This window comes from Panicum virgatum, chromosome 6N (genome assembly GCF_016808335.1).
Source record: "Panicum virgatum strain AP13 chromosome 6N, P.virgatum_v5, whole genome shotgun sequence".
In the NCBI taxonomy this organism is placed as follows: domain Eukaryota; kingdom Viridiplantae; phylum Streptophyta; class Magnoliopsida; order Poales; family Poaceae; genus Panicum; species Panicum virgatum.
This window is the reverse complement of record NC_053150.1, coordinates 41,839,127-41,904,514: the sequence shown is the minus strand read 5'-3', so window position 1 is coordinate 41,904,514 and position 65,388 is coordinate 41,839,127. Positions and strand designations below refer to the sequence as shown.

The 65,388-nt window shown below is 46.8% G+C and overlaps 3 protein-coding genes, 2 long non-coding RNA genes and 1 pseudogene across 5 annotated transcripts in view; 4 read left to right on the top strand and 2 right to left on the bottom strand.

The window, feature by feature from the left end:
* Positions 1 to 1,715: 1,715 nt before the first annotated feature.
* Positions 1,716 to 2,888, top strand: LOC120677377. Its single transcript, XR_005676297.1, has 2 exons — positions 1,716 to 2,637; positions 2,733 to 2,888. It is a non-coding gene; the product is annotated as an uncharacterized LOC120677377 (long non-coding RNA).
* Positions 2,889 to 4,846: 1,958 nt separating this feature from the next.
* Positions 4,847 to 6,532, bottom strand: LOC120678174 (F-box protein At5g07610-like). Its single transcript, XM_039959327.1, has 2 exons — positions 5,524 to 6,532; positions 4,847 to 4,869 (listed from the first exon to the last, which is right to left on the bottom strand). The coding sequence occupies exons 1-2, from the start codon at positions 6,530 to 6,532 to the stop codon at positions 4,847 to 4,849; spliced, it is 1,032 nt and encodes a 343-aa protein (XP_039815261.1).
* Positions 6,533 to 17,415: 10,883 nt separating this feature from the next.
* Positions 17,416 to 19,577, top strand: LOC120678173 (annotated as a pseudogene).
* A 7,056-nt stretch (positions 19,578 to 26,633) lies between these two features.
* On the top strand, positions 26,634 to 28,788 carry LOC120677280 (chaperone protein DnaJ-like). The gene is made up of 6 exons (XM_039958426.1): positions 26,634 to 27,212; positions 27,365 to 27,464; positions 27,630 to 27,697; positions 27,805 to 27,861; positions 27,945 to 28,034; positions 28,375 to 28,788. Exons 1-6 carry the CDS (start codon positions 27,102 to 27,104, stop codon positions 28,423 to 28,425), a joined length of 477 nt encoding a protein of 158 aa, XP_039814360.1. The 5' UTR covers positions 26,634 to 27,101; the 3' UTR covers positions 28,426 to 28,788.
* Positions 28,789 to 43,680: 14,892 nt separating this feature from the next.
* Positions 43,681 to 44,636, bottom strand: LOC120679062 (auxin-responsive protein SAUR76-like). Its single transcript, XM_039960557.1, has one exon. It carries the CDS (start codon positions 44,431 to 44,433, stop codon positions 44,044 to 44,046), a length of 390 nt encoding a protein of 129 aa, XP_039816491.1. The 5' UTR covers positions 44,434 to 44,636; the 3' UTR covers positions 43,681 to 44,043.
* A 19,369-nt stretch (positions 44,637 to 64,005) lies between these two features.
* LOC120680063 overlaps positions 64,006 to 65,388 on the top strand; it is a 2,102-nt gene continuing 719 nt past the window's right edge. The window contains exon 1 of the long non-coding RNA XR_005677456.1: positions 64,006 to 65,093. This is a non-coding gene — a long non-coding RNA (uncharacterized LOC120680063). The remainder of the gene's footprint in view (positions 65,094 to 65,388) is intronic.

The window sequence follows — 65,388 nt, the reverse complement described above, 5'->3', positions numbered from 1 at the left end:
GCGCGAGAGTACAGCATGGAAGCGACGGTTTTCTCCTTTGTCATGTAGGCGCCATGCGATTGATTGGCCACGGCTGGCAGTTTGGAATCCTCTGAATCCGTCCCACTCAAGGCCGTCTTTAGTTCCGTTCCTTGGGCATGTAGCACGAACTTTGATCAATAATTAGGGTTACTAAATAAGTTTACAAAACTAACTCCACAATTCCTACGCTACTTCGGTCTTTTACCGCACAATTAAAGGTTATAGCTAATTATCAATTAATTACTGTCATTAGATTCGTCATGAAAAATTATACACATTCGTAAAAAAATTTGCAAATAAATTTTATTTAATACTTCATACATACGAGATTTTTTAGCACAAAACGTGCTACGGAACTAAACACGCCCCAAGAAGGAAGGAAGCCTGAGCCTCTGATGATCTGAATTCTGAGAGTGAAAAAAAAAATCTGAAATCTGAACCCTGACTGCCTGCGGCCTGCGGCCTGCCGCACGGCCCATCCCCATCCGCCCCATCTCGCGGAAACGGGCGCTGGTCTATGTTCTCTTTCTGTCTTTCATCATCAGTCACGACGACCCTGCCTGTGTCACCAAGCTGCCCCTCTCGCATCGCATGATGTCTGAAGCACCTGGGCTTCCTCCATATGGAGTTTGAGCTGATACGCAACCTTTGTCTTTCAGTTGTGGCCAGTAGAGGAAAGAGGGCAGCAACCGAATCTACATCGGCCGTAAAAAAGAGTTAGCACTTGTTTCCTTGATCCCAGTATTTTTCTTCTATCTAATTCTTTATGGAAAAAGTCTGTTTTTCAACCTTGAACTATCACACTAGTCCGATTTTGGCCCTTAAACTACGAAACCGGACATCATACACCTCCAACTAACAAAACTGTTTGAAAAACAACCCTGGCACAACCAAAGGCGGTTTTGCTACAGTAAAATTTCCGAATTTCTGGAATTCACACCTCTCTCAATTAAATAATAAAAAAAGTATAGTTAATATTATCTAAAAATCATGATATTTTTTTGGGAGGTAGATCAAAAGACAAGGAATCTATTTTGGCTAGATGTGCTACAATATACATAAAGGAATTTGAATTATAAAATTTTAAATATAGGTAGAATTCAAAATTCCTTGAATTTTTAGGTCAGCTAAACCTATTATAAAAATGCATTAAAAATATGATAATTCATAATTTTTTATTTAGTTTAGTTAGGTACTTTTTATTGGCCCAAGTTCTATAGAAAATTCATAAATTAAAATTTGAGGAATCAAATTTGATTCAAATTTGAGCATTGCGAAGGAATTCAAAAACTTTCAGAAAAACTTGGGCCAATAAAAAATATCTTATTAAACTAAATAAAAAATTATAAATTATCATATTTTTATTTCATTTTTATCAAAGGTTTAGCTAACCCAAAAATTCAAGAAATTTTGAATTCTACCAATTTTTAAAATTTTATAATTCAAATTTCATTATGTTTAATGTATCACATCTAGACAAAATAAATTTCTTGTCTTTTTATCTACCTCCCAAAAAAATATCATGATTTTTAGACAATATTAACTATGCTTTCTTTTTTATTTAATTGAGAGAGGTGTGAAATTCCAGAAATTCGAAAATGTTACTGTAGCAAAATCGCCCTCAAAACAGCTTGCTACAGTGATCGAGGGGGTGATTCGGACGGTTTTGCCAGTTCGAGGGCCTAGGTTACCCGGTTTCGTAGTAGGAGGTTGAAAAACAGACTTCTTAACTAGTTCGAGGTTGTAAAATAGACTTATCCCTTCCTTTATCTCTCGTGCATTTTTATTTACCGAACACTCCAAGGTGGTCTTTTCATGTATTGCTTCATTAAAATGAGTGTCAAGAAGCATATTACAGGCTACTGTACGGAAGTAAAGTAAACAACTGAATCAGGTAGCTTATGCTCTTTTTTTGTTCTTAAAAGAGTCAGATTAAAATGGTTCAGTGAACTAATCTTGACACGATTTAGCTTTGCCACGCATCGTAACGGTGCGAATTTCTTGAACAAGCAAATGTGCTAATGCTGTAAAAAGTCTCAGGTGGAAGGAAAGATGGACAAAAAATCGACTGACACTTGCAGTTTTAACCAAAGATAATCGTCGCAGAGATGATAGCTACCATGATCGAAAAGTTGCCCTTATCTTGCTATTGCAGTATAGCGAAACCAACTGACTGATGTTCCCTCAGGTTCCATTTCTTCAAATCTGACAGATTTTTACGCATTCACACGGTCTCTCTGAAGATATAAATCCACACTCCCAGTGGGGCGGCGGGGGCTGGGGGTCGACCTGTCCTTGACCGGCGGCGGCGTGAGCGCACTCCCAGTGCGCGGTGACTGCCTGTCGTTACTCATGGTCGATCGACGAGGACCCTCTCGTGGGTGCTCAGCGGGAAGTACTTTTGCGGTTGCAGCTAACGAACAAGGATGATGCGTGTCTCGTGCCAGAGTTGATTCCTCTGTTCCGTCACCTCTGTTTCCATCAGGGGGCAAAACGAGCAGAGGACGGCATGCGTGTGCCTGCTGGTCGTCAGTTGCCGCGAGCAGGTCACTGGATTGCAGCTAGATTCGCCCAATCCAATCAATATTCAGCGACCCGTGAATTCAATAGAACATGGTCAGTGCTTCAATGAGCTATAATCTTGACATGATTGAGCTTTGCTACGCATGCTAAGTTCTTGAACGACTAAACAATGTACTATTGTTGTCAAGATTCCCAGGTGGAAAGATAGACGAAAAACTAGATCAGACTTCAGACTGAGACAATCGTCCCAGAGATGATAGTGATCATGATTGATTGCAGTTACCTTGTCTTGCTCTTGAGAAACCAAACGTTTGATATTCTCTCAAGCTTTGTTTTTCTTATAATCTGACTGATATTTGGCGTCTCTTTGAAAATGCAAACATGGACTCGCATTGTAACCACACAAACATGGACTCGTTTACATGGCACTGTAAGGTGTAGGTAAACAAGGGAAATCAGTGGCGAAGCCAGCTCAGAAAATGACCTAGGGCGGACTTTTACGATAAAATTTTTGCACGACCAGAGCGAGACGCCGAGACTTGCTGCCCCGGCTGCAGCGCCCGCGCCGGCGGCGCACGGGATCTGCTGTCGCCACCGACGGGCGCCGAGATGGGGTTGCTGAACGGACGGGCGTGGAGTGGTGTCGCACAACGGCATCGACACGCCAGCGTGAGCGCTAGCGCCTGAGCGGGACTGCAGGGGGGTAGATGGTGAACTGCCGAAATTGGCAGTGGCATCTGGTGGCAAGATGCAGTGCTGGGCTGGGGCGCTAGGTTGAACCACTTAAGAGGCCGCAGCCCACTCGACCTCGCGTTCGGGGGGCGCCGCCACACCGCCATGAGCCCCTGCCAGAGTTGAGAACGGGGATATTGTCAGCACCCACGAACCAGAGAAAGCATCTCCTACTATGGGCCGCCGCATCAGGAAGCCTAGTGTCTGTCTTGGCGCGAATGAGTTCGCTAGATGTGCCTGCGCGCACGTATCAGGCCAAGTCCATGTAAACGCAAGAGAGTCGCTAGTTAAATACTGAGTGCGTGCGAGGAGGAATGGTATCGAACAACTTGTTTGAACTCTTACTCCTTTCCTTTCTCAAGTAATCTATTCTGCGGAAGCCAATTTCCTGTTCTCTTATATTCTTCCTATGTTTTTCAGATCCATCATTCTTCTCTTTTTCTACTACATCTACTGTTAACAAATATACTCTGGACTTCACTTAGAGGGTCGTAAGGCGGCCGCCCTGGCTCGCCCTAGTGGTGGCTCCGCCACTGAGGGAAATGATCGGCAGCACTGAAGACATCTCGAGTGCGGCAGATTTCTGATAAGCTGCCGAGCTCGAGAAGACAACAGAGTACAGCTCCCATAATGAGGAGACGGTATTTGCTCCTGTACAGAAATGTTTTACTGTCCACCACCTTAAAGCTACCTACTTATCTTAAATCAAGCACCTTTAAGTTGGTTGCCTCAAAGTCCAAGCTGCCTTGGGAGAGCTTTCAGCTTTAGGCAGCCCTCAATTTACAACCACTCCAAACCAATACAACAGCTGCAACATAGATATATTCTTTTTGAGGTATTTCTTCTCTGGTAGCAATGAATTTGTATACTAGGAGCTGCTCTTTCCAATTTGCTGGAAATTGGAGAAGATGACCTCGACGCCAGAGACAACTAGACCCGCCAGAGTTTCAAATTTTTAGCGAGCTGCCCATGATGATCAGAAAGAATAACATCCCTATATTTAGATCAATCGTCCAGCGGTAGTAGCAAACATGACACCATATTTTTAATCCACCTAACCAATTTCAGAACCTAATACTTCATGACTTGCTGGAGAAATGATCATTATATTTTGTGTAGATGGATATGGCCTTCTAGAACAGCAATCCAGAGAAGCCTAGTGCTATCAGGAGTTAGGACATTAAACGGTCCATAGAACCTAATTCTGCTTTTACTATTCTTTTAGTAGTGAATAATGTTACTCCATGTTTCCAACATTATGAATACTCCAGGTTCTCTGATTCTATCAGTGAAGGTTTGTGATTAAACCATTGCAACCTCGAAAAAAAAGTTAAAAACTTTAGTGAACTGAATGATATAGCTTACCATATCAAGCTTTATGTAATTCTTCTCAAATAAAACTTACATTTAAACAGAGTCAAGCACATGACTACATGAGTGCACAAAAGCACCAACAGAAAACTTTCACAACTTCATAAGGTTCTACCCAAACCACTGCTGCTCATATACTAACTCCAATATCATCGGAACTGTCCAACAACCGTGGAGCTATACTAGGCAAGTAAGACCTTTAGTTCTCATCTGCCAATGACCCTGATAGCAAGGGAACATATGGAATACAACGTGTTGAGCAATGGCATCCAAGTCTACTTATAAAATGGCGCCTCATGTGACACATGTCAAAAGACATTAGTGTTTTCTCTGCCCCACAAACCATGACAATCATAATCATATCATGTTCTGGATGGATTGATATAATCATATCCAAAGCTATCTCTTTAGAGATATTCCAATCCTTAAGGTCTCTCTTAACCGACTCATCCCACGTCAGTTTAGGTCTACCTCTACCCCTCTTTACATTATCGACCCGCTCAAAAACCCCATTACGCACCGGCGCCTCAGGAGGCCTTCGTTGGACATGTCCAAACCATCTCAGCCCATGCTGGGTAAGTTTCTTCTCAATTGGTGCCACCCCGACCCTATCCCGAATAACTTCGTTCCGGACTCTATCCCTCCTTGTGTGCCCGCAAAACCACCGCAACATCCGCATCTCTGCTACACTCAGTTGCTGGACATGTCGATTTTTTGTAGGCCAACATTCAGCACCGTATAACATCGCCGGACGAATTGCTGTCCTATAGAATTTGTGGCACCCTCTTGTCACAAAGGATGACAGAAGTTTGCCGCCATATTTATCGGATACATCAATAGATGAAAAATATAAGTGCCCCTGAGATACGTACACACCACCAGGATTATATTCATCATAGTCTGGCATAGGAATAGGGATGCCTCTCAAAATATTTCCCTCCAGGTCAATGGCTACTACCATGCCATAAGTAGTCAGATGCAGAACCCCATTGAAAAATACACTTTTTGAATCCATGGGCATCGCAAATTGATCACCCAATACAACATTGTCCTCGTTGAAACTCCAAACTCCAGCTTTGGAGGAGTAGATGGCCACTACCTCTATGCTTCCATCAAACCTGTTGTTCTCCTTCATCTCTTCGTCGTCCATATACCAAACATCATCTGGTATGAACTCAAACACGTGGAAGTGGGAGGAGACGGCTGGGTCGAACCCCAATCGAGCAAGCCTTCCCTTGTAAAGTGTGCCCTTGCTGGACCAGCCGGAATCAGGAACGACCACCCATTTCTCAGTGGCCGGATTGCACACGACGTAGTCCATTGCCACAGGATCCGTGGGTTTCCAGCAGCGGCAAAGCAGGAGTCCATTGCAGCTATCCACGATGTCAGTGTTCTCATATTTGGGCAGGAACGACAGGGAGGAGGGGTCGATCAGAGGCTCGCCTGCTCCCGAGACGTTGGTGAAATGACGAGCCGATTTTGGGGAGCGGTTTCTGTCGTAGCTCATGCAGAAGAAGCCCTCAAGGGTCTGGAGCAGCCTCTTGCGGTGCTCCGGGTGGGAGATGAGGTCGCGCCAGCGCCTGCAGACCATTTTGCATCGGCCGAGCGATTTTACCGGCACGCGCGAGATAATGTCGACGAGGACGTCGTCGGTGAGCTCGGCCACCACGTCCCGCGCCCCGCCCTTCTTCTTGGAACCCATCGCCGCCATCTTCTCCCATTGGAGACGAGAAGCCGTCAATCTGCGGAAGAGAACGGAAGGGGACGGGGGACGGGCCCCAGATCCATCGGTGAGGGGAGCATCAATGGAGAGAGGATCCGCCGAGCGCGCAGCACCGGAGGAGACCTGTGGGACGGCGAGGTTGCGCAGATCGGGTGCCCCCATCGGATCCGTCGAGCGGGATTGCGGCGGGGGAAGGGTTTGAGGTGCGCGGCGGCGAGAGACGGAGCGGAGGAAGATGCGAAGCCGGGAAGCCAGAAGAGGAAATGGAAAGGAGTTTGGGCCTTTCTGATCGTGGGTGGGGCGTTTTTTTTACATTTTTCAAAAAAAAATTTACAGAAATATATTTTGGTTTTTAAAATTTACAGTTCTATACCCCTACCGCCCGGCAGGGGGTCGGCGCCCCCCTGCCGGGCGGTAGGGACCTATTTGTAAACAAAAATAAAATTTATTTGCGAATCAGGCCTTGGTAGGGGCCTGCCGCCCCCCTGGTAGGGCGGCAAGGGGCCTGCCGCCCGACAGGGGGGCGGCAGGCTCCCTCCTCAAATATAAAACTCTGCCACTTTTCTCTGCGCCCTCATTTTGTGCCCACGAGATCCAGAGAGGGGAGTGGGAGAGAGGAGGGGTGAGGGAGGTAAAAAAACCGGCGAAGCCCTGCAGGATTTTGGATCCAAACCGCAGGTAACCAATATTTCTCAACTTTATCATTTCAGTTTTTTTTGCATGTATAATTTTATGATTAGTATTTTTTATTATTGTAATCACTTAGGGTTCGGATTAGTGGTTATAATTGAAGGCATAGTATATTTGTAGATATTAGATTAACTAAAATGAAGTCTTTGCATGGCCAGATATGTCGAGTAAAGTGACATTTCAAGTTCATTATGGTGACTTCTATAGAATTACTCATGATTCCTATGGAGTAAATCTATCAGCATTGGAAAGAAGACAGTGCAGTCTAGACAAACCCCTAGAGAGGAGTTTTGAGTCCATACGGAAATGTCTTCACAAGATGTTCAATGTGAATTTAAAGACCCATTTGCTTACGGTTCATACCTTGACTTCCTGGGAAGCTAATGGGGATTTCTGGGAGTTGACGCATATAAGTAGTACGGAAGAATGACAACATTACATGCACGCAGCTCTTGAAAGTGGGTGGTCTCTCGCAATGGTAATTCAGATTCACCAGAAGACCGGTGATTTAGGTGAAGGGTCAACACACACAACATCTGACTGCAATGAAGAGATGGAAGAGGATAAAGAAGAAGAGAACATGCAAGCTCCAGAACAAGAACCACAACCACAACCACAAGGTTTAGCAGATGAAGGCGAGCGGATACCTGGAATTGTGGAGGACATGGAGAAAGAAGACCAGGATGCACAAATAATAGAGCAATGTGGGGACTCATCGGACGATGAGGACGATGAGCGCTTCCCAGTGTTAGGTGAATGGCGTAAAGAGGGTTTTGGTAATCCAGTGGTACAAGATATTAGATGTCCAGAGTTTGAATACAGAGTGAATGAGGTCATACAAGGGGCAAAGTATCGTACCATTGAGGATGTGAAGGATGCTGTGAAACTCTGGGCTGTATCTCTGAGGAAGGAATTCAGAGTACTGAAGTCTAGCAGCAAAGAATACGAGGTGAGGTGTGCAGATAGAGATTGTACATGGCGAGTGCATGCATATAAGGGAAAGTTCAAGACACACTGGGAATGTTCAATTGTTACACCACATACTTGTAGATTGACAGGTGTTGTGGGACATCATCGTAATATCACATCAACTTTCGTGGCTAAGAAGATGTATGGGGTGATTCTTGACAAAATGGATTATGAGCCTGCATTGATAATTAGGGACATTGAACAGAATTTTCAGTATGTGATCAGTTATGCAAAGGCTTGGCGGGCTAAACAAAAAGTATTTGAAATGAGGTTTGACACTTATGAAGCATCATATGACAACCTACCTCGTATGCTTGAAGCTATTGTGCACAGAAATCCTGAAAGTGATTTTGATACATACAGTATACCGAGCTTGTCAGGGGGGCCAAGCATTTTGCTGCGAGCTTTCTTCTGCATTGGAGCATGTGTGAGTGCATTCATTTACTGCCTTCCTGTTCTGTGTATTGACGGCACTTTCCTGACAGGGAAATATAAGGGAACAATATTGACGGCAATCGGAATTGATTGCAATAAGCAGATAGTTCCCATCGCCTTTGCCTTTGTTGAGAATGAGAACACAGAAAGCTGGTACTGGTTTCTTCAACGTCTGAAGATTCACGTTGTTGCTAGAAGGCCTAATGTTTGCCTTATCAGTGATAGACATGCAGGTCTACTTGCAGCTATAAGGCAGCTCCAAGAAGGTAGTCAATCTTCACGTTCTATATGGCCAGATGTTGTCAATAGGTGGTGTGTGAGGCATATGGCTGCTAACTTTTATGAGCGGTTCAAGAATAAAGATCTGATGAATTTGTTCAAGCGATTGTGCACTCAGAATCAGCAGAGGAAGTTTGATGCTTTGTGGGTATAATTGATGACATGAGCGCTGAATTGCTTAAGAGCCAGGCCTCATCATCCAACAGGAGACGTTCTACAGATTCATTAGTTGGACATGCTAAGCCATTTTCACAGTGGATTGATGGTGCTCCTAAAGAGAAGTGGTCACTTCTGTATGACACAGATGGGAGACGTTATGGGATCGAGACGACCAACCATGCTGAATGTTACAATATGGTAATGCGTCGTGTTCGTGGATTTCCTCTTGTTGGCATTGTTGAGTTCATCATGTATGGATGTATAAGGTATTTTCGGGAGCGATACGCATCAGCCGCTCCCTTACTTAATGATCCAGGAGTGCATTTTTGCAGAAGGGTCAATGAGTACATGGAGAAAAAAATTGAAAAGTCTCGATTTCACTCAGTCATATCGATGGGCACAAAGGAGCAAAGATTTGAGGTATCATGCAGGGACAGGACCGGACAGGGTGTCCGCAGACAAAGGGTAATTCAAGAAGTTTTGATAACCATTGACGGGAGGGTGTTCTGCCGATGTCAGAAGCCAAAGGTGCATCACTTACCATGCTCCCATGTCATCGCGGCTTGTTCTGTATCTGGGTTAGATGCTGCGTCCTATGTTTCTCAATATTTCACAAAAGAAGCCGCAGCACAGACTTGGTGCCATGAGATATACGGCATAGGTATTCTAGGCCCATTCACTCAAAAAAATCCCAATCCAATGCTCATCCCTGATGCAGCTACGAAGCGGGGCATAGGCCGACGGCAAACACGTCGGATCCGGAACGGAATGGACGAGTCGGAGGCTGGAAAGAGGAAAAAACGTTGCAACTTGTGTGGAGCGGATGGTCACACTTACAAGAAGTGCCCACAACTTTCAGTACCCACTGCTGCTGTCGAGGCTGGACCTTCCGGGAATCCCATGGATGGATCGGCTCCACCTACAAGAATTCGCCGCATCTAGTTGTGCACGTAACAGCTTGCAATGTATTTGTGTGTACGAAACTAAGTATATTATGTATTTGTCTCGAATTTGGTTGTAACGAATGAAACCTTCAATGTAATATGTTATGTGGTTTAATGAAGGACAAGTTAGGTGCGAGTAGGAGATCACAGGTTGCTACTGCTCAGCACGGCGATCACGGGTTTCCCAAATGTCGCATTCTTTGCCCAAACATACGTGACAACACAGCTACCACACCAGCTCACCTTTAAAGCAGTATCTCTGGTGAGGACGACGGACCTGTCATTCTACAGTGAAGGTCTGTGGCGTGTAGTGGGGAAGGCGGAATGTAGGCGCAATGCAGTGCTGTGAGTCAGCATGCACAGAGATGCATCGAGTAGTCATTTCGAGAATCAAATCTAGCCTTTTCAGTGTTAGGTCATCTAGCCTATTCGCTGTGTTATCATGTAGGCTTTTTAGGTGCATTTACACTCCACACTCCGGGTATCAGACCATTGTGCGCCTATAAATACTCCGAAGTTTGTGAACTCCCAGCAGCACTCAAACACCAAAGCTCATTTTATACCCAATGTCTGGAGGTGGGTCTAGCGGGAAGAATTACTACGGTTTTGGGAAAGGAAAAGGGGGAAGAAAGGGAGACCCCATAATATGGGAGGGGCCTCTTGGACCTGATTCCTTTCCGGAACCAGTGTTTGAGTTTCCGCCACAGCAAAAGAGTGAATTTACCAATGAAACTCCTCTTCGACAATACGATAACCGTAGAGAACCGTGGCCAAAATGCAGACATGATGAGGACTGCTTAGTGAAGATGTGCACCGACGGGATGGATGGCGGTCGGCGTTTCTTTAAATGTCCACACGCATGGGTAATACTGGGTTGTTTTATTTCTTTTTATTCAATGAGACACCTTACATGAAATTTATTTTGCAGTCTTCCGATGCTCCAGAAAACTGTGGTTTTACTATGTGGGTCGATCCGGCACCAATTGATTCTGTTCAGGAGTTCATCGAGTACCTCCAGATAAAAATCTTTGATTTGGAATGCAAGGTGAACCATTATGAGGAAGTGAGCGAGGGTAACAAAGACGATGAAATTGATGATACCAGCAATGCTGCCGGCTCACAGGACGAACCATGCACTATTTCTTACCGCAACTGCCCTTGTCACAAGAAGAAGGGCCCTGCGCCTCCGGCACCATCGCCTGCACCACCTGCAATGGGTGGATACTGCAGAGAAGCCTCAACGCAGTTTACTACGTGGGGGTACGGCTACTAGGACTACCCTAGTGCTAGTGACATGCTGCATCGTTGTGTTTGTTCTATTTTTTTAAAATTACCTAAGGCATGTTAGGTTAGTCCGGAATCTGTTTACCGTAGTTTGCTACGGGTTCTGCCATGCCACTGCATGTGTGATGTGTGTTTCATTATCGTTGTATTATGATGTTTGTATCTGATGTTTGTATATCTGATGTTTATTTGTAATGAGATAGCTGTGGACCGCTTATTTATACACTTCAACGTTCGCCTCTTATCACTCTCGTATTTTCCATTACATACAATAGATGGTATGTTTATACTTCGATGCTCCATTACAACTAAGTACGATTCAAACTCGACATTATGTACATGTGTAAGGATCACCGGGGTGTCCGACCCTAGAGGGGGAGGGGGTGAATAGGGTCGCTAATCGCTTTTCTATCCTAGGGCTCAATCTAATTGCATAAGATAAACCTAACACGTCCTACACATGCTAGTTATGACTAAGGTTTATCTATGCTACCCTCTACTTACCCCAAAAGACTTGCAACCTATAGCCAATCCTAATCAAACTAACTAGGAAAGTAAAGGTAAGCAAGAAAGAGTAAATGCGGAAACGTAATGCGGTAAGTAAAGCGGTAAGGGAGAGGATATGCAAACTCCCATGAAGACACCAAGACACACGATTTAACGTGGTTCGGTTAGGACACCAAAGTCCCTCCCTACGTCCACGGCCACTTGCTCACAAAGAACAAATGGGATGCCGAGTCTCTTCGCTTGATCACCGTCTTGCCACGCCTCCAAGGCTCCCGACAAGCAAAGGCTAAGTGACGCCAAGTCACAAAGACGAGGTCACCGCCACCGTCTATCTCGAAGCGTCACCACGGCACCGTCTTCACTATCTTGGAGCTTTAACACCAAGTAGGGGTCTCCTTCCCCGCACAAAGTGTCGTTGCCACTCCACACCTAGTCGGAGGGTCACACGACGAGTACACAAGTTGCTTGCCGCAGCAAGACTTTCTCTCAAGCTAGTTCTCTCAAGAACTAAGCCTAAACAAGCACTAAGCACTCTCACAAGTGTGCTTAAGTCTATATGATGTACAATGAAGCTCTATGGTGGTTGGAGATGATCTTTAGCTCTTGTATACTTCCTTGAACTCCAGCACTCTCAAATGACCCGGCCTTGGGGGTATATATAGGCAGCACAAGCAAATATAGCCGTTGGAGAAAAGCTGCCAGAAAACTGCGTAACGCCGGTTAATCCGACGTACCCCAAAAGCCATCATCGGTTTAACTGGTGTATGTAAACTGCTACGTGAAAAACTAGCCGTTAGCAATTAACCGGTGTATCGCCGGTTTAACCGATGCAATCAACCGGTGTATGTAAAATTAGCGTCGGTTTAACCGGTGATTGTAACTTCTTCACGTTCCTCCAAAAACCACCTCTCTGGACAACTGAACCGATGCAATTGACCGATGCATCGTCGGTTCAACCGGTGTATGTATTTTCATCGGTCTTCGTTTGGTAATGCACCGACGTATGCATTTTCTTCAACGTCGATTAATCCGGTGAGTGTATCTTCAGTTTCCAGTTTCTGGACAATTACACCGGCGTGTGTCTTTTCCTTAACGTCGGTTCAACCGGTGTATTGAATTTCTTCACAGTCTCTTTGATTCTTGTCCTTTGGACCGAAGAGGTTTCAGGGCGCTGCCCTGAGACCCGCGAGGGGCAGCTCCCCCTCGACCCCCGGTTAGCGGACCTTGCTACGCCTCTCTTCTCTTTGTCATCACTTGAACCTAAAAGCCTGAGAATAGTCATCTTAATAATCATATTAGTCCAAGTGTTGTGTGTGTCATCAATCGCCAAAACATTATATTGAAATATGGCATGAGAGGCCATTTTCGCTACAACATGTCCAGTGAATGCAAAGTTAGGTACGAGACATACATACAAGCATAATACAACATTAACAATATTAAATGCGAATACATCTTAAACCGATGAACATCATATGTTATAGATCATGACATGAAATCATCTAGGTCGTCATCCCAGTTGACAGATGGTGGTGCTGCAGGTGGTGTAGTATGGCTCGACGAACCTCTTGCCTTTCCCTTTCTCTCTTTTCTGGATTTACGTTCATGTAAAGGGGGAGGAACATCATGTGTTGAAGGCCATGGTTTGGGGGGCATGAAGTCATCCATGTCGTCATCCCAGTTAACACAAGTTTGTGCTGCAGGTGCTGCAACATGACTTGATGAACCTCTTGTCTTTCCCTTTGTCTCTTTTCTGATTCTAGGTTCATGTAAAGGGGGAGGAACATCATGTGTTGGAGGCCATGGTTTCGGGGGCATGAAGTCATCCATGTCGTCATTCCAGTTAACACAAGTTGGTGGTTGAGGTGCTGCATCATGACTCGACGAACCTCCGGGCATCTGTTCTTGCGCAGGCCATGTACTATCACCCGAAGATCTTATCCGCCTCCTTCGTCTAGTTTGCGGCATAAGTCCACCAAAGATACATACCAATTTACAGAAATTTGGTATCGATTTGTTAATCAACTCCGTGTCCTCGGGGTAATCCTAGCATATAATTACACAATACTTTTACTATTTTGTAAATATGGATTACAAATAACGGACGTGATTAGAACTAAATAAGAGTTACCTTAATGTGCATCTCATACACTTCTGGCCGCATCCATATCTTACAATTAGTTTGTAAGAATCCAATAACATAAGGATGATTCGCTAGTTCACATACCCTCATGTATATCTTCCGACGTTCTAGCAGGTGTTCCTTTAAATCTTGCATTGTAATACCTCGAAACAATGTTAAATCTTTAAACTCAACTAATTTGGACAACACCATCTCTATCGTACCATCCACTAATGGATCCAACTTCTTACTGATTACAAGATGTGTCATGATGTCAAGAAATATACTAGATTTTTCTTCGGTCCATGAAAATCCAATAGAATTGGAGGCAGCCATTGCCTTATGCTGCAATAATAATAAGGTTCTGTCATTCTAAATTTACTATTCTATATTTCACTATCCAAAAACTAAATCTATTCTAATTCATAATTATTTTAGAAACAAGTCTATAATAGGTCAAAAAGATTACTTACCTGCGGTTCGGATCCAAAATCAGGCAGGGCTTCGCCGGTGGAAATACCTCTCGGACCCCTTTTCTCTTCCTCTGCCCTCTCTAGATCTCGTGGGCAGGAAATGACGGCGCCAGAGAAGGGGTGGACCTTTTATATACTTGGAGGGGCCCCCTGCCGCCAACTGGTAGGGCGGTAGGGGGCCTGCCGCCCGACAGAGGGGCGGCAGGCCCCTTCCAAGACCTGATTCGCAAATAAATTTTATTTTTGTTTTCAAACAGGTCCCTACCGCCCGGCCGGGGGGCGGCAGGGGGCCTGCCGCCCCTCTACCGGGCGGTAGGGGTATAGAACTGTAAATTTTAAAAACCAAAATATATTTATGTAAATTTTTTTTTGAAAAATGTAAAAATAAAAAAGACGCGTGGGTGGGCGGGCTGGCAGTATTCTTCGAGCCCATATAAGCCCACTAGAAGCCTGTCCCATGAGCCTCCAGCCCACTAGTAGCCTGTCCATGGAGCCCGTGCAAGAATAAAAGCCCATACCGGTTCCCACAATAGAGCCAAATCTAGACAAGTAGACGCGGCCGCCGGCGGCAGCAGGCGGGCGCGGCGACGAGCCGACGAGGAAGCCAGCGAGCGACGCATGTGAGCGCCGGAGCGCCATGCGCAACTCGCGAGTGCGAGCGGCTGGGCGCCGCCGTGCTGGGCGATGAGGTCGCATGCGGTGCCGCCAAGGGCAGCAGGTGCATTGCTTCTGCTTCTCTCTGAACATTACTAGCTTGGCAATGGATTAGGCATTTTGGGCGCGTGTGGACCGGATTGCTTGCTCGCTCCCCGTGCTGGAAATTCAAGGTGTTCTTTCCCCCCCACATTTTGGTGTGACTTTGTGTTAGCGACTCTGATGATCAGGCTGAAGAAACAAACAATGCTCAGGATGGGCCGCGTCGCAGCAAGCGGGCCGCGCAGCCCAGCAGCAGATATACGGGGAAGGAATGGGTTAGACCGTCGAGGGACCAAATGAAGGATCAAATACACTGTTTGACACTGTAGATGTATTGTTTGGCACTGTAAATAGAGAAGGCGTGGGAAACGAGGAGGGAGCAAATTTGCTCTTGCTCCCTCCGCTGTGGTCAGCCTTAAGGCGTAGGAGTAGAATCATGTATTTAAGGGGGAGTGGGAGAAGAGAGTGTCATTGATCATTGTAACAACTTATTCCCACTCGTGACACAGCTGTCCTCTCTTTCTTTTCTGCCAAGGAAACAGACCCCGTCACCACCTGCTCTTGTTCTTCTCGAGTTCTTCTTTTCTTCTTCTCTCTGATCTGCTTTTCGCTTTGGTGCGAGCTTGGCGTGCCGGCCGTGCTACTGCTAGCTGCCCTTTACTGCCACCACAGGCTGCACCAGTGCGACGCCTGCAAGGTGTTCGGCACTGGTCCTCACTCAGGGACATGTCCCGCTTAATCAATGTGTGACGGGACAGACAGCGGTCCCTACAATAAGACCGTGTTTAGAGGGTGGAAACGCAAAACATAAAATTTTTATAAATCGTTTGTATGGTGTATTAAATGTAGTCGAAAAATAAATTGCATTATATAAATGGACTGTAAATCACGAGACGAATCAAATTAGTCTAATTAGGACGTGATTAGACACTAAATTTCTACATTAATGCTACAGTAAATATGCTCTAATGATGAATTAATTAGGCTTATTACATTCGTCTCGTATTTTACAGACGAAATCTGTAATTAGTTTTGTGATTAGTCTATATTTAATACTTTAAATATTGAAGATTTTCTTCCAAAAACACAAAAATACAAAATACAAAGTGATCTAAACACACCTAAATTTTCTTGGTTTCTTGGTATTAATGTGCATCGGAACAGCGGGACAAAGAGAGGACGGGGACTGTGTGCTCCAGCTGGGGGCTGCTGTACGTTGGCCTCGGTGCCATGCGCAAATTAAAGTTTTGTTTAGATTTTTATCCGTAAACTCGTAAATAAAAAAAAGGTCACATCGAATATTAGAATACATGCATGAAGTACCAAATGAAGTCTATTTATAAAACTTTTTATATAAATGGGCTGTAAATCGCGAGACGAATCTAATGAGCCTACTTAATCTATGATTTGCAACAGTGATGCTACTGTAACCATTCGCTAATTATAGATTAATCATAGATTATTTAACATCATTAGATTCGTCTCGCGATTTACAACACATCTATACAAAAAATTTTATAAATAGACTTTATTTAGTACTTCAAATTAGTAAAATTCTAATACAAAATTTTTACATGTAAAGAGCTCGACACGGCCTAAACCTAGGTGCTCGAGCTGGGAGCACTGGAAGGGTCAAGTCCACCGTCGCGTGTAGCTCCGGGTGGTTGATTTCTCGCTATCAAAATCAATTGATTGTCTAGCTTCACTCTGTTCAGTCCCGTGCCCTCTTTCTCCTTCCCCTCCCTCTCGTTCACTCATTTCTACGGCTGTGTTTAGTTGCACGAAAAGTTTCTAAAAATTTTCACTGACGCATATCACATCGAATCTTACAATACATTTATGGAGTATTAAATATAATTAAAAAATATAACTAATTGCACAGTTTGGTTGTAAATGTCGAGATGAATCTTTTAAGACTAATTACTTCATGGTTGGATAATAGTTGCCAAATAAAATCGAAACATACTACAACAACTTTTTCTCGAACTTTTCGCGAACTAAACACAACCTATTTCTTCACTTCACATCGTCCTCGTCAGTTCTCTCGTTGCTTCTACTATCGCTCTTTTTCCTACCAAGCCAGGTCACACTGCCTGGTGCCTGCTCTAGAGTTTGTCCAATTGGTACAAGGAGCTTCAGTTGCAACAGATCAGAGCTCAGCGTAGCAGCTCTTTGAGGTAGCATGAGCGATTGAGCGGTGCAGAGCTCGGTTCTGCATCGATCACCGGCACAGCTCTCCATACACCGTGTTTCCCTGTGTTGTGTTGTGAGCTCGAGGCGTAGCCATGGCTGAGGTACTGGCCACTGCTGTCCATGGCAGTGGCGGATGCAGGATGAGAGGCAAAGGGGGCTGAAACAATGGAGATGTTGATTTGTATGAAAATTTAATAGTGATTTAATGTTTTTGCTACAATATTTTACATGTAATTAGGGGAGCTTGGGGGGCTGGAGCCCCCCTAGCCCCCCTGCTGGATCCGCCGCTGGTCCATGGTGAAGGAGAAGGCCTCCAGCTACCTCCTGGACCAGTACAAGGTGATGGAGGGCATGGAGGAGCAGCACAAGCTACTCAAGCGCAAGCTGCCGGCTATCCTGGACGTCATCGAAGACGCCGAGGAGCAGGCGGCAGCCAAGAGAGAAGGGGCGAAAGCTTGGCTGGACGAGGTCCGGATTGTGGCCTACAAGGCAAATGATGTCTTGGACGAGTTCAAGTACGAGGTGCTGCGCCGTAAAGCCAAGGAGGAGGGCCACTACAAGGCGCTCGGCATGGATGTAATCAAGCTCTTCCCTACTCATAACCGTTTTGTGTTCCGTTACAGGATGGCGAACAAGCTCCGCATGATCTTGCAACAAATTGATGTGCTCATTGCAGAGATGAATGCATTTAGGTTCAGATTCAAACCAGGGCCGCCAGAGCCCACAAATTACTTGAGGCGGAATAGCTCTGATATCATCGACCCTGCGAACATTGCCAGCAGATCGAGAGCTTATGAGAAGGAGGAGGTTGTTCGTGCATTGCGTGATCAAGTCAGCAATGAGAATCTCACAGTCCATCCCATCGTCGGAATGGGAGGGCTGGGCAAGACCACCTTAGCCCAGCTCATTTACAATGACCCTGAAATCCAAAAGCATTTTGAGTTACGGCTGTGGGTGTGTGTCTCTAATAACTTTGATGTGGATTCCCTTGCTGATAGAATAGTGAAAGAGAATGGTTGTAAAGCAAATGGGACTTCAGCACCGGATAGGCTTCAAGATGTAGTGAAGGGGAAGAGGTACCTCCTCATATTGGATGATGTCTGGAACCGTGATGAGCCCAGCAAGTGGGAAAAGCTTAAGTCCTACCTTCAGCATGGTGGCAGCGGTAGTTCAGTGCTGATAACAACCCATGATGACAAAGTTGCTCAGCTAATGGGTACAACAAAAGCCCACGATCTCAAGAACTTGGAAGAAATCTACATAAAGGAAATTATTGAGGCAAGAGCATTCGGTTCAAAACAAGTAGAGAAAAGGCATCGTGAACTAGTTGATATGGTTGGTGACATTGTTAAGAGATGTTCTGGCTCTCCTTTGGCAGCCACAGCTTTGGGCTTAGTACTGCATACCAAGACCAGCAAGCAAGAATGGGAAGCTGTACTAAATAGAAGCATGATTTGTGATGACGAAAATGGAATTTTACCGGTACTTAAACTCAGTTACAATTGCTTGCCATCATATATGCGGCAATGCTTTGCTTTCTCTGCTATGTTTCCCAAGGATTATGAGATTGACATGCAAATGCTAATCCACTTATGGGTGGCCAACAGTTTTATCCCAGAGCAACCAAAAGAACCATTGGACAAAAAAATTTCAATGAGCTGAAGTCGAGGTCATTTTTTCAGGATTTGAAGAGTGTCCCATTTGATGAAAAACATTTACGTTTAAAAGAGAGTAAGCGCATGTTTTGTTATAGAATTACTTGTAAGATCCACGACCTGATGCATGATGTTGCACAATCTGCTATGGGAAAAGAATGTGCTGCAATAGCTACACAACCACGCGAAAGCGAGGATGCTCTTTGTTCAGCTCGTCATTTGTATGTGTCTGTCCGTCGACCAGAAACTCTTCTGAATGCTTCCCTAGAGAAAGGACCTCCAGCTTCAACATTGATATGTGATAAACATATAGAAGAACATATGAAGATTTTATCAAAGCACAACTCTATCAGAGCTTTAAAGATCAATCGAGGTTCATTCCTAAGGCAGAAATATCTTCATCACCTTAGGTATCTTGATCTCTCGGAAAGTGATATTGAAGCACTTCCTGAAGACATTAGCATCCTATATCATCTGCAAACACTGAACCTTTCTTACTGTGAAGAGCTTCAACGACTTCCAAAAAAACTGAAGTATTTGCCGGCCCTCCATCACCTTTACACTCATGGATGTAAAAAGTTGAAAAGCATTCCCGCAGAGCTCGGACACCTCACTTGCCTACAGACGATTACATACTTCGTAGCAGGTACTGACTCCAGTTGCAGTAACGTGGGAGAGCTGCAGAATTTGGACCTCAGTGGCAGACTTGGGCTAAGCCAGCTTGAAAATGTGACAGAAGAAGACGCACAAGCAGCACATCTTGGAAACAAGAAAAAACTGACCGAATTGGAGTTAAGATAGACTCATAAGTCAAGATGGACTCCTGGTGTGGAGGCACGGAATAATCATGAAGAGGTGGTGGAAGGTCTCAAACCTCATGATGGGCTGAAGGCTCTGAGGATATATTCATATTCGAGCAGTACTTTTCCAAGGTGGATGGATACATTGAATGGCATGGTGGAGCTTGCGTTATGTGATTGCGAAAGGATTGAGAAGCTTCCAGTACTCTCGCAGTTACCAGCTCTACAAATTCTTCTCCTGAAGGGATTGAAGAATTTAAATTGTTTGTTTAGCGGTGGTACTACACCTGTTACATTTCAGGAACTGAAGGTGCTTACCTTGTCTTAGCTGCGAAATTTTAAGGCATGGTATGGCACAGACGAGTTACAAGGAGAAGAGCCGGTGTTTCCCAAGATTGAGGAGCTCGAGATCAAGAATTGTGGAAGTTTGCCTGCATTACCAAAAGCAGCATCAGTGATTGTGAAGTTGCCTGGCGGACTTGACTTTAAGTGCTGCTCTGCATTTCCAGAATTGAGGAAAATGTCATTAAGTCATTCGGGTACGTTTGATAGATGGTAGGTAGTTGAAGGAACTCTAGGAGAAGAGGTAACATTTCCTCGGCTTGAGGAACTGTCAATCATATGGTGTAAAAGCCTGAGGGCACTACCAAAAGGGCAATTGATTACACAACCATTACCAAAAGGATCATTGGCTGAAGAATCATTTGGCGGAGCTGAAACTATGTGCCGCCGCTCTGCATTTCCAGCACTAAGGAAACCTCGCTTAAGTGTATTGGGCACCCTTGAAGGAACTCCAGGAGACGAGGTAATATTTCCTCTGCTGGAGGACTTGTCAATTGATGGCTGCCCGAAGTTCACTGACCTACCTGAAGCACCAAAGTTAAGTAAATTAGCCATAGAAGGTAGCATTTTCATAGAAGGAAATAATCAAAAAAATATCCCTACAGGCAGCTAGCAGATACTTTCCTTCATTATCCAGTCTGAGTCTGGCTGTATCACCTGATGACACAGAAACAATGTTGCAGCATGTCAAGCAGGAATAGATCATAAAGTACTCCCCCTGGTAGCTATGATGTTAACTAGGTGCGACGTTCTGTTCTCCTCCCACTCAAGTGCTCTCGCGCTATGGACATGTTTTGCACAGCTAGTAGATTTGACAATTTGCGAATGTGACGCTCTTGTCCACTGGCCAGAAAACGTGTTGCAGGTCCTGGTATCCCTGAGGAAGCTATCAATTCAAAGTTGCAACAAACTGACAGGACAAACAGAAGCTTTTCATGAGCAATCTGCTCCAGCTCCAGAACGGGGTGAACTCCTACCATGTCTGGAGTATCTGTGGATAGTTGGTTGCGCATCTTTGGTAGAGGTCCCCCACCTACCGCAATCTCTCAAGACATTACGTATTGAGTGGTGCAGTAAAAATATCGAGTCCATCGTATTCGGTCAGCAGGGGGATACAACATTGACCAGAAGTTGTGAGACCACATCATCTACAGCTGTACTGAAGCTGTCATCTACAGCCAACCATCCCTTCCTTCCATGCCTAGAATCTCTAACAATACGGAACTTCCGTGGTTTGTCACAGATTGCCAATCTTCCGCCATCTATCAAGACCTTTGTCATTTCTCACTGCAGAAGCTTGGAATCACTGGGATCTTGCTTAGGAGAGCTCCGATCGCTGGAAGAGCTAAGCCTTTATAATTGTAAAAGCCTGATATCCTTACCGGATAGGCCTCAAGCATATTCGTCTCTCAGGGTTCTTAAGATTCAATATTGTAAAAAAATAAAGTTGCTTCCACGGAGCCTGCAGAGCCGTTTGGATTACCTCGACGAGAAAGATCTAGATGCCCATTACGAAGGTAATGTCCAGTTTCCTTGTTTCTTTTAACAAAATGGTCAGGAGCTCATTTAGTGTTGCCTTCAATGCAACTCTCTGCTTAAACATTCTGTTAGTTATCACAAGATGTGGATTTGTGATAAAAAAAATTAACTAGTGCAGTGCTTAGAACCTCTAGCCAACCGTTGATGATACACACACTGATACAGTGGCGGATTTAGGGGGGGGGGGGGGCTCGAGCCCCCTAGTGCCCTGGGATCCATGGATCCCCCCTCATCCCCCCTCCAAATTTTAGATGCCATGTCTGAGGAATGGGGGCTCAAGGTTGAAGACGACTACCATCTCCGTTGTTGGGCCAGCCAGAGCAAAAGGCCCACCCATTTTTAGTTTTGGCCCAAATTGTTGAAGCCCAATTCCAGCACCGAGAGCCCACCCGATCAATCGGCCATCCATTCCCTCTCCATTCACATGGAAATTCAATTCCCCAATCGACCGGCCAAATCCCTAGCTCTACCTCTGCAGGCTCGTCGCGGAGGGGTGAGCGGCGGCGCGGAAGCAGGCGTATGGCGCAAGCGAGCGCAAGGCGCGCGGCGCGCGCGGCCGCGTGTGCGCATGGGCCGTGCGGCCGAGGAGCAGAGCCGCTGAGCCTGGGGCCGGGGCGCCGAGCGCCTTGCGCTCTGGCCTGCGCAGCTGCGCGGCTGGCCGACGGAGCCCTGCAGGCTGCAGCAGGTGCAGTGGCGTGACCGCGTGGGCCCTGCAGGCCTGCAACAGGCGTGCAACAGGCTGCACAGCTATTCAGCCAAGCCAATTAGCCAAAGCTGGGATCCTTTGAAAAAATTCAAGAAAGGTAAATGCCTAAATGGAGTCTGACATTTACGCCTGCTGCATCTATTTTTTTATATGTATGTCAATGATTCAATCGTTCAATCATTAATCCATTCATTATCAATAATGCCTAGAATTGCAAGATGTCTCCTCTAGAGACTAATGATAATACAAGACAACCAAAAATGACCAGAGTAGAGTTTCGATGCTCGGATATCATTAGTGATCCTGGACTAAACCAATTGATGATTATCCATCTGAGATTAGAGATCAAGTTAAGAGGGCATATGTTTTGAGGGGTCCAACTCAACAATCTCTTGGTTTTACATATCCTCGTAAATGGCAAAGTGGTGAATGGAGATCTTTTCAGCACCATTGGTTTGGGAAATATGATTGGTTGGAGTATAGTGAAGCAAAGGATGCAGCATTTTGCATTTTGCAGATTAAAGTGCCAAATATGGATAAGGAAGTCAATGCTAGAGGGACATCTGCACGTAGAAGGCAAAAGGTAACAAATATGCATTTCTACCATGTTGAGATTTTTCTTGCGGCCATCAATGCTATTTTGACAGAGATGAATCATCGATTTAGTGAGGTTAGTTCAGAGTTGTTAGTGTGCATGGCCGCACTTAACCCAAGGAACTCCTTCTCTAGCTTTGATGTGGATAAATTAGTGAGACTAGCTGAAATATATGCTGAAGATTTCGATGTCGGCCATATTTTGTTGTTACCAAGTGAACTTAAAGAATTTCAGGTCCATGTTAGAAACAACAAAGAATTTCTTGGATGCACAGAACTTTCAAAGGTTGCTGAAATTATGGTCAAGACCAAAATGAATACATCTTATCCATTGGTTTATCGGCTCATTGAACTAACACTGATACTTCCGGTGGCAACTGCTTCAGTTGAGAGGGTCTTTTCAGCTATGTCTCTTATAAAGACAGATTTGCGCAACAAAATGGGGGATGAATGGCTCAATGATTTGATGATATGCTATGCCGAGAAGGAAATATTTAGAAGCATCACTAATGAAAAAATCATACAACGGTTTGAAGCCATGAAAAAACGTCGTATGCTACTGACTCAAAAGAATATAGTGGTATGCTTAAATCTCTTCTAATTTCATAGTTTTGTGAAGATATTATTTACCTTGTCACTAATTTTATTTTGCTTTCTGCAGGTTGCTGCTAATGAAGAAGCATAATGGAGTAGTGCTGTAATGGAGATCACATCATCTTTTGGTTTCATAGTTTCATAGTTTGGTATGGATAAAAAACCAGATTTGTCTTTCTGCTCAAGATTAACTGGTTAGTGCTCATGATTTTAGACTAATATATTGTTGATAGGGTATGTTAAGGTTCTAAAAAAAAATTCCTTTAAACTTCAGCCCCCCCTATTTTTATTTCCTGGCTCCGCCGCTGCACTGATACATTATATTTGAGTACACAATGCACAACTAATACACATATATTAATATGAACTTGTAGTGTCTAAACATGTACAATTGGATCAACAAGTTTACGCACCAATATACTGCATTTTGTTACTTTATTTTAGCCGTCCTTTTGCATCTCTTTTTTCTTGTCCCTACAAAGGAATTTAACTATAAGATGATATCCTTGCTTGTTCACTTTTGTTACCTTGCTAAATCGTGTTAATTTTTATCCAAGTGACTTTGTGAAACTTTTCCAACTGCCCTTTGAACTGATACTATTTCCATGATTAGATCTGTTTACATTTAGAGAACCAATTTAAGGCGGATTTGTCCTAACGGTATTGTGCAAATTCACTAGTCCCAGCGCATACAGTTCAAGTATGTGCAGTTTTCTTTACATGGCTTATATCTTTTTAAATAAAAAATATTTTCATCTAAATTTTTTTGTACTATTGGATGTCCTGCATATACACTTTCTAATTTCATGTTGATTTGCATACATAAATCCTGTCATAATTTATTATCACGCCCTCATCTGCCAGAACCAAAGACTCTGACACGTGCAATCAGGAGGCTGGTTGGCAAAGCAGGGACGAGATTGTTCCCGTGTTCCCGAGACGAGGAGAGTGACAGTGATTGAAACACCGATCATGAGATCAAGGACTTGATGGATGTTATCACCAAGGTTTGTGATATATTGTTTCAAATGATGCTATTTTGATTTCAAATGATGCTGACTCCCTATATGCGCTGTGACTTCCTTGTAGGATCCGTACTGAACCTGCAAATGGTGGAATATTACGACTCCTGGTAGAATGTATAAAGCTTTCTCAAGATAATATGCAGTGAAGTCAAGACGAAGTCCGTTATTTTGAGCAGAAAACAACTCATCAGACTGGAAGCTGAAGAATTTAGCAAGTAGAGCTCCATTTTTTTTTTATGAAACCAAGTAGCGCTCCATGCTCCAGTTTTTTATCCTCCTTTTTGGTTTGAACTATGACGTGTTTGTGTGCGTATCTGCTCCAGACACGGCTAGCATTTTCATTTCCGATCAACAGTCCAACATACTCATGTTGTTGTTGTTGTTGTTATTTTTGCGGGTAACATACTCATGTTGTTGTCCGACAAGCTGTCTAAGCTGCTGCTTGACATGGGCTGAAAGTACTGAACTTTATCGAAAATGGTGTGCAGGGTGATCCTGCAAGGCTTTGGATAGCACGGTCTTGTGCAGAGGCCGCCCTGCTTCTTGACACGGCACACGGCAGACACAGCTGCAGCTTGACGGCAGTAGCTTGACGCCCGCCACCTCTCGGATCATGCGAGGCATTCCGTGGGCGTCGTGACCCCGAGCACATAGCACTGCACTCGACATCAGCAAGCTCGTCACCTGCACTGAATAAATATTAGCTGAACAAGTTCATCCTAAGCCATTTTTTTGTCGAGAAGAATATGAGGATCCCAACGAAATAAACAATGGCAACTCGATAGGATGAACGAACTAGATGCAAAATTCGTCCTGAATGCGAAAGTTTGCATTCGACGAATTACTAATTTGGTCGGTTGGATCAGGTCGGCAACTTGCGCTTAGCATTACTGGAGGACATGGCAGGTTGAGGTGACGAAGGAATATATGATCTTAGGCCATATATGCCTGCCTAGGCGCTACCGTATGTTTTGACCCCGCCGTTGAACTGTTTTCTCATACTCTCCCTCCGTTCTAAAAAGAATGCAACTCTCATTCTTCAAGAAGTTAAATAACTTCAAATTTAACTATATTTATACAAAATAGCATTAATATTTATGTTACAACATAAGTATCATTAAATTAAGTGAGAAATCCAAATTACACCCTTAACTATCGTAGAAGTCCGATTTTCAACCTTTAACTACAAAATCGGATAACATATGTCATCCAACTGTTGAAACCGGACCAATTTAGCCCTTGGGTGGTTTCCAAGGTGGTTTTGTATATTTTTAAAAAAATAAAAAAAATTCTAATTAGCTTTAAATAAATCAAAACTAATATTGAATCAGAAAAATATGAAACTAGTAATAATTTTTTCTAAAAATGTAACCTATTTATTATTGCTCTATTGAATCTTATATATTTAAAAACAATAGAAATAATTATAAGCAATTAAATATTATGAAAATAAAAAATTGGATTTGAATAACTGAAAAGTATCATATCAATAGATAGGTTGTATTTTTAGGAAAAAATTTATACCCATTTTGTACTTTTTTTATTTAAAATGAATTAGTTATGAATTTTTTTAGTTTATTTTGAATATTTTTAATTCTCACAAAATAGAAAACTATCTTCAAAACCACATAAAGAACCAAATTTGATCGGTTTCAACAGTTGGATGGTCATTGTTATCTGGTTTTGAAGTTAAAAGTTGAAAATCGAACTTTTGCGATAGTACAAGAGTGTAAACGGGTTTTTCCCTTAAATTAATCACGTGACATATTTTTGTAAGAAATCTATTTGGACACGTAAACATTAGTAAATATTTATATAAATTTGATCAAATTTGGAATTATTTGAGTCCTCCGGAAGTGAGAGTTGTATTTTTAGGACAAAGGGAGGAGTTGTGAGCAGGAACTGGATGAAAGGGCACACGCACGACGGAGTTAGCATTATCACCAAAAAATTAAAAAAAATACACCCCAGTCGGAGTCGGTCGCAGGTACAGTAGTCGGTTAGGGAGCACGCTCTCATCGCGTGGCTCCAAACAAAACACTGGCGATAAGCGCATGGGCTGCGCGCTGCCACGGCGCACGGGCAGCAGCAACGCCCCAGCCCTGATCAGCCTCGAAGAGCTGGAGATCCATCGAACTTGCCGGCACGCACCTCCCGCCTCCCGGGGAGGAAGACGAGGACTGTGCGCTGCACCCTTCACCCCCACGCCGCACCTACCCCTACTACCATCTACGGATCTACCACCAGAGCCCGCCCTGGGGGCAGGCCAAACGTACCACGGCAGGGTCGGCCACTCCGTCCAGCCAGTCACCAGTGGCTCAGCGAGTGAGCCAGCAGCAGGTAGCTGGCGACCGGGGGGCCTTTTTGGCGGACGTGGACGCGACGGCCACGCCACGCGCTGCCGGTGCTGGCCGACGCCGTCGCGGGGGGCTCGCTCGCTCGCGCGGCGGCGGCGCGGCATAAAAAAATACCGCAAGTGCCAGCGGCAAGGTGGCCCCCTTGCGCCTGCTTGCTGGCTGGCTGGCTCCCCGATTCCTGGTGCAGGTGCAGCGCACGGCCGGGGGTGCGCTCGCCGGCGCCGCGGCTATAAGTAGCGCGCGCGCGCGCCGCGGCAGAGCACACTCGGCAGCCACGCGCACGCACACACAGCTCGAGCTCGCGGCGAGTCGAGCACGCCCCGCGCATCCGACGAGGCGGCTGCTGGTGGATTTGGTCTGCGGACGCGATGGCCGGCGGCGGCGGCAGCGGCGGGAGGGTGAGCCTGTACGCGGTGCTGGGCGTGGCCAGCGACTGCTCCGAAGCCGAGCTGCGCAGCGCCTACCGCAAGCTCGCCATGGTCCGTGCCGTGCTCGACCCGTCGCTCTGCTTCCTCTGCTCCCTCCTCGCCCCCTGCGTGCTCGGCTTGCTCTGTTTCGCCGGCCGGCTCGGCTCGGCTCAGCTCTGCTCGGCCCGTTGCTTGCTCACACCCGTGCCGCGGTTTTTGGGCAGAGATGGCACCCCGACAAGTGCGCCGGCGCGGGGAGCTCCGGCGGCGGCGGCGCCGACGCGGCCAAGGCGAGGTTCCAGAAGATCCAGGGAGCCTACGCCGGTAAAACCTCGACGACCGGTGCTTGCGCATTGGGATATTTATTTATTTAATCCCTCCATCTCCATGGCTTATCTTGTGGTAACAACTTTTCAATTCACGGAGATGAATCAAAATAGTAATAACGACAGAAAAAGTGACTTTTTTTTTAAACTGGAAACTGAGCAGTTCTGTCGGACCCCAACAAGCGGATCCTGTATGACGTCGGGGCCTACGACAGCGACGGCGACGATGACGTACGCGCCGCCGCACAAACTCTGCACCTGCCAGTTCCGGCTGCAAAGAGAGATTTTTTTTCCGCGGCGGGCCCGGCCCGGCTGACCTTTTCCCGTCTCTCTCGCAGGGCGCCGGGGAGATCCTCGGAGACATTCTCGACGCCATGAGCCAGGCAGGCCCTGCCGTAAGAACTCGCTCGCCATTGTTCGGAAAAAAAGGCTGCTGCTTTTCATACAGGGTGGATTTGACGTGCATGCGTCCTTGCAGGAGCAGGGCAAGGGGGAGAGCCTGGAGGACCTGCAGCGGCAGTTCGAGGAGCTGTTCCTGCGGCCGTCGCCGTCGTCCTTCTGCCCGCCGGTGCGTGCCGCCGCCCGCTCGATCGATCCTTCACCCACCATTCCCTTCCTCCTTTTTCGCCCGGAGCCGACAAGGCCGGCCAGTGCCTGCCCGCCGTGTCCGTCCGTCCGTCCGTCGTTGTCGCTCTCCAGCAGATGGCCCCCCTGTCGGGGCGGCGGCGCTCTCGCTTTGTGGCACGCACGAGCAGCTAGTCGATCGATCAGGGTCCACGAGGCTCGACGTCGGCACGCGGCTGCTTCGCTGCACTGATCTCCTCCGTCAACGTCAACAGTTCGATCCGACCGCGGCGACGTGCGGCCAGATGAGTTTAACCGTGCATCTGTGTATGTTCTGGCTGCAGGACGACGCCGCCGGGAAGTCGGCGGCCAAGAGGAGGACCGCGCGGAAGTAGGGCCGGCGAGTGCCGGCCCGCGCGTGATTGAAGAAGACGCACGCTGCGATTTGGGATGATCTACTATGTAATGAGCCAGCAGTGACAGCGACCTGCGAGTACCGGAGGAGGCTGCCAGTTCTGTTTCTGTCTGTGTGACCCAATAACCCCCAGCGGCGGCCTCCTGCACATTCTGATGCTTGGCGTGCTCTCAACTTTGTTGCTACAGATTGGTGCCGTTATTAGAATTAGATGGCCACGCACACACCCACACCCACACCCGTCTCTGTACGCGCGCACCATGCCTTGTCGAATTAACAAGACGCCGTTGGGAATTTCCCCCAAGTGCTTGCTTCATGCTATTTGAATGCGCTAAGTTTTCTTCTTTAGCAGAATCCCTGCTGTCAGACTTCATACCAGTTGCTTGTTTGATTAGTGACTAAACTTTAGGCCCCGTTCAGTTCCCAAAATTTTTTGCCCAGTATCCATCACATCGAATCTTCAGACACATGCATGGAGCATTAAATAGAGTTGAAAAAATAACTAATTACATAGTCTAACTGATTAGCACGAACTAAATTTTTTAAGTCTAATTAGTCTATAATTGGATATTATTTGTTAAGTAACAACGAAATGTGCTACAGTATCAAAACACAAACTTTTTCACCAACTAAACACACTTTGAGTCTCAATGCATCAGTTTTTTTATCTTTAGAAGTATTAAATAAAATCTAGTTACAAAATTAATTGCAAAACTCTAAGCTAATTTTTGAGATTAATCTAATTAGATATGTTATTTTATAATTAGCGGATGATTACTGCTATATTACTATAACAAATTATGGATTCACTATATAAAAAATTATATAGATTTTATTTAACACATCTGAATAGCAAGATTATCAGTTGACGTGACGGAGACTAAAGTTGATCCGAACGACGTTCTGGCAATCCACGGCTAGCTTTTCGGTTGCTGCGCAAGCTCCCGCCGTTCCGAGCCGGCGGCGGCTTCGCTCCTGAGCCCCGCGCGCGCCCGTCGCGTGCGACGCCCGTACCGGCGGGCGGCGCCATGGCTGGGCGCGCACGTGCGGAAGCCGGCTCTCTCCTCAGGTGGCCGTGGCCCTGCAGAGTGCATAGGCTGTTGGCTACTAGAGCGCAGCAGGATTGCCAGCAAGCATCTGTGCGAAAAGCCGCGCGCGAGTGGCGCAAGTTGCCGCGGCGCGCTGCGGCTCCCTGCATCTCCTGACCGGTCGTCGACGCCCTTTGCGCGTGCGTGCGTGCGTGCGTGCGTGCGTGAGCGGTGGCTGGATTCCTGATGCGGACCGCGCAAAGGCAAGCGGCCGCCGCCGACCAGTTCGCCGCCCAGGGAGGAAAGCGCGGCGCTTCGCCCGAAGCCTCTCGCGCCGGACCCTCCTCAACCCGGTGGTCCACGCAAACCTGATCGGCCGGCCCGCGGCAGGGCAGGAAGCCAAGAACCATGGTCGATTCCACAGCGCTCGCGCGCGCCCGCCGGCATCTCGTGTTACAACAACTTGCAGTTCAGCCGAGACCGTCCTATCCTAACCCGGGCCGGTGACCGGCGGCGGCGGCGGCGGCGACGGCGACGGCGACGTGGGAACCAAACCGAAAAGGCGACCGGCAACTTGGGATTATTATTTCTTCGAGTTGTCCTCTAGGTGGATCGATCCTGGTCAAGTGCGCAGATCCGCCGCGCTCGACAGCGACGCCCGCCCCCAGCAGGTGACGGGAGAGAGGAAAGGAGAGGAGGAAGAACAACGAGGAACGATTCCTCCTCGGCAAGTTGGGGGGCGCCACTTGGACTGGGGGAGCCACTTCGGGAAAGGTCTGGCCGACTGGCTCCCCAGCCGACTGAGCCCAAAGTGGATGTGGATTGATCGAAGTGGCTGCACTGTGCGGCTCGCCTGTACAGGTCGCGACGGTGACGCCTGCCCTGGTGACTGAAAACTGAATCTCTGGCCTGTGGCCTCCCAAGTCAAACCTCAGTAAGATGAAACAGTAGTACAGTCGAGAACGTATTGTGTTGGCATGCATCGACGTGACTAGCTACATCCACAATGTAAGAGAAGTACTAAAATTTGGCTGTGTTTAGATACCTGCTAAAGGTGGAAAAAAAATCACATCAGACACTGTAGCACATTGTAGCATATTTTGTTTATTTGGGTAAATATTGTCCTACCATGACCTAACTAGGCTCAAAAGATTCGTCTCGCAACGTACATCAAAACTATGCAATTAGTTTTTTATTTACCTACATTTAGTACTCCATACATAGATTATTTGCTATATTTAATGTTTCGATGTGATGGAGATGTAATGAAAAATTTGGAGTTTTTGTGGTATCTAAACACACCCTTTATCTACCGGCCACCTTTACTTTTGTGTACATCTCCGGCGTACTTCAAGTTGCACTACAGGTGCGCAAGTTGGTTACGATTCGTGCAAAGATAGGACGTTAAACACTGTGTGACAAGGACAAGGAATGTTACAAAAAAAAAAGGTTATGCCAATCGAAATTAGTGTGGCGTTCACGTGGGTTTTGCTGACGCATAGGCATGGAAAAGGATCACCCCGCGCCTCTTGGTGGTGGCGCACTGGTGGTGATAGATGTTGAAGGTCTTCTTTTCAGGTGGTGCATGTATAAGGTTTTTCACTCAAACTAGTGGACACTGGAGGAGTTAGAATTTTGAGGTTGGGTATTTCCCTTTTCATGCCAAAACAAAATGCTTGATCGATTAATGCGGAGCATACTTTCCGTGTTTTGGCCTCTTAAAGTTCATCAGTTGATTTTTCTTCGATTTCTAGAACTCTACAGTATAGAGGAGTGACACAAACACTAACTAAACAAATTAAGCAAGAGAAATAAGAAAATTAAATTTTGCTTAGTTGATACTCCCATTGGTTTTTTTACATGTTGTATTAGGTTTGTCCTAAGTCAGATTTGTTCAATTTTGACTAAATTTATAGAAAAATATGGCAACATTTATGCTATCTATACATTATCAAAAATATATCATGATGGATTCAATAAAATAAATTTGGAATTGTAGATATTATTATATTTCCCAATAAATTTGTTGGACAAATTTAACTGAGAACAAATATAATAATACGACATGTAAATAAAATTAGACGGAGTATTCCCTCGTTTGATGCTACACTGCGGCTTGGTGCTGGCTTGCTGTAACATCCTGTGTTTTTCATAGGGTGTTTATTGTGCACAAATGTGAAATTTCAAAAACTTTTTTTATGGGAATGAAAATAGCTAGAACAACTCTAAGGCAAACTCTATCTCTATCAAATTCCTAGAAAATAAAATCAAAATTTTCACATAAGGACCAAAATGATAGTGTAAATTATTTCGATTTTATTTAGATTTATACCTCTACCCTGTTTAAAGCTATTTGGATAATTTTTATTTGAACTTGTGTGGTTCTAGTTTTGATTAGGTCATTCAAATCAAAAACAAAATCTAACCTCACCTCGGGCCAAACACCCCCCTACTCGACCCACCTAAAGGCCTGCTAACCGGACAGCGCATGGCCCAGCCCGCTCGCCCCTCAGGGCGCTTTTTTCTTTTTTATATTTAAAAAAATAAAAATTTCAAAAATATATGTTTGTTTTGAATTATTTTAAAAATACCCCCGGTCGCCCTCCCATAGGGCGACAGACCTTTAGTGTAATTTTTTTTTTCAAATTTGCAACGAGGTTCCTGGAAAAAAAAAGGGGCCTGTCGCCCACCCCTGGGGCGACAGGGGCCTGTCGCCCGTTGGGGGGGACAGGGTCCCCTCCCCCTAAGTCGCCGTATGCCGCCATTCCCTTTGTCATTTGAGCTTAAAAATTCAGGAAAAAAGCCAGCCCTTGCCGTCATTCCCTTTGTCATTTGAGCCTAAAAATTCATGAAAAAAACTGGAGTGGTTGCCGTGTTGTCACATCTTTTTGAAATGGTGGAAGGGCACTGCTATTGGGTCACGTATGTCTGGGCAAAGAATGCGATATTTGGGAAACCCGTGATCGCCGTGCTGAGCAGTGGCAACCTGTGATCTCGTACTCGCAGCTAGATACACTATGGTTCCTATTTTGAGCTATTCGAGCGTGTAGTCGTCATCATCGTCGGCAGGATCTCGGCCGCTAACTCCTACCGCACCTAACTTGTCCTTCATTAAATCACGGAAAAAAATCGCAAAAACTTCTCTTATTTCACGAGCATTATGGAACCCACAAACATAACAAGTTCACATCAATAGTATTTATAGAAACAAATGACAAGTAAACTAGCACAATCATAAACATCGGATACAAATAAGCGGTCCACAGCTATCTCATTACAAGTAAACATCAGAGATACAAACATCAGATATATCTAACCACCCCTAGGGCGTTGGACCCTCTTAGCCCTCTGCTAGGCACGGACATGGCCCTCGGAGTAGGTGAGAACATCCGGAGACCTCACCTGTCGCTCAGGACGCGCAAGGGGCTGTGGTGTCTGCTGCTGAGAGATCCCAAGTGGTGCTCCTCCTAGCTGTGAATACCCCAAGACATCGGGGTCACCTTGCGCGGCAGGCTCTTCTGGAGTCAAGCTGTCGAAGTCGTCTAAGGTGAAGGTCTCGTTATCTGGTCGAAAGGAGGAAGAAGAAGGTCCGGCGCCCGCATCGGGGTAGAATCCTACGCAAAAAATGTGGATGTTAGCGTACGCTCGTATATGTCGTCATGACATGTAGAAACCGAAATACGAAACATAAACTAACCTGTGTAGACCGGTATCTGTGGCCCCGGTACCATCCCTGGATACGGTCCGCCAACTGGTGCTGTCTCTCTAAACATTCCAGTATGGCCGAACGCAGTAGCTGGATCGTATCCTGTATGTGATATTAGTAAATATGTAGGAACACTTGATCTAATTTTAAAAAGATATGTACGTTACCTGCACTTGGGAAGAACTGCGACGTCGGCCCGTGCACGGTCGACGGACACGGGAACGACGACGAGGCCTGGGACGACCCGTGGCTGTCATCGAACTGCACACGGCTTCCCAAGTTGTGCACTACCTGACGCAACTGATCATGCTGCCTCGACCATGCCTCTGTCTGCTCAAACTGGGTCATTGGGGATCCGGCACGTACCCTCGTCAGGTAAGTCGAGCAGTCCGTCTCCATCATGTTGCAAAGACGAAACTGCATCCATTCAGTAAAGGTACAGTTACAAACACATGAATTATCTTATGAATATGAATATATATATGCAAATATGATCAAGAGACTCACCGCGCCAGCTAGTGCCTCCACGTGGTGCCGGGCATAGCCATCCTGAGGCCTCGCCTGGTGTGGCTGCGGGTGAGTGTCAACAAAAACCAGACGAGCCCGAGTCCGGGGTAAGTACCAGGTGAGGTAAGCCCTAAAGGAGCTGTCTGTGTGTGGTCCTGTTGGATGGACCAAGTGCTCGTCTGCCTGTTCCCATTGGTCCACCCATGGCTGCATCTTGGTGAGCCAATCATCAGAGCATGGCAAGCCACTCCTTGACAACCTACAAAGTGGACCACGAAGAATCGTTAGATTCGACACGAATGTATGAGTCAAGTTCATTCATAATTACCTGTGGTCCTGGCGGCTGACAAGCTCCAACGCGGTGAGCACCGGAAACTCCTGGCGCTGCCCAAACTGTCTCCTGACTCTCCAGGGGCAATATGCCTCAACCGCGATGTCATAAACCAGGACGGCGGTAATAAGCCACATGCTCGCATTCACTTGGGGGTTGCTGATGTTTATGCTTGCAGCCGTGTAACGCTCTCTGAAATACTTCATGCACCAATACATGATGAACTCAACAGTTCCCACAAGAGAAAAGGCACGGCAAGAACGCATAACCATATTGAAACACTCTGCATGGTTTGTTGTCTGAATACCATACCGTATTCCGTTGGTATCATAAAAGAAAGACCATTTCTCCTTAGGTGCACCTCGAATCCAGTGTGAAAATGGCTTCTCAATTGAATCCCTAGCCTCTGCAGCCTGACTCGTGCCAGCTCCTGATGCCCTTACCTTCACTAGCTCTGCAGTCAACTGATCAAGCATCTACCATAATGCATTGAATTTTCTCTGTTAATTTTGGGTGCACAACCTCTTAAACAGGTTCTTAAGATCCTTGTTCTTGAAGTGGTCATAGAAGTTTGCACCCATATGCCTAATGCACCACCTGTTTTGGACATCGGGCCACAATGGAGGCGTTGTCGCAGTTCCACGTTGCAATTTCAGTATTGATTGTAGCAGACCTGCATGCCTATCACTAATAAGGCACACATCTGGACGTGCAGCAACAACATGAACCTTCACTCGTTCAAGGAACCAATACCAACTGTCTATGTTCTCATTCTCAACAAATACAAATGCGAGCGGAACTATTTGGTTGTTGCAATCTACACCGATTGCGGTGAGTATCTGACCTTTATACCTTCCAGTCAGAAATGTGCCATCAATGCAGATCACCGGAAGACAAAACTGAAATGCTCTAACACAAGCACCTATGCAAAAGAAGGCTCGTTGCATAATTCTTTGTCCCCTAGTCACGGCTGGTACGAGGTATGTGTCATAAAAGCTTCTAGGATTTCTAGCAACAACCTGGGATAACATACGAGGTAGGTTATCATATGATGCCTCGTATGTGCCGAACTGCATCTCGAACACTCTTTGTTTAGCCCGCCATGCCTTCAAATAACTGATGGTGTACTGGTAAGTCTGCTCAATGTGTCGAACAATCATTTTTGGCTCATAATTTAGATTGTCCATAATAAACCCATACATTTGCTTTGCAACAAAGTCGCATGATATATTGCGATGCGAGGGAAGAACTTCTGACAGCAAACAAGTGTGCTCTGTCACAATGGAACATTTCCAGTTTGACTTCCATTTTCCCTTGAATGCATGTACTCGCCATGGATATCCAGCATTCACACACTTCACCTCATATTCTTTACTGCCAAACTTTACGACTCTGAATTCTCGTTTCAATGATATTGTCCATAGTCTCACAGCATCTTTTACGGCTTCAATGTTTGGATATGTTGCACCTTGCACTACCTCATTCTCTCTGTACTCCCACTCCTGATTTCGTACCTCTTCTGCGACATGACTGTCAAAACCATGCTCCTTCCACTCTTTTGGCAATGAGTACTGCTCGTCATCAGATGAGCCCTCATATTCTTTCATTTCTATTGCGGTTTGGTCTTCTGCCTCCATCTCGTCCACAATGCTATGTATCCTCTCTCCCTCATCAGCAAGGCCCTGTGGTCCCATGTTTTGGTTCTCTGTCTCTTCTGACTCATTTTGGTCAACATAATTGGTCTCTCTTCGAATACTCGGAGTTCCTTGATCTGCACAATGTTGGATTTCATTTTGTGTCTTCTCCCGGATTTGAACAAGAATGGCCAAAGGCCACCCATGCTCTAGAGCTGCTTGCATGTACTTCTGCCAGTCATCAGTGCTGTGTATCATCATCAATTCCCATAATTCACTTTTTAACTCCCAATTAACAAGAGACTGGATAGTGATCACATGTGTCAACGGATCAACACGGAACCCACGCTGCAGCCACTTACGTATGGAACCAAAACTCCTTTCTAGAGGTTTATCTATGGCGCTAGATGTGCACTTAAAGGCAGAAAGATCTACTCCATTTGGCCCATACATAACATTGTATTCACCATAAAATACTTGAAACTGCATCTTGCTCGACATATCTGTATATCACATAATACTTATCGAGTTGTACTCTTTACTTCACTACCTTATTCAATAATCCGTAAAAACTAAGTATGAAATTTAACTACAACGTATAAGTATTCATAACTATGTGATGACACTCAAATTCTATACTGCATATGCCAAATTCTATTCTAAATCATAATTAATTTATAAACACGTCTCTAATAGTACTGCAATTGTAATAATAAATACGTAGTATTAATTTTCTAAACTAATTTACTACTACGTAACTACAAACTAAAGTATCATTAAACTCATAATTAAATGGTTCTACTATAGCACTAATTAAATTAAATTACTCACCCGTACTTAAATTACTCATACTTAAATGCGTAGTACTTAAATAGAAAAATATATAAACTAAATGTACTAACCCGCAGATCACAAGTGCTGAATCCGACAGGGCTTCGCCGCTTCTCTTTTCCTCACCTCTCTCTTTTTTTCTGGATTTTTGCTGGAATTTTAGGGCTGAAATGAGGAGGGAAGGGGGGGTTGGACCTTATATAAGGGGGGATACCCCGGTCGCTCGAGGGGGGCGGGGGGGGGGGGGGGGGGGGGGGCGACAGGCCCCCCTGTCGCCCGCGGAGGGGGCGACAGGCCCCTGCCGCGCCCGTGGGCGGGCCCGCCCACTGGTCGCCCTGGGGGGGGGACAGCACCCTGTCGCCCGTTGCAGGGGCGACAGGTCCCCTTTTTTTCCAGGGACCTCGTTGCAAATTTGAAGAAAAAAAATTACACTAAGGGCCTGTCGCCCTATGGGCGGGCGACTGGGTGGTATTTTTGAAATAATTCAAAACGGACATATATTTTTGAAGTTTTTATTTTTTTAAATATAAAAAAGAAAAAAGCGCCCCCTCAGGTGCGCAGCGCATGCGGCCCGGCATGGCTCGACTTGCTTCGGCCCACATTGTTGTCGCCGTCTTTTTACCCTTTTCGCCTCCGCGCCGACCCAACCTTCTCGCGGCCTGCCCTGCGCCTGTTGCCGCTGCTACCTTGGGTTCGCGTTGGGACCATTCGCTGTGTTCGCTTGGCTTATCAGCTAACCAGCCTACAGTATTGTTCTCTCATACTAAATTAGCACCAGCCACCAACTACCAGCCAGTCAGCAGTACTGTTCTCTCATAACAAATCAGCACCAGCCATCAGCCACAACACAGCGAACACAGCGATTGACGACCGAATGGAGCAGCGTGTCAAGACTCGCTTGCTTCCAGTGTATCGAGCAGCCCTCCACATGACTTATGCCTTGTCAAATGGCAAGAGCTAGCTGCTAGCTCTAAGCTGGCATCTGTTGAGATGAATAGACCGTCTTGAGAGCTATTTCTTCACTTCACGCTAGCTCTTCACTTTTGCTAGTGTTTATCAAGTATAAACTATTTTTGCTAGTTTAGAGCTACCCCTTTGGAGCCTTAATAAACAATATTTTGGTGTAATAAATAATTAAGAAAAAAGTTCATTTACTCCCTTCAAGTATAAGCAAAGTCTGAATAGCGCCCTAAACCATAACTTCAATTTACTATCTAATTTCAAATTTTACGAAGTAGAAGTAGACATCACAATAGATATTTTAAAAAATTGTTATAATTTTTCATCATCATTTGTCATATAATTTTGAACTCCAATGATTAATGTATTATTAAATATCCTAACCTATCAAAATAAAGATAAAAATTATGATATATTTTTATAACATGTGTTATGATGTGTACTATCACCTTGTAAATTTTCAACTTAAAACTCCACTAATGCATGGAGAAATGAAAAAGAAAATTTGTATTAGAGTGTAATTTGAATCAAAAAGCAAAGGTAAAATAAACTAAATTATAGTTTAGGGGGTTATTCAAACTTTGACTATAGTTGAAGGAGTAATTTAGACTTTTTCCAATAATTTGAATTCGAAAGGCATGACTGGGTCAGATGGGTCCACGGGCTAAGCCTGTTTGGAGGGGGCGGCGGTATAGGCCGCGACTCTAGTTCGGCCCAAAGGACCTGGCTGATGTGGGCTCATCGACACCGCCTGGCAGGTGGTGGAAAGCCCGAGTTTCTCAAAAAAAAAGTGGTGGAAAGCCCGAAGAGAGGGGAAGAAAAACGAGTAAATTTCCTCTATGCCATTGGAAAATTGAGATGATCCCTTATGTGCCATTAGAAATTAGCTCATCCCTTCTATGCCATCGTTTATAATTTTCCATCCCCTCTATGCCATTGTTGTTAAGTCTTCCTAACAGATCCGGTAAAGGGTATGGTGAAAAGACCAGAATACCCCTCCGTTCCGTCTCCAGTTGCTTCTTTTTTTTCCCGAGCGGCCCACCCCCTCCCCATCCTGATGCCGCCAGAGCCCCCTGCCGCCGAACCCTAGGCTCTGCCGCCGATCTGAACGAGCGGCGCGCCTCCCTCCCTTTTGCGGGCCCCGCGTGCCCCAGCCTGGTGGGACGGAGCCAGTGTTGGGGGCAGCTCCTCTCTGTCTCCTCCGCCCATGGCGCCGCCGGAACCTTCGTCCACGCGCTGCTCCGCCTTGGCACCACCTCCGGGTCCGAGCTCGAGGTCGCCGCTGCCTCTCCACCTCGCCGCAGCCGGCCTCGAGTGTTCCCCGCCACGCGACGTCGCACCGCGCGGCGGCCTCGCGTGCACGCCGCTGCGGCCGCTCCGCCTCGCCGCGGAGCGGCAAGGGGCGCGGCAAAGGGGCCGTGGCGAGGGGGCAGGGGAGGGAAAGGACGGTGCGGCTCCGCGGATCGCCGGAGTAGGGAACAGGGGAGGGGCCGCGCTCCATGGCCGGCCGCGCACCTCACCGAAGCAGGGGCCGCCTGCTCACCGCCGCCGCCGCCCGGCAAGCGCGCCGGCCACCGATCGCCGTCCCGAGCTCGGCGCCGTGGAGGTCGACGCCGCCGAGCCCAGATCCAGCGGCGCTCGCGGAGGAGGGAGGAGGGAGCAGGCGCCGCGGCGGGAGGATGCGCCAGCCCTGCTCGCCGCCGGTCCTGCTCACCGCCGGTCCTCCCCGCCGCTCGGATCCGCTCGAGAGGAGGCCGCGAGGAGGTGGTGGAGGGAGCACGGGAGCACGGTGACCTCCCGCGCGAGGGAGGGTGGGCCGCTCGGGAAAAAAGAAGTAACTGGAGAGGGAACGGAGGGGTATTCTGGTCTTTTCGCCATACCCTTTAACTGATCTGTTAGGGAGACTTAACAGCAATGGCATGGAGGGGATGAAAAATTATAAACGATGGCATAGAAGGGATGAGCTTATTTCTAATGGCACATAAGGAATCACTTCAATTTTCCAATGGCATACAGGGAATTTACTCAAGAAAAACAGCAGGGTAGAGGAAGAGTGCACATCTCAAGCCTAGAAGAAGAAGAAGACCACCGTGGAAGGCTTTTATTCAGAACACAGTGCAATGGATATGGGTGGGCAAAATACCCGAAACCCGAAACCCAAGCCCGAAAAACCCGAGACCGAACCCGAATAACCCGAACCCGAAAAACCCGAACCCTATTTCGGGTTCTAACCCACGGTACCCGAAATTATTACGGGTAGTTCGGGTATTGGGCCACGGTACCCGAACTACACGAAATACCCGAAATACAATCCAGCCCATGTATATTTACTCATTGCACTTGCAGCCCAGCCCACGAAACCCTTAACCCTAACCTAGACGCACAGCCCAGCCCAGCCGCACAGGCGCACAGCCCACCCCACACCCCAGTGGCCCAGTCAGTCACGCCGCCACTACGAGTCGCGATTCGCGAGTCGCCCAGGCCACCAGCGCCCCTCGCCCGCCGACCGCCGCCGCGCCACCGCCCTTCGCCCGCCGGCCGCCGTCCCCGCGCCACCGCACGCGACCACGGCCTACTTCCTCCGACGGTGCTGCTCGAGGCGACCCCCTTGCTCGCGGCGACCCCCGGCGGCCGGATCCAGTGCCGGCCCCCCCTCTCCTCTTCTCCGACCGGATCCATGGAGGCATCCGGCGCCTCCCGCTCCTTCCTCTCCCTCCCCGGCGAGCAGGCGAGCCGGCGCAGCTCTGGATCTCGCCCTCGCCGCAATGGCCGCTGGGGCGGCCGCCTCACCGTCACCGGCTCCCTCTGCGCCCTCGTCCCCCTCCATCTTATCCTCTCGGCTCGGCCCCAGCTCCTCCGTCTCCCAATGGCCTCCGCCAACGCCATCTCCACCGCCTCTCTCCTCCGGCCCCTCTCTCAGGTGATCTGCACCAGGCCGGCGGGCGAGGAGCTGCGGCCTCCTCACCTGCGCCGGGCCGAGGAGCTGCGCCGGCCGGCGCGCGCGTGGGGTGGGGCAAGCCTCCCCTGCTCCAAGCGGCGCGGGGCGAGCGGGTCGGCAATTCGGGTGGTTCGGGTTTACCCGAACCCGAACCCGAAATTTCGGGTACCCAAAATGTCGGGTTCTAGTTTTTGTCAGCAAATTTCGGGTTCCAGTTTTCAAAACCCGAAATTTTAAAAGCCCGAAAAACCCGACCCGAAATGTTCGCGTAAGCCGAACGCCCAGCCATAGCAATGGACATGTTGCGGCAGCCTCGTATCAGCCGTGAGGCTAGGGTGACTAGTGAGCCCACGCATCGCAGGCTCGCCGCAGCACCGTTAGCGGTAGGGCGGGAGACCCCATCCCGTGGTGTCGCCGTCGTCGTGTTCTCGTTCCCACCTCACGCTCACGGCCGCCAGGAGGAAGCAGGCTGCAGCCGAGCCAGCCGACCGATGCGACAGCGCCTACTGATTCAAGCGCTGCAGATGAGCTGCAGCTGCAGATAAGGTTCAGCAGCCCACTGGACCTGCGCCATGGTTTCTGAAACCAACGGTGCAGTCGGGCAGCAGGTCAGCGGAAACACGAGCACTCGATGCCTGTAGGTCAACGCCCTATGCCTAGCTGAACACTCTTCAGTTCTCTGTAAAACTCGTGGCACCGCTCACTGTAAAAACTCCTGCCGTCCTGCGTTCAAGAACCGTTCTGCAGGTTCAGGCCGTGAGTGCTCTGATCCTGATTAACACCCTTGATTAGCTAGCTGGTTGGGCCGACCGATACGGTGCCGAAAAGAAGGGCGGCCCACCGAAAGCTTTTGCATGATTTTTTTTTAGGGAAAAAAACTTTTGTACGATCAGTTGATCAAGAGAGCTGATTATTAGTACACACTTGTGCTAGATCGAATTTAAGGGTTCCCGTCGTTGCACAGGAAGAGCGCTAAAAGGGGGAGCGTGCGTGCGTACTCAAAAGAAGAAAGGATTTTATTTCAAAAAAGAAGAAGAAGAAGAAAAAATTGATGGATCGCGTTCTTTGCTTCATTGCTGATGATGACAGGTGTCGGTCCTACTCTCCGGTTAGGCCGCGGATTAGCATAAACCGGCCTCCAGATCAGAGCGCCACAGTCTGGTCCCTTGATTGAGGAGCGATGCTGCCGTTCAGTTGTACAGGTTTTATTCTGAATGTGACTTGAGAAATTCAGTAACTAGACGTCATGTTCGCCGGCCGGAATCTAGCAATGGCAAGCTTGAATTGGCAGTTAATCTAAAAACCGCAGCTCAGATTTTTTGCACTTTTCACTAGCATGATTAGAGCCTTGTTTAGATTCCAAAACGCAAAATGCAAAATTTTTATAAATCACTTGCATAATGTACTAAATATAGTCAAAAAATAAATCGCATTACACAAATGGATTGTAAATCGCGAGACGAATCTAATGAACCTAATTAGGATGTGATTAGACGCTAAATTACTACAGTAATACTACAGTAAACAAGATCTAATGATGGATTAATTAGACTCATTAGATTCGTCTCGTAGTTTACAGACGAGATCTATAATTAGTTTTGTGATTAGTCTATATTTAATACTTCAAATATTAAAGATTCTCTTCCAAAAATGCAAAATGCAAAATGAATTGAACACACCATAACTCCGTGCAAGAATGTATTACAGTAAAAACACTGCAGGGGTTTGTCTGTCGGTATACGTTCAGCTGGCATTCGCATGGCTCTGGATCGGAACACCAAAGGCCAGACCTTGGTATGTTGGATTAGGCAGCAGACAGCCGACCTGCTACCAGCAAGCAACGAGCCAACTAACCTCATCGAGCAGCTAGCGTAGACGCGCCTGCCGGCACGACCGGAGCTGAAGCCAAATCGTCCAAAGATATTCCCGTCCATCTCTGATGCGGTGATGCCAACCTCTGATGCAACTCTGCTCAAAGTTCAGAATCGAACACCGTTTCAGTCGAGCCATGCTTCAAGCGGCAACACGGTTGTGTGCCTGCCACTCGCGAAAACATAACCCTTCTTGTCCGGGGGAGAAAAAAAAAAGGCGGTGGGTTAAACTAGCGGCTGCAGGTTGGTGATCTGGAAAAGGATAAACAGGGTCAAGGGCTTCTCCTAATCCAGATTAGGACCCCAAATCATCATTGCAATGGCCAATGGGCGAAGAGAGGATGGCCATCAGCCGAATAGATTATAGACTAATGGCGACGATTAAGGAAGGTGGCGTGCAGGCATCCGAGTGAGCTTGCACGCACACACGCTCGCCGCAAGTGGCAGCGCCGAGCTTGCCGCCAGCACTGTCCGTGCCTTGATTGGCGACGCCTGTTCTGTTCTGTTCTGTTGTTCTGAGCCCGTTAATTTCCCAAAAAATTTCATGTGCTGCAGTAACTTGCAAAGTTTGACCACTAATTTAGAGTATTAAATGTGAATAACTGATAAAACACATTCCATAACCCCAGGGTGAAATCGCGAGACGAATCTAATTAACCAAATTATACAATGATTAAACAATATTGTGCTACAGTAACCACCCTCTAATGACAGATTAATTAGGTTTAATAGATTCGCCTCGTGGTTTCCCGTCCATCCGTGTAATTAATTTTATAATTAATCTATATTTAATACTCCTAATTAGTGGTCAAACGGTCCCAAAAAATTTTGCCCCAAAAATTTTTGGGAACTAAACGGCCCCTCTGTTCCACACCTGCTGGCTCAAGCAGGGCCACCACCTTCGTGTGGTGCCCCCGAGTTGACCATTTTGGCCGTCAGTTGCTTCAACTGGGTGATCCCTGACCAGTTCATTTTCTGGCTCTGAATCCTGCCTTTTTGGCCGCCGATGGCCCATGCCATCCAGCAGGGGGGAGCCCGCGCAGCAGACGTGCGCCCTCGTATTTGCCACCAGCTGAACGCTTGTCCCTGTCATGGCAGATGGTGTTCGTTTCGGGTTTGGCGCACAGCTGTTCGCCCGCGGATATGCTAGCGACCCTTCTCCTCCCCTCTCCATCCATGTCTCCGTCTCCATGGCGAGGCCACGACCAGGGGCGGCGCTGGAGTTTATTTGGAAAAGGGGGCCATGCTTTTCACTCCTAAGGTCCCGCTTGAAAAGCGACAGGCAGGTCTCGTAGCTTTCTTTCAGAAACGTAACTAAATTCTTTTTCCTGAAGAATTGCTGCGTCTCGAATTTCCATGGCCCTGTGAATTCACATCCACGGCATCACCGAAGAAGGAATCCTACTGAGCCATGAACAAGAACAATCAATTCTAAGAATCGAAATGGGCGATTTCTGTCGGGATTTGCAATGTACATTGAACGCGCTCTGCCAGCTACACTCCAAGAGACCTTACTGACAGAAGGAAGGGGAAAGAATCGAGAAGCAAAATGAAGGGAAAGTCAATTACACGAAGCGATTAGAGAAGAACGGAATCGGATCGACGACGCCGGAGGAGCGGGGTTCTTGGGCTTACGCTTTGCCGCCCGCCGGCGTTCGGAGGTTGCCACGACGGCACTCTACCACTACTGCTCAAACCACACGGATCGCAGAGGACGATCCGCCGCAGCCATGCGCTGTTTCCAGAAGCTTCCGACCCCGGCGGCCGGGGCGGGCGCGGTGGCTCGCGGCGGTCAGCACGCGTAGTACTCGACGAGCTCGTCGAGGGACTCCGGCTGCGGGTCCGCGTTCTCGAGCATCCAGAGGAGGTGCTCGAAGAGGACGACCTCGCAGCCGACGACGGTGCAGCCGGCCTCGGCGCCGCCGCCGGTGCGGTGCACGAGGGACTGGAACAGCGGGTGGCCCACGAGCTCCTCGGCGATGAGGTACCGGCGGCGCGACTTGCCGACGTACACCGGGTGCAGGCCCTTGGGCACCTCGTCCGCGGCGCCTTGGAACGACGCGCTCCGGGCGTCGCCGCCGTTGACGCCGTCCTCGCCGGGCGACGGCGCGCGGGCGATGCGGCTGGACGAGTGCCACCTCCGGATCATGCACCGCAGCTTGCTCAGCCCGCCCTTCGCCATCGATCGAACGGTCGGCCGGCCGGTCGACTCCCCTCGGCCTCCTCCCCCTCCTCCTCGGACGCACGCACGGGCGCGCGGCGGCGGCCAGCGACACACGCACGCGCAGTTCACGAATGAAGCGGGGAGGTTTTGGAGAGAGGGGATTGAGGAAGACGGTGGCGATGATTGGGAACGACGCAGGGGAGGAGACGGCCCGGCCCGGGGGGATGCTTATATAATCGGGAGGAGCTGAGCGGGGAAGGTGGGGACCGCGTGTCGTCCGTAGCAGCTGGGCTGTGGCCGCGTGCATGGAAGGCGCCGTTCGCCATCCGCCGGCGGCGAGCTGCGCCGCCGGGGATCGGAGCAGGGAAACCGTAGTACTAGCCTCCATTCGCGAGGGCACACCCCTTGCACGGTGGAACACTTGGCAAAGTGGCAAGTGGCAGCAATGCAATCGTGGAGCTGGGTGAATGCAGTTAGCTGGAGAGAGTCAGCTTATTAAAAAAAAACACATGTGCTGAATTGGAACTGTATCCGACCGTGACAGGGAAATACCAGCAGCTGGAGCATATCAGAGAGCAGCTAGTTTGCCGTGCCGGCCGGGCCGGATCGGGAGGGTTGAACGAACCTGCCGGAGAGGACAACACAGCTGCCGCTCTGCAAACCTGGAGAGCGACTTCCTTGCAGCATTTTGGCTGGGCTCCTAGCTAGTCGTGGCGTATGTAAGAGGTGTGACCGACAGGGTAAGGGCATGCGATGCAACTGCGATGGGCGCGAGCTGTTATCCAGATTGGGTGCTGGTGCTAGAAAACGCCATGGACTAGCTCGACCGCTGGACCAGCCAATCTGTCAGTGTCATCAACAGCAGGCAAAACACAACACAAAACATGGCGGGGAACTGAACCTGGCTAGCTGCCAAATGGAGGACGAATTCCGGGGCAGCGATGCTGTGTTTTTTTTACAGGTGCTGATGAAATTGTTTTGCAGGGGCGGAGGTGGTGCAACCAACAAGAGAACGTCCTGATTCATGGAGCATGGATGCATGCACGCCCTGCTGTGTGTGCTGAATTGCTGATGGAATCATAAACAGAAAGATACTCCCTCCGTTCTAAATTATAAGTCATTCCAAAAATCTTGGAGAGTCAAAGTTTTTCAAGTTTAACCAAATTTATATAATAAAATAATAACATTTATGATACCAATTAAGTATCACTAGTCTATCAACCCGTGCTCCCGCACGGGCTAATTAGAATTAATATAAGAATGAGGTCAATAATTATAATTATCTATCTCATGTTCTTTTCATCTATTAAATATTCTAACACATACTCTAAAATATATATCTATCATTATGTATTTACAATAGATTTTATATTGCATTACATATGTATCAATATATGTTTAATTGAACTATTTGTTTGTGAATCGGTATTCTTATCTCTTCCATCATACATGAATATATGATGACATATATTATGGGTACCATTTAAATATAAATAATATATTAATAATGATTGAAGTGGTAATTTAGAATTTTATATTGGTGCACTTTAATATATTATTCTAATTGTATAATTTCGATTCAGATTTATGAGTAATTTAACTTGTAATAATATTGATATAATTGGATAATTTATATGCAAATTTAGGAGAGTATTTGTAATGGCATAGGTGGGTAATTTACACAAAGATTAGGGGGTTACTTTTGATTTTTTATAATGGCAGACGTAGGTAATTTAGATACATATTTATGGGGTTACTTTAGTTTATGTTCATAATGGCAAAGGTGGGTAATTTATTAGTAAATAACAGATCCGATGATTATTATAATTAGAGTTGTTGGATTGATGGCTGGATGTTTCTGATTTTTGTGAGAATTTATAGAATTTCTCTATTTTTTCAGAGTGTCCACCTATGATCCTAGGTGGCTTCATGTGGAGGCTCCAAAGGAGACTCAATTAGTAATAGTAAGATTAGATTATTTGTTAGCTATATTTTCATAGTATACATATTTGATGTCATAAATTTTTGTGTTTCTCTTTATAATTTTAGTTAAACTTTGAGATGGTTTGACCCTTCAAGATTCTTGGAATGACTTATAATTTGGAACGGAGGGAGTAGCAAACAAGGACAAAAGGATTAAAGCGGTTATCCTCCCTATCTCTTCTCCGTCGCATTTCTTGGGCATTTTCTGTTTCTCAAATCCTTTTCTTTCTTTCCCTTTTTTTTTTCCAACTGCAGCTTCCAATTGCTCTAAACAATTACAATTTCATGCATATTGGAATATTTCCGGATCACAGCATCACACCGCAATCTCAAGACATGCGCAGCTAGGGAGCAAATGGTAAATGAGATATAACTGTTTGATTTTTTCTAATTTTATACTATTTGTGGATAACATTATTTCTCAGGAAGTAAGATAATGGCATATCCAAAGCCATCGGGAGCCTCTAACTTTTCTAGTGGAGTGAATGAATATTTTAAACTAAGAAGTTTTTGGAAAAATAATAAGTTAAGAATGTGCACAAACGAATTGAGGCGTAGCTTAGTTAATTAGGTTTCTTGTGGTATAGCCTACTCATCCAGATTCGAGCCCTTGACTCAGTATGTATTTTTGCTTCTACATAGATTGATTGGTAACTGAAGTAGCATAGTACAATATGAAAACTATATTAAAAAATATCTATATGAGTATTATGTGAAAAATTGAATATAGCGGATTACAAAATTTGTTTCGATAAGGGTCCTTATTAAATCATGAATTCTTAACAATCACATCTCTGAAATTACTAATGCGTGTAGGAGTTAAGGTTGATGAAATAGTAAACAAATACTAGCAAACCAAAAACAAATATTAAGGTGATCATGCCATCTCTTCTTCGTCACATGTCTTTGTCAGTTTCTATTTTTCAAATTCTTTTTCTTCTTCCAACTGCAGCTCCCAATTGCTATATACAATTATATCTCTTGCAAATTGGAAAATTTACAGCTCACAACATCAGGCCACAATCTCAACACATGTATGTATCTAGCTAGGGAACAAACGACCGATGAGGCACAACTGTTTGCAATTTCCAAAGCATATAATATTTGTACAACTAGTGAAGTGACCCGTGCATTTGCACGGCTAGTATTGATATTCTAAATATATCTTGTATCTTTTCTCTAATTATTATTCATAAACTTAAATCTTTCTCATCACATGCTACTTACTTCAGTAATCAAGAGTGCTTCTCTACTGCTAGTGCAGTGGTGCCTCCTTTTGCCTACATCTTTTTTATCAGTGATGTGGCCGCATGGCAAGCGCACCTCCTGTCACGACTGCCTATCTTCTCGATCTTAGCTACTACCATTCGCTAGTAGTGGTAATATGTTTCTTATCTGCCAGACCTTGCAGTAATGCTGCCCACTGCTCAGTTCAACTGATTCAGTTGTTCTTTTGCTAGCTTCACTACTTTATGATCCTCTAGGTTGTCTGTTGCTATTATATTTAATTCTGTCATCTGTTGCATGGCGCCATGCCTCCATGGCCTAATTTCTGTTGGGGAACAATCGATCTAAGTTTCTTGCTTTTTGGAAGCCAACAATCTCCATAGTGCAGAGCACAAGTTTACGTTCAGAATTTCAGTAACCTATGTTCATGTTCAAACCTATACCAATTATGGCCTGATCAATATTGTTCTGGTTCCTGATCTACTTGTGGTGTCAATCTTTTTGAGTTTGTGGTGTTAATTGTGAGGTGCGGTAGTGTCTTGTAGCAATATCGTCAACAAAATTTTGGAGTAACGTCAAGGACCCTCCCTCGGCAAGAACAGAGATGCAGGAGGATTGTGAAAAAGGATTAGATTGGACGTGCAGTGGCTTTTTGCTTGCATTGGGCCTGCGGACATGTATGTTTAGACATCACCAGTAGGCAGTAGGGGATGGACATTCTCCAGATTCTACGGAGAATGAAGAAGCATTGCGACGCAGTGCTTACCCTTGCTCTTAGCCACAACTTTGTGATCTCAACGCTGGCCCAACTTTGGCCACCCTCTCGTCACGATCATTGCATATCAGGTGGTAGTCTAATATAGCGTGTGATCGGTTGGTTAGCTAGTACCAAGAATGGTTGGCATAGTTGTAGCGAAAATGGCCTCTCATGCCATATTTCAATATAATGTTTTGGCGATTGATGACACACACAATACTTGGACTAATATATGTGTTAAGATGATCATTATCAGGCTAATAGGTCCAAGGGATGAAAAGATACAAAACCCCGAAGAAATCATGTCGAAAGGACCAAGACAGAGGTAATTTGCACTCACCGGTTAAACCGGCGTGAGGAAAATTACACTCACCGGTGCAATGGGCTCAGAGAAGACTCAGTTAGCAGAGTGCACCGGATGAACCGACGATGAAGATATTGAACACGTCGGTGCAATGGCAGAAGAAGACCAAGAAAAATGCATACATCGGTTGAACTGATGATGCACCGGTCAATTACGTCGGTGTAGTTGTCCAGAGAGTTAGTTTTTCAGTTGATCAGAGGACAACTACGTTCACCGGTTGAACCGACGCTACATCGGTTAATTGCCCGTACAAGTAACGGCTAGTATTTCAGTCGGGCAGATTACATTCACCGATTGAACCGACGATGGCTATCGGGGGAGCGTTGGATTAACCGGCGTTAGTTACTTTTCAGGCAGCTTTTCTCCAACGGCTATTTTTGCTTGTGCTGCCTATATATACCCCCATGGCCGGTTGTCACACATGGTTGGAAGCCTCAAGAGCTGAAAAAAGTGCTGCCCAAGCAAAGATCCATCACCAACCATCCTAGAAGTGCTTAGTGCTATATCTTGCTTGTGAGAAGCTTTGAGAGAGTGCTTTGTGCACTTGTATAGACTTAGTTCTTGAGAGAGCTATCTTAAGAGAAGTCTTGCCGAGGCAAGCAAAGCATTCCCGTCGATGACCCTCCAACTTGGTGTGGAGCGGTGCCGTCACTTTGTACGGGGGAAGAGGAGACCCCCTCCTTGGTGGAGAAGCTCCGTAGTGGATTTCGGCCGGGTGACCGAGAGAGATGGTGGCAGTGCACGAGACTCGGTATCTTGTGGGCACTTGCCTTTGCTTGCCGGTGCGCCTTGGTGGCCTAGTGCAAGACGGTGATCGGAAGAGCCTCGGTGTCCCGTGGACGTAGGTGTTTGAGCCGAACCACGTTACATGACCGTGTCTACTCGGGAGTTTGCATCCCTCTTGCCCTTACCACTTTACTTACCGTAATACGTTTCCGCATTTACTCTATCTTGTGTGCCTTTACTTTCCTAGTTAGTTTGATTAGAATTGGTTATAGGTTGCAAGTCTTTTGGGGTAAGTAGAGAGTAGTATAGATAAATCTTAGTCATAACTAGCATGTGTAGAACGTGTTAGGTTTATCTTATGCAAGTAGTTTGAGCCCTAGGTTAGAAAGCGAATTAGCGACCCTATTCACCCCCTCCACCTCTAGGGTCGGACACCCTGGCGATCCTTATAATTGGTATCAGAGCCTGGTCTCACACCTCTTACGAGGATTAGCCAATTCCATTGGTAAATTTGTGAGAAAGCTCGTAGGAGACCCGTCGATTTCACCGTCGAATGAGTATCATGTCCGGAGAAGGGATGAGTACCGATAGGGCTCCGTTCTTCGATGGCACGGGTTTTTCTCGATGGAAAGTGTTTATGCAAGCACATCTCCAAGCCCGTGGGCTTGATGTTTGGCGTGTCACCGAATTAAGCAAGAAAAATGAGACTAAGGCCGAGAGACAATATGATGCCATTACAAAATCAATTCTTTTGTCTTCTCTATGTGATAGTGTGTTTAATCGTGTATTTGCTAATGAAAATGCTCATAAGCTATGGAAGTAAATTGTCGAGAATCATGAGGGCACAAAGGATGTTGCCAATCAAAAATATCATATTCTCGGCGAGGAGCTGAGTAGTTTTAAGCAACTTCCCAATGAAAATGCTCATGACATGTATTCACGATTAAATACTCTTGTCAATGAAATCAATGCCTTATGTCTCAATCAACTTAAAGATGGAGAAATCAACCGCAAGATTCTCCGAAGCTTTCGCAAACCCGACTACGACATCATCAACACACTCTTGCAAAAGGAAGACTTGGTCAAGCTTACACCCAACCAAGTCATCAATCAAATCATTGCTCATGAGTATAGTATGGGAATGACAAAGAAGGAGCAAGAGTCAACCTCTTCTTCAAGCCGCAAAAGTCTTGCCGCCAATCATTCATGCAAATATCAACCAAGGCGACAAGACTCATCAAGCTCAAGTGAAAAAGAAGAAGAGGATGAGAGTGAAGATGAATCAAGTTCAAGCGATGAAGAATATCCAAGAGCCGTGCTATACCATCACCGCAAGATTGCCGAGCATGTACATGAGCTCTATGAGCTTGGGGTACAAAACTCTCATTAGAGGGAGTGTGGTTGGGATGGAGAAGATGGCGAAGAAAAAGAACAAATCAAGATCTCAAACTCTCTCCGCCATCTACAAGCCCAAAAAAAGTGGTGAAAGCTCAAGTCACAAGAAAAATTCCAAGAGGTCCACCACCCATCGCCCTCGGAGATCATCACCACATCCCATGTGTCTCATGGTACAAGGTAATAACGATGTAAGTGATGACTCCTCCAATGATGAATCCGATGTTGAAACTGATGAAATTAGTTAGATGATGACACTTCTCCATAATCAACAAGAACATCTCACTAAACAAAATAAAGAAATCAAAGCTCTCAAGGCTAAAGAAAAACTTCATGCCTCATTTGTCTCAAGATATGAGAACTTGCTAAACAAATACAATTTGTTAGACAATGAGCATGAATAGCTTAAAATGAAATATAAGAGTCTTGAATCTAAAAGTGAATCATCATCAGATAAATCATTTCCTTGCAATATTCCTTGTGCTATTCCCATTGTCAAGGTAGATGCGTCTACCTCTTGTGATCTAACCCCTTGCAATGAGGATGTGGTTGTAGAAACATGTGATGATCTCATTGCCAAGGAGAATGATGAGATCAAGCAAGAGGTAGAAAGGCTATATACAGACTTGAGGCGGCTCAAAGGAAAATACACTCAAGAGCAAGCCCAACCTTCTCAAGATAACACCTCCGTGGGCGTGAAGAAGCTTGAGAAGGGAGAAACCGTGACTTGCTTCAAATGTTGCAAAGAAGGCCACAAGTCCTACCAATGCAAGGAGAAAGAGGGCAAAGCAAAGGGCAAATAAAATGGCAAGCCCAAGAACTTGAACAAGAGCAAGAAGGGACACAAGAAGGCTAAGGAGATATAGAAAAACACATCTCCAAACTTGAAGGCATCATACATGTACACCAAGCCCACCCACAAGAACAAGCAAAAGAGCAACCACTATATACTTGAAAAGAAGAAGAATGGTAAGGTGGTAGCTCATGTCATGGGGTGGAGAACATATGTGTAATATCCCAAAAATCCGCTAAATTAAATCGTGCGACAATTATTTTCAAAACCAAGTGTTCCATCGTTGAGCTCAAAGTCCGCCCTAACTCCCGGAATCTTTCCCTGTTCCAATCGTCCGATCTCTAGCATCTCGACCCCTTTTCCCTGTGGCCTCGTCAGCGCACGCGGGCGACCGCGGAACGTGACCGACCGGCTCCGCGATCGACGTCGTGATCTCGGCGCGAATCTCCCTCTCTTTCCCTCTCTTTCTCTCTCTCCATTTCTCTTTTTTTCATTTTCTTTTTCCTTTTCTCTTTTCTTTTCTTCCTTTTTCCTCTCTCCTTCCTCTCCTCTCTCCCTCCCCGCGCGCTTGGCTGGCCCCGTCGCCTCCTGCTCCACCCGACCACGCTCCCCACCTGAGCACGCCTCCCCCCTGGACCGCGCCCCAGCCGCACCAGCTCGGCGCCGCCCCTGCCGCACGCGCCCACGCTGCAGGGCAGCCCTGCGCCCCGGCCGCCTACCTCTCGCTGCGCGCACACCACCCCCGGGCCGTGCCCACGCGTACGCACGCGCGCGCGCAGGCACGGGCTCACCACGACGCCGGCCGCGAAGCCGTGCCACGCCGCCGCCCGTGCGCACCCACACCGCCCATCGCCCTGCTCCCTGTCCCCGCGCGCTGCAAGGCAGCCCCGCGACCCGAGCCGTGCGCGCGCCCACGCCACGACTCGCCACGGCGACGACCGCACCACGCCGCCGGTCCCGCTCGCCCTGCCCCGCCCGCGCACACCACCGTTGACGCCCGCACAGCGCCGCCTACCCGAGGCGTCGCGTCGCCTGTGCTCGCCTCGGCACGCTCACCGCGTCAACGCTGCACCACCACGGCGACAAGACCACTCCGGCAGCGCCCGCCCCACACCATTAACGCCACCCTCAGAGCTGCCTCGCCGGCCGTCGCCCCGCTCACCCCCCACCGCCTTGGCCGCCTATAAAAGGGGCCGCAGAGCACCCCTGAGCTCCACAACCCCACCACAGCCAACTCCGCCACCCCAGCCCTCCTTTTCTAGCTTGCAGTGCCGCCGCTTGCCATTGCCGCCGCCGGCCACCGCGGAGCCCCCCCTCCCCACTACTCCTCGGCCCAAATCAAGGTAGGGGATGACACCCTTAGGGCTCCCTGATGCTCCTCCCCCTCTCCTTGATCGCCACCGCACCCCCAGAGCGCCGGCACGAAGCCCCGCCGCCCGCTGCCGCACGCCGTTGCGGCCAGGCCACCCCGGGTCACCTCTGCCCGAGCTACGGCCGGGGATCAACCCCGCAGGCTTCCCTTCCCCTTTCCCCTCTACCCCGAGCCGCCGCCGAGGCCCATAGCGGCCGAATCGGGCCGCCGCCGGCGCCGCTCGACTCCTCCTCTATTTCCCGAGGAGGGAGGAGGAAGAGAGGGCATTTTTGCCCATGGCCCCCTCCCCTTTTTGCTATTTGCTAAAGAACCCCCCTGCCCTTGGCCTTTTGCTAATAAGGCCCTAGCCTTTATTATATTTTCAAGCAAACCCTCCGCAATATAAACTTAATAAAAATTAGGACCCTACCCTTTTCCTGAATGGCCCAAGCTTTCCCAGTAATTACAACCAGGTCCTTTCCATTTCAAAAATAATTTGCAAATGAACCCTCGGACCCCTAATTAACCCTTTGGCCTATTATTTCATGCACCAAAACATCTCTGATCGACCCAAAACTTTACCACGCCTCTTTTAACTTAATTCCAGCCATGCCATTCAGAAACCACTCGAAAATATTACTTTGTACTCCATATTTCATGTGTTCCCGATTCGAGCTCAATGATAGATCTCTATTTTCTGAATATTGATTGTGTGCTTGTTTGTGTGCGCTGTAGACCATGGAGTGAACAAAGGAGGGCCCATCAATGAGTAGTTCTATGAGCAGGTGAACGAGGACCCGTTCCTCGACCCCGAGCCCGAAGGACAAGACATCCCAGAAGGCTTTGAAGACGGCAAGTTCAATCCCATCCTTTGATGCATGTTTCTGTCCTAGTTTTTATAAACACAACCCAATGGCCTGCTTTATAAAATTACATATGTTTTGCTTGCATAAAAACACGGTTGGATAGCCACCCCTTGATTTGTGATGACCATTCCTTGACCACCTAGATTAATGTCTGATTTCGCTTGGACGTTAATCATTATTAGAACGCTTAGGACTTTACTCATGATACTATTTATAAAGAAAATGCGTGCGTATGTGGGATGGGATAAATGTGGTGTTTTTGTAAAGAAAGTTCAGACGGGATGGATGGCATTTCTACGGATTTGCCATTTGGTGTGCTTGTGCCAATGTGGCAGGGCAAAGAAGGGAGATATCCATCTTGTCGTGTCTAAGGACCGAGTTGGTGTGTCATCTCACCTAACTCCACTGTCGTGCAAACCACTCGACCGTTGAATGGGCAACGGCTTAGCATAAATCCCACTAGTTAATTTGATAGCCATCAGGAGAGCTGAGAGCAACGGGTGACTAAGGAGAAGGGATAAGCCCAGAGTGACTTATGCCCGGTTATACCTAAGTGAACGGTCGATGACCCCTTGGTGCATCCCGTGATGGCTAGTCAGGTTTAGCTAAGGTGGGTAATGGCTATGTCAGGATCTACACCGACACTTCGGTGCTCGTGTTGTGGTACCCGCTTGTGGGTAAAGTTGCACACCTCTGCAGAGTTAAAAAGCTATTCGAATAGCCGTGCCCACGGTATTGGGCGAGTTACGGTGTGGTCACATAACTAGTGTTTCATTGGGATGGGCTGGTGTGAGTTGTTTTGGAATCGTGTCCGGCAGTGGTGCCGTGTGCTACAACGGACGGGGAGTCCGGTAGCAGTTTAAAACTTGAACTCCGTGTTACTCAATACAAAAACTGGTTTATGAAATGTTTTCTGCTAAATAAACCCCTGCATAAAATCTAGCTTTCTGCAAACCGAACCGTAACCTTACCCTTGATTTACTTGTGCATATTATTCTGATATAACCCCCTCTGTGGGTGTGGTTGAACTTGCCGAGTACGTTTGTACTCACCCCATTCTTACTTTTTACAGAAGAAGACCCAGACTTCATACCAGACGACGCCGAGTAGGGTTATCGTTCTGCACCCAACCTTGCCTGTGGAGCCGGCCCTGTTCGAGATGTTTTCGCTGACGCAGTACTCTGAGCCCGAGCTAGACCCCATGTGGGTTGCGGTCTGGTGTTATGTCGTAGCTTGGTTACTTTTTATTATCATCTGTATCGAGTGTCCTCCTCGGAGGTTTGTATGGTAATGAACCATCTGATGTAATAAATGTGGCATCAGCCTCCTGGGACTGATGTTTGTATCACATTTAAGTTCTCTCTTATGAGGGGATGCTTCAATATGGATGGAACCGACCTATTTGGGTGCCCAATGATATTATTCATACCATGGATGGCTCTCAAAAGGTTTGGATTCCTAAAACTTAGGCACCAAACGAGCATCACGGGGAATTTGGAGGCTTGGCAAGGTTTGGGATACATGAGTAGGGATGCATCATGCAAAGTTGAATTAAAACCAAGTTGCGGATTAAAGATTAGTGACCCAAATTCCTCTCCCCTACATATGAGGTAATGAGCAAGGTAAAAGGATGATCTCAATTTCATTTGATATCCTTCATGCATCATTGTAGCTCAATGCCTCTCTAGGAATGCATGATCTTATCTTTACTATTGGTATCTTTCTTTTGATATGCTTTCCTAGAAATTTCATATGGTAGGTTGTCTATACTTTATCATATCTTTTTGCAACCTACATGAGCTTAATTGATTCTCTCACATGGCATATGTCTTTTATAGCATATCTTGCAATTTGATATCTCTCATATTCGTGGTAAAAATACTTTTGATATCAATTGCTTGCTTATGATGCCTTGATTGGCAAGTTATGAAGTTAAATCCCCATTATGTGAATTACAAGTGCATACATTTGTTTAAAGTGATTCAAACACTAATGCACACATTTAGGGGGAGCTAACTCTATAACTTACGTTTGTGTGACTAATATGCTTTACAAGTGCTATTTGTTGTAGTCACCTAGAGCTATCTCCATGAGTTCAAATTTCTTTTGAACACTACCCCTACAAGTCACAATTGGCATCACAATTAGTGTTAAGATGAGAAGTGTCACAAGCTTTGAAAAAGGGGGAGCTCGTTCAAACAAAGGGAGATATGCCAAATTTAGTGGGTATAACACTCTATCACTAGTAAATTCCTTTTGCTACTAATGCTCTTTGCTGTTGGTGGTTATGAAGCTTTTAGGTGTTTGATGACAAAGGGGGAGAAATGTACCCTAAAAGCAAGCAAATAGTTTGGAGTAAATGATGCCATTAGCAAGGGGGAGGAATGAAAAATACAATGCAAAAGGATGCGTGGTGATAGGGGGAGGTACTTAGTCAATATGGGGAGAAGTGCAATTTGATGATCCCATGAACTAAGGTACAAAAATTTTTATTGCTCATATGGTTCAAACCACACAATTGTCTTACATTGGCCACAAGCCATTGTTTCACAATTGCTATCAAGCTGGAAGCATTTCGTCCTATGGACTAATCAAATGAGGTGGCTTTTAAAATGAGCATTGAAATGTCATCCGAGCATGCTAAGTAGTTTCTAACTTTTCAATTTGGTACCATTTTTTTATTCTTGCATTTCATCTTGCTTGATTTGGTTGTGTTGTCATCAATCACCAAAAAGGGGGAGATTGTAGCAAAAATGGCCTCTCATGCCATATTTCAATATAATGTTTTGGCGATTGATGACACACACAACACTTGGGCTAATATATGTGTTAAGATGATCATTATCAGGTTTATAGGTCCAAGGGATGAAAAGATACAAAACCCCGAAGAAATCAGGTCGAAATGACCAAGACAGAGGTAATTTGCACTCACCGGTTAAACCGGCGTGAGGAAAATTACATTCACCGGTGCAATGGGCTCAGAGAAGACTCAGTTAGCAGAGTGCACCGGATGAACCGACGATGAAGATATTGAACACGTCGGTGCAATGACAGAAGAAGACCAAGGAAAATGCATACATCGGTTGAACCGATGATGCACCGGTCAATTATGTCGGTGTAGTTGTCCAGAGAGTTAGTTTTTCAATTGATCAGAGGACAACTACATTCACCGGTTGAACCGACACTACATCGGTTAATTGCCCGTACAAGTAACGGCTAGTATTTCAGTCGGGCAGATTACATTCACCGGTTGAACCGACGATGACTATTGGGGAGCGTCGGATTAACCGGCGTTAGGTACTTTTCAGGCAGCTTTTCTCCAACGGCTATTTTTGCTTGTACTGCCTATATATACCCCCATGGCCGGTTGTCACACATGGTTGGAAGCCTCAAGAGCTGAAGAAAGTGCTGCCCAAGCAAAGATCCATCACCAACCATCCTAAAAGTGCTTAGTGCTATATCTAGCTTGTGAGAAGTTTTGAGAGAGTGCTTTGTGCACTTGTATAGGCTTAGTTCTTGAGAGAGAGCTAGCTTAAGAGAAGTCTTGCCGAGGCAAGCAAAGCATTCCCGTCGACGACCCTCCGACTTGGTGTGGAGCGGTGCCGACACTTTGTACGGGGGAAGAGGAGACCCCCTCCTTGGTGGAGAAGCTCCGTAGTGTATTTCGGCCGGGTGACCGAGAGAGACGGTGGCAGTGCACGAGACTCGGTATCTTGTGGGCACTTGCCTTTGCTTGCCAGTGTGCCTTGGTGGCCTAGTGCAAGACGGTGATCGGAAGAGCCTCGGTATCCCATGGACGTAGGTGTTTGAGTCGAACCATGTTACATGACCGTGTCTACTCGGGAGTTTGCATCCCTCTTGCTCTTACCACTTTACTTACCGTATTACGTTTCCGCATTTACTCTATTTTGCGTGTCTTTACTTTCATAGTTAGTTTGATTAGGATTGGCTATAGGTTGCAAGTCTTTTGGGGTAAGTAGAGAGTAGTATAGATAAACCTTAGTCATAACTAGAATGTGTAGGACGTGTTAGGTTTATCTTATGCATGTAGTTTGAACCCTAAGTTAGAAAGCGAATTAACAACCCTATTCACACCCTCCCTGTAGAGTCCAACACCCCGGCGATTGTTACATACTAGTATATGCAACACAGCATACAGTGCTGCCCCTGTTGGACTTCTGTGTTGGCTGAGTTCGCTTATTAAAAAACTCGGGGGAAGAGAGAGGGGGGGGGGGTGTAAGAGATGATTTATGGTTTGTTTACAGCACCTTACTGAATAGAAAGACATGATTACTGAATGAGATCGGTGACAGTGACAGACATGTGCAAGGGAGTTGGGTGACGACCCTGATGCTTACTCGCAGAGGTGTGGAGTAATGAAACGGGCTAGGTTAAACATGTTCGCATAGATTCTCTGTTTGATCCGGACGCGCTCTGGGACTTTGCGTCTGCCCAGTGCCTTGTACCGTAGGTCCGTAGCTACTGTAGATCGGCGCAGGATGGTCATGGGAATCACTTGGAGATTTCTGCCCCAGTGGTAGTGATGAGTGTTCCTTATCCACGGATTATTATTCTGCCTGATGAATCAAGTAATTTTCGCAACAGCATTCTTACAAAAATTTCTGCAATTTTACGGCGATCGATCTGAAGAGATTGCACATGCACAGCACGTACAGGAGTATTGGGCGCCCGACTGGTCTGACATCGATTGGAAGGGTCGTGCAGTGCATCGATATATAGCGTGCTCCGATGTGACGTTTCTATGATACCGAGCACGTTGAAACGGCGACGACAGAACTCAGAACAAGTTGTTGATCAGGACCCTACCCAGCCACTGGCACTGTTCCGGCTAGCCCTTATCGTGCACTGTGCGCGGCACGCCGGTGCACGCATCACTTCCCCCTGTACTGACCTGATCGCTACAGGGTTGTTTGTTTTCTGAGGAAGTACGTGACGCTCTGACACTAACAAGAGCGAACGGTGCATCTGTGATCTGTCCAGCCTCTACGTCCGAATTGGACGGATTAGGGTGGTCTTTAGATTGCGGGCTGCATGCACGTCGTGTGTCAATGGCCGGAACAAATTTAGGCCTTTATTATTAGTTGTACTGATACTAAAAACTAATAGTACTAGTCATCAGAACCCAAAATCAATGCAAGTAGGTGTGCTTCTTTTTCTTAAAAAAAATCGTTTCTAAAAAAATCTAGTAGGTGCCACCCACACGTCGCTTTTGCATCCACCTGTCCTCACGCCTGCTTGCATGGAAGCAGTTGGTTCTCTAACCTCTCAACTCAGATTTAAACAACCTCTAAAGTCCAAATAAATTTTATACTCTTTTTTAGTACAGATGCCTATTTTATATATTATTATTGTATTTTATCTTGCATGCAAGGAAGGACAAGTGCGAGACACCGGTACAAATTCAGTCAGAGGTGTGCCGCCAAAGCGCAAATTAAATAATTTCGGCAAACAAAAGGGCGTGGAGAGGAATTAAGCCCTTGTTTAGTTGCATCCAAAATTTCAAAACTTCACAAGATCCTACATCACATTGAATCTTTGAATGCATGCATGAAGTATTAAATGTAGCTAAACAAAATAACTAATTACACAGTTTGTCTGTATTTTGCGCGACGAATCTTTTGAGCCTAGTTAACCCATGATCGGATAATAATTATCAAATACAAACGGAAATGCTACAGTACCAAAATTCTAAAAAAAATTGCAACTAAACAAGGCCTAAGCTAAGCCAACAAGTGCCTTACTCGAGTGCACGCATTGGATGAGTCTAGTTTAATCAGAGCAAAAGCTGCTGCTAATCATTTGATGTCTCCTGTCTCCTCCTCCTTTTCCCTAGCATATAGCAAGAATCAAGGGAGCCAGCCACAAGAGTGGCCATAGGAAGCAACAAAATGCTCCCGTTGGCCGGACAGCTTCCATGGATTCCGCTCTCTTCGTCAACTAGCAGCAGGGTGTCCAATTGGCATGAGAGACGCATCAACGCTGTGCAATCATGGGGAGAGGGTCGACATTTCAAGCTGTTAATGTACACCAACAAAACCTAATATATTTTTAAAAGAGGTGATGATGCTTAGCACGGTGTTATTGGCACTAATCAACACTGTCTGTCAGAGCATACCGGCCTGTGTCGTTTCAATAAATCTCATCCAGACCCCAGCGTCGGTGATCTGAAAAAAAAATGGTCAGGGGTAGCTAGTACTACTAGCCCGTTTTCGAAGAATCAATATAATCAAGCTAGGTGAGTACACGCCCCCATGTCGTGTTCCGTTCTGTGAGGTCAATTACATACCCTCCTCCTCTCCCTGTCGGTCTGAAAACAATCCAAGCGCGCGCGGTGGTCTAGAAGCCCACTAACCGCTGGTTAGTTGGCGGCGGCTAACCGACCACGGCTGCGGGCAGAGATGGAGACAGCAGAGAAGATGATGATGAGGCAGGGAACTAATTCAATAATAAAGCAGCGTGTGCGTGGGAGATTTAATTAGTCCGAAGAGTTTAGCGAAACCCTGGCCTGACAGCAACGCGCGCGCGCGCGTGTGGTTTTGTCATGGCGTTCGTTCCTTCTCGAAATCCCATCTTCATCGATGATGAGCAGGCCAGGCTAGACAGCTAGAGCAAGCATGATCGCTGCAAGAGCGGACGTATGGGATCGGAGCGCATCGTTTGTGTAGTGCTCCCAGCTAGCTTACAGTAGCTAGGCATGCCTGGTGCCTAGCACTTGCGCTCCATAGTCCATCCGACCATCCCACGCTCCGAGCTCTGCAGCCCTCTGTTTGGAGACGAAACAGTGTGCGGTCGCGCCGACCGCTCGCCGGACTGGTCTTCAGCCAGCTGATCCTTGCATGTGTGTTGGTGTCGCTATATACTTCCTTCTCCACGTTTATAAAGCAGACACGTATATCAAAATTCAAACATTTCCATCTTTAACCAAAAACTTGATTATTAAGTTAAATAATGTAAATTTTATATGATCGGATTTGTAATAAAATATAGTTTACAATGATATATATTTATAATCATAAGTGATATAATATATGATAAATAAATGATCAAAATGTTGTTTCGAAGACCGTGCCATATTCAATCAAACTTTTTAAATGTGGAAGAAGAAAGTAGTATGCTATCATTAACTACGGCCCTGTTTAGATCCAAAACTCAAAATACAAAATTTTTGTAAATCGCTTGCATGGTGTATTAAATGTAGTCGAAAAATAAATCGCATTGCACAAATGGATTGTAAATCGTGAGACGAATCTAATGAGCCTAATTTAGGATGTGGTTAGAAAATAAATTGCTACAGTAATGCTACAGTAAACATACTCTAATAATGGATTAATTAGACTCATTAGATTCGTCTCGTAGTTTACAGACGAGATCTGTAATTAATTTTATGATTAGTATACATTTAATACTTCAAATATTAAAAATTTCTTTTTAAAAATTCAAAATGCAAAGTGATCTAAACAAAGTCTATGACTCTATCCTTTCCAAGCCGGCACATGTAGGATCCTGTGTGGCAGGGCCACGTTTGCCAGGGGCCTGATCGGTTCTCTGCTGCCGGTAGCCTAGCTCGCGCTAGCCATGCAGGCCCGTGCTGGCCAGGTTTACAAGGTACAACGTCGAGTTCTTTGATTCACGTTTCCCCGCACCTAGGCTATCCAGAGCAACTGATAGGTTACACGCTTAACTAGCTTGACCAGCCACTTTTATTGGTAAGGAAACTGCCACCACGCTCGCTCCTGCATCACGGCAGCCAAGCTAAATGTGTGCGATCAATTTTCACGTTCCTCTGGAGCCAGGCTCGTGGAAGACTTTTGCACCGCAGAAGCCAGACTCACTATCTCATGCAGGTATCAAACAGGCTTAAATTGCACCGCGTGAGCACGGCGTCCATGTGTGCTTTGTGGCGGCGCACAAGCTGCATATGGCGTGAACACGGCCGGGCAGCTCGCGGTTCATGACAAGTTCATAAGAGCAAGACCAATAGTCCCAGCCGGCTGCCGGCTGGGAACACATGCTCACCCAGGTCGCAGCGCGCCCATTCAATACGTTGCAGTGAGAGCGCAAGCGTTTTCACCGGCTCCCAGTGGGCGGTTTGGCAGACGCCCGCTCGCGCTCTCTCTCTCCTCCCCATATCGGATCCCAGCCGGCTCTCAATCTCTTGTTATACTTGCTCTAACACCACCCCAGGCGACGTTGAGGCCAAGGGCATGATTGGTTGCCCGCGCCTACCCTCAGCCAGGCTCTCTGCATATAGGGGTGCTAATGGGTGCCCCTCCAACCATCTCTAGTTCAAAATTTTGTACTAATTCTCCAAAACTATATCTCAATTTGGAAAATTAGTACAAAATTTTAAATTAAAGAGGGTTGAAGATGTACATAAGAATCACCCATTTGCACCCCTATCTGCATACGAGAAGAGACCTTTGTTTGGTTGGCGTAGCTGCAGGGCCAGGCTCTGAACATGCAAGGAACGCCCCGAGGCCAAGCTCTGGAGGAACGCTAGAATCGAGCGTATCCCGCAAGCCAGGCTCGTGCGGTGCGCTGCGAGCGCGCATGGACGAGCGTGCTGAGAGAAAAAGCGAATCAGCTCCAACAGATGCGGGCAACCAATCATCGTTTCTTTCGCGCAGACATCAATCAAATAGAAGAGTGCTGCATCCGGCAGACCTGGCTGGCACAGGCCTGGATGGACGGTGTGAGCCAGGCCGTGGAAAGATGTGAACCAATGAGGCCCCAAATTTGTGCTATCTTACTATTATCTTACTATGAGTGTGTTTAAATCATTTTGCATTTTACATTTTTGTGTTTTTGGAAAGGAATCTTTAATATTTGAAGTATTAAATATAGACTAATCACAAAACTAATTACAGATCTTGTCTGTAAACTACGAGACGAATCTAATGAGCCTAATTAATCCATCATTAGAGCATGTTTACTGTAGCAATTTAGTGTCTAATCACATCATAATTAGGCTCATTAGATTCGTCTCGCGATTTACAGTCCATTTGTGTAATACGATTTATTTTTTTTACTACATTTAATACATCATGCAAACGATTTACAAAATTTTTGTATTTTATGTTTTGAGATCCAAACAAAGCCTATCTCTAAAATATTATTATCTTATTTTAAATATATTTATTTGTTCCGAAACAATTTCTATTTTTAGAATATTTTTATTTTATTTTATTTTTAACTTGTGCAATAGTACGGAGTAGGTTCTAGTGGCACAGGTGCACACCAGATTTTCGGATCGGAGCTCATCGTGTGTGTACTACTCCTAGCTACTACTGTAGTAGAGTAGCTAGCTGCTGTGTGAGCTGCATGTGCACGCGCGACTAGGCTCTGATTCCGGCGGCATGCATGGCTCGTGCAGCCCTCTGTTTGGAGGCGAAACAGTGTGCGGTCGCGCCGGCTGCACGCCGGAGTCGCCGGACTGGTCATCATTCTGCCTGCCAGCCAGGTGCATCCTTTTCCAAGTCGGCGCATGTGGCAGGGCTACCTTTGCCAGGGCATGGCGTCCATGCGCGCTCTGTGGCGGCGCACGCTGCATATGGCGTGAGCACAGGCAGGCAGCTCGCGGTTAATGACACCACCACCCCCGTGGCGACGTCGAGCGCTCTCAGCACGCGTAGTACTCCACAAGCTCGCCGAGGGACTCGGGTCCGCGTTCTCCAGCATCGAGGTGCTCGAACTGGACCCACCTCGCAGCCATATGCTGATGTGCCCGAACATGTCGCACATGAACCTGCACGAGAAAGAGAACGCCAGTACGCCACTGCTTCTCTGCAACCCGCAGAACGCGGAACAGGTTGCTTCTCTGCAACCTGTGGTGTAGGAACACTACGGTGTCCTTTGCCGACTTTTTTCAAAAGTTCCTATCACATCAAAAAGAATCTTACTATTTTATAATATTAAATAAAATCTGTTTATAAATGTTTTTTGACAGCTGAGTACTTTTTCGCAAGACGAATCTAATGAGCCTAATTAATTCATAATCTGCTACAGTGATGCTACAGTAACCATTCGGTAAACACAGGCACACAACAAAACGCGACCGTCTGAAGCACGCGGCATTGCTGGCCTGCTGCTAGGTGTGTAGCTTGAGAAAGCTGTATCCGTGCACCGCGGAGTGGCCTAGGCGCCAGCAAGGTGGACGCCCGCCGCCGTGTCCTCGAGTCCGTCGACGACCGCGTCGGCGGGGTGGTCCGTGCAGATGACGTCCTACACGGTGACTCACACTTTCTGCCTCACGGGCGAGCGGCTGCGGGATTCGCTGCCGCGGAAGGCTGGGATCGGCGAGGTCATCGACACTGCGCTCCACGCCGCGGCTCCCCGACGGTTGCCTGCCTCTTCTCCCTTGTCCCGCAAATACCGCGCGCTCTATTTCCCAGGCACCGCGGGGCCCCAGCCCCAGCCCCGGCCGCGCCGGCGCCGACCGTCCCCGTCCCTAACCGCCGTCGCCACAGCGCCGAACGTCCCCGGTTGCCGCCGCGCACGCCTACGTCCGCGCCGGCACCGCCCGTCCCCCACGCGCCATGGCTCGCCACCGCGCAGCCGCTACCATGGCAGCTCTGTAACGAGTCGGCCGGCAACTACACAGAGAGCAGCGCCTAGCAGGCCAAATCCGCCGCCTCGCAGCCGCGCGTCCTCGTCTCCAGCGCTCTTCGCCGCCGCGCCCACGCCCTCGCGCTCTGCAGCGGCGCGATCCTCGCGGTTTCGTCGCTGGCCAATTATCCTGGTGTTTAATCGGTCCATGGCGCCGTCGCGCGCCAGGTGTTCGTTGTTTTGCCTACGACATGGATAGGCGGCTCTTGCTATTTTTTTACAGATAAAGGCTGCATCTTTCTTGCCCCTCCAGCAATTATTTTGTGATTGGTCGCTTTCATTGCCGAGGAAATTATAAGCTTCTATCAACTGTATAGAACACATTGCAATCGGGGAGTACCAAGATAAATGCATTATGTGGACTCTTAGGCTGAATACTGTAGAATGGTTATCAACTTATTAAAGAGTTAAATTGTATCTTCTCATTCGACACTACCTAACTGGAGATTCTGAATGTTGCTGCGTGTACCGTCGTGAACAGTTGATGTTGAGAATCACGCCAGGGACTTCATGGAGGTAGCCAAGAAGCTCCGGTCTTACTTCATCAGCCTGCAGCGTGAGGACCAACAGCAGAAGAGATGCTTCGGAAGGTACGTTCACTTCATCCTCGTCTAACTGAGAGTGGAGTAAAGATGTGTATATCCTATGGGTTATTGGCAAGGGAATGAGGTTTGGGCATGGTGATTGGAGAACTGAAGTCTGATCGGAAACTGTCATCGGAAGTAGTATTCAGATTTTACATGGTTTTATCAGCTCAAAACCAGTCATTCGAAGTTGGCCTATCCTTAGGAATAGCTAACTTAAAAATCACCTATTTCTACTTGCTACAGTCAGTTTGTCACACTTGGCGTGAGCCTTATTAGTATTACAAGACTCTTTGATCCT

Coding starts and splice junctions, on each gene's coding strand:
- LOC120678174 (XM_039959327.1), bottom strand. CDS start 6,532: ATGGGGGCACCCGATCTGCGCAACCTCGCCGTCCCACAGGTCTCCTCC. Junction 4,870..5,523: donor TGATGAATATAATCCTGGTG/GTGTGTACGTAT, acceptor CCTTGCTATCAG/GGTCATTGGCAGATGAGAAC.
- LOC120677280 (XM_039958426.1), top strand. CDS start 27,102: ATGGCCGGCGGCGGCGGCAGCGGCGGGAGGGTGAGCCTGTACGCGGTG. Junction 27,213..27,364: donor CCTACCGCAAGCTCGCCATG/GTCCGTGCCGTG, acceptor GTTTTTGGGCAG/AGATGGCACCCCGACAAGTG. Junction 28,035..28,374: donor CGTCGTCCTTCTGCCCGCCG/GTGCGTGCCGCC, acceptor TTCTGGCTGCAG/GACGACGCCGCCGGGAAGTC.
- LOC120679062 (XM_039960557.1), bottom strand. CDS start 44,433: ATGGCGAAGGGCGGGCTGAGCAAGCTGCGGTGCATGATCCGGAGGTGG.